The following is a 67,201-nucleotide window of genomic DNA, read 5'->3' as shown; positions in this document are numbered from 1 at the left end:
AGTCGTCACAAGCCTTACACAGGTGATCTGATCTCACACTTTGCAAAATGGGAGCAGTCGACACCAATTATCTTGAGACCTCAGTTAAAAGTGAGACCGAAATTGTTTCATTGAAAAATCCTTTTCCACAGCTGTGTGGACGTGCTTCTGTTAGCTTTGATTTCAATTTCAATTTGTTCTGCATCAGACTGACAGCTGCGCAGGACATGGTTGCACACATACACTCTCTCTGATGGCTCAAGTCTGGCACACAGTAGGTACTCAGCAGATACTTGGTGACTCAGTAAGAAATACAGCTGCCATAATGGCTTGTGTACCTTCTAAAGGTGAGTCTGAGACAAGGGCTTGGATGCTCTTGCTTTATTTGGGAGGTAATTCCAAGGAGCAGGCGGGAGGGACCAGAGGAGTGAGTGCAGCAGGGAAGTCTGTATAAGGCTGAATTCTCAAGGTCACCCCTGAGGGCAGCTGGAGCTCGACCTTGCCCAAGACTTTCTGAGGAGCCTGGAGCAGCCTCTCAGAACCACCTGCAGTTCAACATGAAGGTGCTTTTTATTTCTTGTTCCCAGTCCTCCTGGGGTGAGACTGCCTTCTGGTTTGTTCACTTCTGACTTTGTAGGACCCCTGCCCAGTGCTGCCTAGGCTCCCTGTGGGTCTCCTCGGTGCCGGAGAAGCCCTGGAGCTGACAGTGACAGGCACAAGGCATCAACCTGAGGCAGCGTGCTGCTGTCAGGAGGTGGGTACAGCCCCATGGAACGGCCACCACCCTGGGGGTGGATTCAGATGTGAGGCTGAGAGGCTGCAGGGCGGGAAGCAGAGGTGGAGGAAACAACAGGTAAGACCAACTTTGCCAGTTTCAATTATCAAGAGATTTTAGTTCCTTTATAAAATAACATTTTTCCTCTATGATCCTATTATGTATTCTGGGGACATGAGTGGAATACAAGGTCAAAGAGTCTAATGTGTTTAAGTCCCTTGTGTCTGTGACTTGTACTTGCAAAGTTCTGCGTGGGGGGAGGGAAGGATAAAAGAATGAAAACCCTGCTCTTAAAATAAGTGGGTTAATAGTACAAGAAGGCACGCTGAGTACAAGTTAACTCTGCAGGAGATCAGATCATCTTTGTTTCACATGTTCAGGTCTACAGTCCTCCGCTCTACCAGCTGAGCTATCGAAGGGTGCACAGATGAGCTTTGTTTCAAATGCCAACCTCAGTAGTCTGGGATGTCTACCCCCCTAATCCCATGCCAGCCTCATGGATATACACCGGCGCCCGCAGCTGACGCTGGGTGACATTGCACTGGTCTGGCTTAGGTTAACATGGGCGTACTGACCGCTCACTGTTCATGCAGCCTGCTCTGCGGGTCCACCGGGGCCTCGGCTGCCTGCAGCTCCCCGCTGGATGACACGCTGGAGGGCGGCCTCCACTGCAGAAACTCAGGCAGTTCATGGGAGCATTGGAGGCGCCTAGTCCAAACTGCAGCTGGGACTTGTCCCGTTTCTCTTGACATCTGGGCAGAATGTAAGCAGGGGGAGACCTGGTAGGAAGAAGTTCTGTTAATTTGAGGCAGGGAAGGAGAAAGCTAATGCTGTGTGACATTAGCATGTCACATGTCACATTAGCGGTGGTTTCAGCACATCTTGGGCGGTGTGTGTGTTATATTTATCATGAGTCCTCATGAGCCCACAGATTGTTAAGTTCAGAAGAACCCTCTGGTTCTTTATGCTGATGAGAAAACTGAGATGTAGGTAGGATAAGTGACGATGCAGGTGACAGGGCAGTGGGTGCCCCTCCTGAAAGGTGTATGGAATATCTGAAAGGGGGGGGGGCTGGTTTGAGGGAGTGGTTTTCTCCTTTGGAGCCCTCAGACCATTCAGAGATGCGGCCACAGCCTGGACAAAGCACAAAGCTTTAGCCTGCGATTCTCAGCCAGCGCACTGACGCAGCCGAGGAACAAAGTGTCCAGATGGCCTCCTCTCCACCTTGTAAACCTTTGTTAACTGAGGTGGAGAGAGGGGGGGAAATCACCTATGAATACATGAAGATGCCATCATTTTTCTAAAAAATCTGTTGAAAATGCAGAAATTTTAAAACAAGGTTGATATCTCCATTTTAAGTTTGAAAGCTTTTACAATCATGTTATTTGTAAATGTCACTGTAAACTCATTTAAGTGGCCCAACATATTTGGACTTTAATTCACAGGCTTTAAAACAGTTTAACATCCCTTGGATTAAGTACTCCTCTGCTTTTATGATGGTTCAGAGTTAAGAGGGGTGGATGGACAAACACACATATCCGTCACCGGCTAGGAGAACTGCCCGTCTGTGTACCCAGCAAACCCAAAGGTCATTATGAACTCAAGGGGTATGAAAGGGTGCTCCTGCTGCATCTTTTCCGGATCCCCCATCAGTGCTGTTTGACAGTGAGAGTAACTGCATGACCCTGGCTCCTGCGACAGGGGAGCCACTGCCCATCCTCCAAAGCGTCTCCACAGGCTCTGGGGCACGGGCAGTGGTCCGTGATGGGGTAACACGCCTTTACCTCACTCGACACCTCCTCCCTGGTAACGAGGCGTGAGTACTGCTGGTAGACTTAGAAAGCATGTTTGTCATCAGGTTTTTCCTGTAGGCTGCGTCACTCACTTGATGGAGTCCCTTGGAGTCACATTAAGCATCAAACTTATGAATCAAGACATATAAGTGCAAATTTAATTTTGGCTAGTTCACCTTGTCGATTTTGAAATCAAAATAAATGTGATTTTATAGATGCCCCCAATGAAAAACCCCCGATACCGACGGCTGTAGCAGTGAGCAAGACCACGTGCCAGAACCAGAGCTCCTTACAGAGGCTGGACCCCAGGGCTGAGACAGGAAATGGCAAGTGAGCCTGGGACATCCTCTTCTGCCGAGAAATTTTCAAAATCGAATGTGTCAAGGTCAAAAGGACAAAGAGGCCATCCTGAAGGGTATCCCACCGATCTAAAACAGGACAAGTTATGCATCCAAAAGATGACTGTCATGGGCTGAAGCACGTCAAGTATATAAAATGTCATGAATTCATAAATATCCTAAACAAACAAAATACTGACCAGATAACCACCTCTGTATTCTAAACCTTGATACAAGGAAAGACACATTTATCTCATTTTCTTTTTCTGTATAAACCTTATTTTATTTTTATTGGAGTATAGTTAAGATGTTGTGTTAGTTTCTGCTGTACAGCAAAATGAATCAGTTATACATATACATATCCACTCTTTTTTAGATTCTTTTCCCATGTAGGTCATTACAGAGTATTGAGTAGAGCTCCCTGTGCTATACAGTAGGTTCTTATTAGTTATCTATTTTATATATAGTAGTGTGCGTGTGTCAATCCCAATCTCCCAATTTATCCCTCCCCCGCCTTTTCCCCTGGGTAACCACAAGTTTGTGTATAAACCTTATTTTAGAGTTCAAAAATAGTTGATGGGAGAAATTTCTTCTTTATAGATGAATACAAGTAAAGGAATAAAATAAAAGGATAAAAAAATAATAAAAGTAAAGGAATGATAGCGTTAGGAAATCCTTTTTTTTTAAACACCTGTTGGATAATGAATCTAGGCAACAGTCATCAACAGATGCTGAAGCCATTAGGTGACAGGTTGACGGGGACTATATGGTGGATGGATCAGGCTGGTGGTGATCCAGGAACCCACTATCAGTCTTAATGAGTATCACTGAGAGGGTAACGAGACATTACGGTATGATGTAAAACAAATACACAGCATCTCCTCTGAAGCATCCTTGCTGAAAAAATTAAGCTGAATCTAAGCAAGCCTCTGGATGTAACTTTTAGTTTAACAGGAAATATAGCAAAGGAACCAGTTAGAAAATGTCAAATCAATACTGTGGGATATTTTACAAGGCAATTGATCTAACTTCTCCAATAAATTAATAACATGGAAACCAGGTGAGGGAGGGGGCAGTTACAGACATGAGACTTAAGACTTAGGGGTATAACATCTAAAAGTAGTATGTGGCCTTTGTTCAGATCCTGCTTCAAACAAATCAACAGTTAAAAAATATTTCTGAGAGAAAGACATATACCATATGATACCACATATGTGGAATCTAAAATATTGCACAAATGAATCCATCTATGAAACAGGAACAGACTCACAGACGTAGAGAACAGACTTGTGGTTGCCAAGGGGGAGTCTGGGGTTAGTAGATGCAAACTATTACATATAGAGTGGATAAACAACAAGGTCCTACTGTATAGCATAGGGAACTATATTCAATATCCTGGGATAAACCATAATGGAAAAGAATATAAAAAAGAATGTATATATAACTGAGTCACTTGGCTGTACTGAAGAAATTAACACAACATTGTAAATCAACTATACTTCCATAAAAAAAATTAAAAAAATATTCCTGAGACAGTATAGAAAACCTGGAATATAGACCAGGTATTAAATGATCACAGGTAATAATTATTAGTTTTGGGCTTCCCTGGTGGCGCAGTGGTTGAGAGTCCACCTGCCGATGCAGGGGACATGGGTTCGTGCCCCGGTCCGGGAAGATCCCACATGCCGCAGAGCGGCTAGGCCCGTGAGCCATGGCCACTGAGCCTGCGCATCTGGAGCCTGTGCTCCACAACAGGAGAGGCCACAACAGTGAGAGGCCCGTGTACCCCAAAAAAAAAAAAAAAAAAATTATTAGTTTTGTTCATTGTAATAATGGCAGAATAGTTAAATAAAAAAGAAAAAAGTTTTTTGGTTATGGATTCATACTGAAGTATTTAGGATAAAAGTATATGATAGCTTGGATTTTTAAAGAAACATTCCAATAAAAAAGGAAAAGAAAAAAAAGAATATGGGAGTAAATAGATGAAACAGAATTGGAAAATTTGGGTATTTTTGCCATGCTGAATAAAGGGACTCATGTGAATTCATTATACTATTCTTTCTACACTTATGTGTGTTCAGTGTTTTCCATAATAAAATTTACAGAATTACTGAGATATTGTTTATTGCAAACATTAGAACCCAGAATATCAGTTCAAGACACAAATAGTGTGCCCTATATACCAGAGACTGTGGGAAGAGATGGGGACAGAGATGTTTAGATTTTTTCTGAGATGGGATTTCAAGTATATTAAGGCAAAATTTCTTATGATGGAGCCAACAGCCAAAGAACACCAACAAAAGGCAAGGCTTATTGACTACACAGGCAAGGGAGCCGGCACACCAGAGGAGCCAGGCAGAGGGATGACAGGATGGGTAGAGGATTTGGGTGAAATTGAACGAAGCTGGGTTGGAGATGCAGAGAGCAAGCTTGTGTATAAGAGAACTAACATGAGGCCTGGCCTGAGAAGACGACCCAGGATGCTCAAAGATAAGAAAAAGGTAAGGGCGTTTGTGTCCCAAACCCTCTATCTGAAGCTCTGCATCGTCTTGGAAATCAAGGCTGCTTCTCTGCACCAGAATGACCCAGGAGGCTCAGATCCTGCAGGCAATAGAGGTGTGTTCCATTCTTATTACAGTAAAGGTTTTACAGAATGAGGTTTCTCAGCAGGGTGTCTGTGATGCTAATTAGCAAAAGGAGTGGCCGCTGGTTCAAGCTGCTGCCCCAGGAGTCTTAACCGTCCAGGCAATGGTGCTCCTCCTTATAGAGCATCCCTGATGGGCCCCTCTCCGCGAGCTGTAACAATGAAGTCTGACTGCAACGTAACTCTTGTACCAATGACAACAAGAGCCCTCATGGCTCGCTGAGCACTTACTGTTTTCCAGGTACTGGCCATACAGCTGACAAGGCACGACTTATTTCATGATCCTGAAATGGAGCAGGACCCTAAGAGGCCTTTCAGGGACAGTCCCCTCCCCCATGTCCTCTGCTGCAGTTCCTCTCTGAAGTACCCAGATAATAGATAATGGTATCTGATGCACATTTCCTGAGTTGTTTTACAGATGCTAAAACCACCACTAAATGGAAGAAATTAACTACCTGATGACCATGAGAAGTGGCCCCCAGACCTAACTGGCACCTGAGGACTGACAACATTAACCCCTGACACACCACCCTGTTACCTCACCATCAACCAATCAGAGAATTGTGCACTAGCTGATCACAGATCCTGGGACACCCCCTCCCTCACTTGGCCTTTAAAAATGCTTTGCTGACGCCCATCGCGGGGTTCAGGCTTTCTGAGCACCAGCTGCCTGGACTCCTTGCCTGGTGCCTGCCATAGATGCTGCACTTTCCTTCACCACAGCCCCGTGTCAGGAGATTGGCTTTGCTGCACGTGGGTGGGCAGACCCAAGTTTGGTTTGGTAACAATCCGACACTATGTATTTAGACTCCAGGTGGGTCTGGATATGTTTCCAGTTTGGGGAAATCTCAGCTTTTGGAGGCTTATTCACCACCATGGTGCCAAGACCCCCTCCCTGAATTCAGGGAAGGGTCCAGCTTTTTTAGAGGGAACTGACTTTTTACCCCCCAGAATTCTATCAAATATGCTCAGTTCTGCTCCTTCCTATTCTTTCTTCTACCTAATGAATATTTACCAAGTCTCCAAATGCACCCAGGTGTACAGAGTCAGCAGGTAGAATCCTGGTCAAAGAACCAACCAGCATCTCTTCATCCCAAGATACCATCTACCCTCCCTGTCTAGGCTTGGTTCAGCCAAACAGCATTCCTTCTTTAGGTCAAGGTATGGAAAATTGCCTGTTTTGTTCAGGCAGAACTGTCACCGCACCATTCCACAGCTCCAGCCTGCCGCCCCCCTCCCTTCCCCCCGCCAACAGGCGCGCAGGATACACTCTCTCCTCCTGGGACCAGGGATCATCTCGATTCCGCTGCTGAAGCCCAATAGATGTCCTCACCTTTGCTGCCCTCTCGCGGCTGGTCTGAAGATGATCACTGTTGCTTCAGGGGTTATGCTCGCAAGTTAAATATTTTTCACCTATTTTTCTTTCTTTGCTTTACTTTTTTTTCCTTGCTTTGCTTTTACTTTTAAAAAACAACATCAAGAGTATGTCTTATTTAAAAACATTATCAATATATGGTACCAGGAGTTATCATACTGTACATGTAATTTCAACAAGGAAATTCACGTCATATTTACTTACATAGGTAGACATTAAAATATTAGTGGCCTGAGGATTCAGTTTATAAGGACATATGGCTTTATAATCTTACGGAGCTTGCCAAATTTACTCCAATTGGTGAAATCAGCACTCTTGTATCTGTTTATTAGCCTAAACTATTTTCATAGCATATCCACGCACATTTTCAGGATTAAAATTTGCTTTAAAACAAAGTCAGTTCTGGCCTCACTCTCCTTGGCGACCGTCTGCTTTGTGCTGGGTGCTCTGGCCATGGCGATGCCTGAAATGCTCTCCCACCAGAGACCTGCCTCCCTTTCTTTGAATTCAGCTCACAGATCACTCCAAGAAGCCTCCTCCTGCACCCCAGGCTGGCCTGACGTCTTCTGCCTTCCAGGGTCCTGCTCATGCATCAGGACTGCCAGCTGGCTCATCACTATAATCACCCACAGCCCCTCCAGGCAGGAGCTCTTTTCTGCTTCCCTCTGCAGCTCTAACAGTCAGTGGGTACCCGGCATGATCACAGCTCTTTAATAAATGTTGAATGAATGAATGAATGAATGAAGAGGGTAAGGGAGAGCTAAATGAGACAAACGCTCAGGAGAGGGTGTAACTGAAAGTGCAGAAGAAGGAGCATCTCATTCCAATTAGGGCAACCAGGAACAAAAGTCCCGATGGAGAAGGATTTAGATAAATGGAAAAGGCGGAGGAAGGTTTTAGGCTATACTGTTTTTTTCATAGCATTTGTAACAGACTGCTCTTACCTCTTTGTGTGGCTATTTAAGTCTATGTAATCAAGTCTCCATAAAAACCCAAAAGAACCAGATTCAGAGCTTCCAGGTTGGTGAACAGGTGGAGTTTAGGGGAGAGTGCTGCCTGGAGAGGGCAAGGAAACCCCACACCCTTCCCCATACCTGCCCCTAAGAGTGTCTTTCATCTGGCTTTCCTGAGTTATGTCCTTTTGTAATAAACTAGTAATCTGGTAGGTAAAATGTTTCTCTGAGTTCCATGAGCTGCTCTAACAAATTAATGGAGCCCAAGGAGGGGGTCCCTGGACCCCCCAATCTATAGCCGGTTGGTCAGAAGCACAGGTCATGTGACAACCTGGACTTGTGACTGGCATCTGAAAGGGGGGTGGTGGGAAGCGGGCAGACTTGTGGGACTGAGCCCTCAACGTGTGGGAGCTGGTGCTGCCTCCAGGTAGATGGTGTCAGAATGGAGCTGAATTGCGGACCCCCAGCTGGTGTTGGAGCACTGCTGAGTGCTGTGTGGGACACCCACACCCCACCCCCTTGGCCAATGCATACACTGTAGTTGGGTGCAGAACCCTTTTATCCGGAAACTTTAACTTGACTGTAATGGGACAATGAAATATCTGCAATGAACTAAAGAATTTTAATCCATGCTTAATTTAAAATTTAGAAGTTTATCCCTCCAAACACCCCCCCAAAACCCTACTTAAGTTTCTTTTTTTACATCTTTATTCCTTTATTTAAAAAATTATAATATATACGTGTATGTGTATATATATATATATATATATATATATACATATATATATATATATATATAAAGCTCCTATACCGATACAAAATATTATTAACTAAAGGGTTATTTTTGCATAAGTCTACAGTTATAAATGTTTACATCCAAAGTACTAGTCTATTTTTCACTGCTCCTTTTCCTTACCATATATTACTTCCTCTAACAAAATACAAAAGAAAAAACCGGCAGATAAAATTTCTTCCTTATATTTGTTAGAAGAAGAAACAAAGGTCTCTCAAGAATATATTTTCAGTTAGCAATAACTGTCACAACACACAAGACTTAAAATTATGACACTTACTCATTACATTCCTTTATTGTACTTGATCAATTCTGTTTGATGTATAAAAGTATCTGATACCAGTATTAAATGAAGGTTAAAATTAATTTTAAATTTGCTACTGATAAGCATACACATAGTATAAGGAAACTAGAGACCCCTTTCAGATCACCAAAGTACATAAATAAACGGCTAATTTGCAAGTTCTTTCACTATTTGAGTTCTGAAGTCAGTATTCATTCTTGTTACCAGTGACCACCAGAGTTTTGAGAAAATAGTTTTCTTTGTAAATATTCCACTAATTCAAGTCTTGATTTTAGCATCTCAATCTCGTAATAGGGAATCTGTAAAGAGAGGAAAATAAATACATCCTCATCCTTCATAATCTGAAATTACCTTGGGTTTGGTTACCCTTTCCGCCTACCACACCCTCCCCACAGCAGCATGTAGGCTCCCAGCAGGCAGAGATCCCAGCGGTGCCTGTGACGGTGCTGCCAGGTAGCAGAGGCTCAACAACAGGTAGAATGTCTAAATAAGAATCAGACATAATCCCTTCCCTCAAGGAACTTACAAGTTAGGTGCTTACTTAAAATATACAAAAAGTAGGCAGTAATGCTAAGCAGAACATGCAAAACAAATTGGTGCTCTAGTGCTGAGAGGGAGTCGACACTTCAGATTGGGGTGAAAGGTCAACCTGAGCTGGGAGTTGATGAACAGCCAGAATTTAGACACTCAGAGAGGTGGGGACCACCTGACTCGCATCGGCAAGGGAGAAAGGCCAGACAGAAGAGACCACTGAGCTGGGAGCAGAGGGCCTGGCTGCGGGCAGACCTCGAAGGGTCTAGAATGTTGAGATGTAGATGTAGTCTTTATCCCATAGGCAGTAAAGAAACAATGAAGGTTTCTAGGCACACACTGGCACGATTCACTTCAGGAAAATTAATCTGGGTATGTACAAGACGGAAAGGAAAAAAGTAACCAGACAGGAAAGCAGAGAGGAGATTGGTAGACAGCTTAGAGAATGGAAAGCTCCGTGGACATTCATCACGACTCATCACCTAAGACCTTGCTAAGTGATCTACGATGTAAATACAAATAAGAGTCTTAAACATTAAAAACCAATGAAGATCCTGCTTTTAATGGGTCATCTTGTACATTCTCGTCATTAAATCAAAGGGAAATTAAAACAGATATTCCAATAATTTAGTAATTCTAAAAGCAAAGTAAAGCACAGCTCATACAGAATTTAGGTATGTCTCACTTTTGGAAAAGAGAAAATTTGAAATTCGTGATTTCAAATTACAAATCAAGAGACTTAAGCCTAATGAACAAAGCTGGCATTTAAACCAGACTTAAGAGGCTTGGTCCACTGGGCTGGCATACTACTTAGTATCCTGGAAAAAGCAAATCTGAACTAGAAATGGCTTTTAGGAAAAAAAAAAAAGGCAAAACCATACCTGGACAACTTGATAACCAAGTAAGTACAGATGTCTTTGTTTAGTAGCTTCCTTTCCCAGTAAGTGTTTGCTATTCAAACAAAATCTTTTTGGACCATCAATGCACAGTGCTACCCTAAAAAACCAAAGAGGAGAGGGAAACTTAATTTTTAAAACAATCCGAAGTATTTATATGGTTTTAGCTGCCAGAGTTTATTTGGGATTTGGCTATTCCTTCGTGCCAATACTATTTTCAAATGAATCATGACTGTTATCCATTAATCTGTTGAAAAAGCACTCAACTTAATTAAATTAAGGTTCACAAGATATTACATGGAATTTCCAAAACTGGTATGCCATAGTGTTTTAATTTTCAGAAGCATGTCTACTTTTTTCACTTTCTTAAGAAAACAATCCCTGTGTATTAACCTCAACAAGTCTTATAACATATAAACCACAACAGTTTTCTTTACCTTTTATGTATATCTTCATCAGCTGTAAATGGTAATACAAATCCATCTTCATCTAATTTAATTTCAACATCTGGTAAGAGAAGAAAGGAAAAATTCTTCGTGTGATACCCTCACAAACACTAGCTTCTTTTTCTCCTTGTTGTTTTGATTTCTTCCATACTGCATTTATCAACTGGGCAGAAGGCTGCAAAGTAATGACCACACCAGACAATGGTGAGAATTTTAATTTAATCAGAGCTTTGCCCAACCAAGTCAGCTTTAAACTAAGAGGGCCTTCACTGCACTAAAACAAGGAGGGGGCCCTCAAGGTATCTGGGGCATGATGTGAATCACACACACTTTTACTCTCCTTATAACAACTGGTGGGAATAGTGAAGAAAATCCTTTGAGTAAAGTCAGACACCTGCGCAACTGGCACCTTGCATCCCTGGAGCTCCAGTGCCCAGGGAAGGTGAAGCAGCCGGCAGCCCAACTCGTGGGCCCTGGGCGCCGGCAGGCTCCCCCTTCCTTCCTTGTCAAAGGAGCCCATAAAGGAGGGGAGTGAGATGTGACCACCTGAAGCCTAGAAACACTGAGCTCACTGTCCTTTACTCATCAATTTGAAAGGAGAAGGACTTTGTAGTCAGCGCTGTCTGCGATGATGCAGACCCTTATACCTGCTACTGAGCACTTCAAGTGCAGCTAGTGCAACTGGGGACCTGAACTGTGAATTTTCAAAATTGGAATTAATTTAAATTTAAGTAGCTACTGGTATGTGTGGCTATTACATTGGACAGCACTGGCCAGGAGGATGAGAGCAGCTAACAATTACTGAGCACTTACTGTCTCCCAGGTATTAGTCTGAGTTACCTAATTTTGTCCTTAAACAAGTCTTTGAGGTTACTACTCCTCTTACTCTCATCTTGCAGATGAGAACAAGCAAATGAATGCCCCGAAAGGATGCCCAAAGGCATTCAGCTACTATGTGGCTAACATGGAGTCCTGACTCTTCAGCCCTACCGTCCACCCCTGTTCCAATTTGCCTTCAGGGAAGGGCCAACTTCATTTTGCTTCCAGACCTTTGGTGGCTACTAAGCCCCACGTGTTCCATCAGAGGACAGCACACTGAGGTTTAGTTAACAACAACAAAACTCCCTACTACTTACCTATCGTGTAACAATAGGGTGTTAACACTTTTGAAGCAAAATACAATCTTGCTCCTAAAAGGTCAATCAGTCCAATCATCACAGATTTATATAGCTGAAAATCCATGGGGGTCTCCAGGGAAGAGCATGGAGTAAGAAATGATTTCACTTGATATTTAGGAAGAAGTTTTGGACCCTAAAAATGTATGTGCAAACATGAGAAAGAAAAATAAGATACAAAATCAGAGAATAAAATGAAGGTTGCCTGAGTATAAAAGTCTGATCCAATATTACTTTATAGGCATGATGCTTCTCCAGGACTTAGGACAAATAACTTTCTCAAAATGACAACGCCAAATATTCTTGTTATAGTTCAAGCCCAATAGTCCAAAATATCTTTTAAATGTGTTTAAATGTAGCCAATGGTCACTGAAAGAAAGATAGACAGATAGAAAGAAAGAAAGAAGGAAAGAAAGCTCAAGAAACATCTTTGGAACTCTCAGAATTGCTTTAAGGGCCTTGAGGAAACACAGCTGAAGTTTTTAATAGTGGAAATTGGGATAAAGCTGACTTTTCAATTTAGAAAGAAAAGGACAGCTATGTAATAATGGTGTTAGCAGTTGGTTATCCATCTGGAAGAGGACTAAGAGTTCTGCCCCACATTACAGACTACAATCTATTTCAAGTAGATTAAAGATCTAAATATAGTATGGAAAACAATATTTTTTAAATTTAGTAAAATATTTATATTACCTTAGGAGTCATAAAACAATACGCAGCAGCCATAAAAAATGAATAATTTGACTACAGAAAACTTAAAAATTTCTGTATAGCAAAAAGGCATCATAAACAATATTAAATTAAAACTAAAAAAATTTTAAACCACAAACCAGGAAGAAATGTGTACAATGTACTTAACAGTTAATATGTTTTACAATGTGTTCTAGGACAAAAAACAAATACAAAAGAGAAAGACAAACAACCCTATACAAACAGAAATTAAGGTGTAACAAGGCAATTCGTAGCAAATGTAAGTGACCAGTAAACGTGAAAATATGCTCAACTTCATTATCGCTCGTTAAAGTGCAACTGAAGCATGTGACTTGACATTTCACTGAGTCAAATGACAAAATTAAAGGGACTAAGAACACACCGCAACACAAATGGGGACACATGGTCACCTTCATTCACTGCTGGTGACATATGGCATCTACAACTATACGGGAAAAAGAAAATGTCAGTCTATTGAAAATTAATCCAGTAATCCCACATTCAGGAATCTAGTCTTTAGATTCAAACAACAAAAAGGTTCCAGTATGACAGGATATGTAAGTATGTTTATGACAGCATGGCTGATCAAGACAAGCGTTTGAAAAAGCCTGAAAATCCATCAATGGTGGGACAGTAGAATAAATACCGTGAAATATCAGACCATTCTTTAAAGGTATACATTTGATCTTTACCTGTTACCCCCGAAGAATGTCCATGATATACTGGGAATAAAAGCAAATTGTAGTTTGAATAGTCCCATTCCATGAAAAGAGAGAAACTAGATGGTGTTTATGAGCTACTCATAAACCTGGTTCGGTCAAGTACGGAGAACAGGCAGGAATGAGCAAGCTGGAGGTACCATTTCTGATCCTAAACAACGTGCCTGATTAAGTTAGGAGAATGAATCCTTAGAAAGCTTTATACAAAGCTCGAACTCCATGTAAACTGAATTCTATCATGTCAGAGTGAAACTTCTGCTTGGTTTAAGAACATACTCAGTAATGGTTCAGGATCTGTTCAGTGCATAAATTCACACCTCTATATCCAACAGCCATGGGGAATGCTAAAACCCTTTAAAATCCCTAGAGAAAGTCTAAGAGCACTAAGACTCATAAGCCTGCCATACTTGATAAAACCTTCTAAGAATCTTACACCGTAGGAAGTGGGTCTTTCAAGGACAAGAACACAGGAATAGGGTCAATTTATTAGAGAAAAGGCTATCTGGTGGCAACTACTCCAAGTAAATGAAAATTCTGCTTTCTAATGAGGTTACTGAGACAGCTCAAAAGAGAAGGAACTTAAAAGATTCGGGAGCGGGGGAGGTGTTGGAGAGGAAGGAGGAGGCAAGAGAATACCATCCCTGTAGGGAAATAAAGCAATGCAGCTCATGCTTTTACCTTATAGAACGGGCATTCTAGAATCGCGGTTAAGAAAAGCTGGGTCAGTTGTGCTAGGCTCAGTCTGTCCAAATAGGACTCTTCACCTGAAATAAAAAGCATCCCAGTCATAGTTAAGCTTGAACTTTGGTGTGTGTAATAAGAGAAAAGAATATCCAGAATGCACATTAATTAATTCACTCCAGTAAGGTACTTTTAAATGACACTAGGAAAAGAACTTGTTAGAATTAATTATACCTTCTTGCCTCCCATCTCAATGAAATCTCATTTTGGCTTCCAAGAACGCATGATCCTAACTAGAGAATATAATTAAAAGTGACAAATGTATGTTAGTAGAATTTGTAGGAATTTCCTTTACCTATGGAGATCTAGATTCCGGCATATTTGGGTGGCTTTGAATTAAGATGAACATCTTCTCAAAAAAAAAGGAGTGATACAGTTGTTCTCATCAAAGACGCTAACATGTAACTGTGACACTGCCACAGCCATCACCAGATCCCTGCAAGAAGACTCAGTTTCTCAGCTAGGGCAGCAGAGTCTGTTTACCCGAAACTGTTTTCTCTCTCCATGCACTGTTCTAGCATTCTTTAATTCTGTGTTTATATTAGCATCTGCAGCTTCAGATTTCTTCGTTAGATCGTTATGGAAGAAAAAATAAAGGCAAAGAAAGCACTGCTCAATAAAAAAGGTACATATGTGACTTGAAAACATCACAAGTTCAAACGCTAAGTTTTCGACTTTCAGAAGTAATAACCAACTCACCTTGCAGCTGCTGAAGAAAATACGGGCTGAATATTTTGGCCATAAAGTTGACTGGATGGCATTCAATAAGTGAACATGAATGGAGAAGTTTCAATAGTGTTTTGGGTGGAAAATAATTGAAACGAGTTAACAGTATGTTTTCTAGCTTCCTAAATAAAGCAGAAGCATTTGGTGGCAAATAATTGAGTTTTCCAAATGGTTCAATTAACTCAGCAGTTTGATTAGGTGAAAATTTTTCTGACTGACAAACAAAAGTTTCTGCCACTGCATTGAGGATGGGTTTTGAAAAAATCAGCTTTCTACTGCAATACTCCATGACTTTGCTGACAACCTCGGGATCCAGAGTGAGACAGAGGGAAGCGACATGTTGCTCTAGGGCTTCTGTAAAAAATCTGTCATTGTACCCAAAGTAGATGAATGCCTCTAAGACTTCTTTGAGCTCTTCATTAGTGAAATGGGGGATATGCCTCACAACATATTTACCCAATTTTATAACCAGCGTAAGTGCCTGAGTTTGATCAAGGACCACCAGGGCGGTGAGCATTTGGCTCAGCAACTTAGGACTCAGGTTGGGAACTACTGACAGAGAAAAGTTATTTATCATATGTAAAAACGTCTGGTGTTGGTCAACTTTTTCAGGACATGCCTGCAGTATTCTGTAAAGGGTCACAATATCCTCGGGGGTAAATCCTTCCAAATTTTCACCTTGCAGTTGATATATAATCAGGTCTAGTGTCAAACAACCTGGACCTTGCAGTTTAATCAGACATTCCCCCAGGATACAAAGACTGTGAATGTCCAGGCTACCCATTGCGAGACGATGCTGGCACTCTGCCAGGAGGCTTAGCAGCAGGCGACTTTGGGGACCCACATATAGGGTCAGGGCTTGCAAAGCAGTCACCAAACCCGTGTTTGACAGATTTGAGGGGTCCTGTGCAAACTGATTACACAAAGCTTGAAAGGCGCTATTCTCCAGTATTTCTTTTGGCAACCTTTGATCATCATCTTTTTTTTCCATTTCACAAATCCGATGTAAGGCTCCTGCTGCCATAGTATCAGGCAAAGTCTGCAGTGTGCTTATATAATGTAAGACCTGTTCCGATGAAGTGAAGCTGTTCAGTCTCCTGTAAAATATCTGTTCATCCACATTTTTAACACTGTGTTCAGACCTGTCCCAAGCGTGTGCTTGAGAGAACACTGGCTCGCCAACTGGATGAAGGTCATTTCCGTTTTCTGAATGGAACTTTTTAGAATGGGCATGATGGAACCTGACCCTAACAGGCTCAAGTTGCAGTGACCAGAACCATGGACACAGATGCTCCTTGACTGTCTTGTGAACACAATTTACACGTTGAGTTTTCAGACCAGCCAGAGTTCCATGTATCCGAAAATCAGATAAATGACAAAGGTTCCTCCGCAAGGTAATTAAAGCCATGCCACCAGACTCTCAACTCCTCTTGATTTATAACTATGTTAAAAGAATAAAAATAACACGGTCAAATATACTAGAACACAGTTTATTCAACATCAATGCTTATGGAACTAAGGATGAGTACCCCAAAACGAATGATTCCCACTCAACATTTCCCACTCAAACAGAAGTACCAGAAGAGCAGCGTCTCTGCACCCTAGAGCTTAGAACAGCGGCTGGATCTCATAATAATCGCTCTCATTTGCCAGGCAATGCTGTACTTAATTCTCCCAACAACACAACGAATTAAATACTTCGATGTCATTTTAGAAACGAGGGAACTGAAGTACAAAGATGTCACGTGGTCCAGTTTACACAGCTATTAAGGGGCAGAGCTAGGCTTCAACTCAGGTAGTCTGGATCCTAAGTACGCCTCCTATGTGTTGGTTGATGGGAGGAATTGCGTTTCGTTCAACTTCCCCAAAAGAGGCAACGGGTAAAGTGGCCATTAATTCGGATGGGTCAAAGCAAGGGTGAAAAAAGCGCTTAAAGGGCCTTGAGGTGTTGGTTTCCCCTCAGTTAGGATCTTGTTCCAGGACTGAGGAACAAGAAGGTCTAGCTTGGCAGATGGGAAGAAAGAAATGTCAGTAGAATAAAAAAAGACGCTGGTCAACGACGGGGTAAGGTGGGTGGCGCGCCCACACCTGAACACCCCCGCTGTGGAACCTGGGAACACGAGTGCGCGGGACGGGAAGGACGGGGGACCCCGGGGACCGCGTCCTCCCTGGAGGGAAAGGACCCCACGGGCCGGGAGCCCCCCTAAACCGCCGGGAGCGGCGCCCGAAGAGCGGGGCGAGCCAGGGAGCGCGGGCGCCTTAGCGAAGCCGCGGGCCACGCACGCCGGGCCGGAAAAACCGAGCCCAAACCCGGCGTGGACACCTACCTGACTCGGCTCGCTGGGGGACCCAGCAAACCCTGAACGCACAGCAGCCTCTTGGAGCCCCGTACGCGCACGCCGCACTGGGGCCCAGCGCTTCGGCGCCTGCGCCTGGAGAGGAGCCGCCCCACGTTCGGCGCGCCGTGATTGGCCCAGCTCCTTTCCCGAGCTTCCTATTGGTCTCGGGCGCCGACTGTGTGCGCAGGCGCGGGAGCAGGGGGTCGTGGTACCTGCGCTCTGCCCAGCGTCCCCGCCGGACCCCCGCAGGTGAGGGCACGGGCGCGGCAGTTTCCAGATGTGGGCACCCGCCCAGCACGGGACTGAGGGTGGCCGGCTCGGGGTCGGCGAGGGCACCGGCTTCCGCGTCCCTCCCCCAGCCGGGCTGGGCGCTTGCGGGTCGGTCAGGACCCCGGCCCCTCGGGGTTGCGGGCGGCGCGCGCGGAGGGCGGGCTACGCCGGGGACTCGGCCTTGAGGCCTCCCCGCTGCCTCTGGGAGCGGGTCCCCGGCGGCGCCGCGGCGTTTGCACAGCGGAGCCGGTCCCGCAGGTCCCTGTGGGCCCTTCCTCCGTCGGCACTTTTCTAGACGGGGTCAAGGGCACATTCGGGCGCAGGGTCAGGCGAGGGCGTCCGGACGGGACGCCGGAGGGTCAGGAATGTTGGGAGCGCGGACCCGGCCGGACGCAGGCTCATGCTCCGCTGTTTCTCCGCCGGACCTTGCCCTGCGGGTGCCGGCGAGCCGCCGCCGAGAAATGCGGGGTGCAGTAGAGGCTCTACGAGGTCGTTGTGGGGCTGAGGGGCTCATTCTCTGAAGCTCCTAGGATCGTGCGTGGCTCCTGGGAAGTGCTCCGGGTCCTTAGCTATGATAATAAGCGGTGCCGTTTCCATCACCCGTTGTTTTCGTCGGGTGACTATGGTCATCGTCCCCGCTCTGAAGGTGCGGGAGCTGAGCCACCGGTCAGTTGAGAAGCTGGCCTAAAGTTCTGCTCTTGTGAGTGATTCATCGTGGCTGGATTCAAGCCCCAGTAGTCTGGCCCCAGAGTGTGATTTGTGTGCCGCGGAATTCGAGCTTCGTACCTTGTATCCTCCTTGGTTTAATGAATTCTCTCTCTTCAACCTTTAGAATTAATGCTAACAAACAAACTTAGGAGTATATTTCGTATTATCTGTGGATATTGTTGCAGTTATTTTAAATTAAGAGAATTCATACCTGCAGGTTGATTACTACTTCATTAAAAAGGAAATCCCTTTTTCCCTTTTCTATTTGTCAGTGTAACTGTCACAGCTGTAGCAGATGCTTTGAAGTGATGAGGTTTTTGTTACTCTATGCTACACAGAGAGGACAGGCAAAGGCCATAGCCGAAGAAATAAGTGAAAAAGCAGTTGCATATGGTTTTTCTGCAGATCTTCACTGTATTAGTGAGTCTCATAAGGTAAGTCATGGTTTTTACGGGGTTTCATACTTTGAAGTATTCTGGTTGGGAAGCGACGTTAAACAACGAAGTGGGACGCTGAATGCCACCATGATCCTTTTTTTTTTTTTAACACTTAGAAATTTATTTTATCAACTGTGTTGCAAGATTCCTGCCAGTTTTTTTCTACGTGTGTGTGTGTGTGTGTGTTTTGAATTAAACTACATAGTCTTAAAAACTAAGACGAATAACTACTCTCAACTGTACATGGGAATAGTAGTACTCGCCTTGTTTTTCTCACGGGGTGCCTGGGAACAAATGAGTTGTGCGTGCTCACAGGAACATGGGCGCTTCCCACCTCACGAATCCTGCTGCCCCATTTGTAACTTCCCTGAAATTCATGCCAGAGTTCCTCCAAGTGAAGAACCATTGAATTCTTCGGTGAAATAGAAGTTAAAGTGGAGGTGTAAGGATCTGCAGAAGACTTGGGACTGCTTGTTTTTATCACGTTCAATCTCTGCAGAAGTTCCTACCTTAGGATACATGAGATCGTAACAGATCTGTGCCCAGACTAACTGGTTTGGTTGAGACCCTCAGATTATAGTTTCGTACAGTTCAGGCCCTAGCAACGAGCAGGGGCTCCTCCCTAGTACCACACAGTGATGTGCCAGCCACTGAGCCCTCGGATTCAGCTCTGTGCTTGAAAACCCACCCCTGCAGCGCACTCTCAAGTTCACAACCTCCTCTGGTCTTTCCCGCATCTCTAGTTGTAAAGACTAGCCTGTCAGCAGCAGAGGTGAATTATAAACTCAGTGCATAGCAGGGAAACCATCAAGTTCCTTGATGCAGCAGGGCTAGGGTGGCCCCGATGGAGTCAGTCACCCAGCGGGGAGGGTCCTGGGGGACACCAGCAATCGCAGGCTCCGTGATTCTACAGCACCTTCAAAGTGAATTCACATTGCTGCTGCCACAGGGTGGAGTACAGTCTGTATCTGTTACTGCAAAGTCATCAGCATCATATAACCAGCCCTGGTTTGGCCCCCTCATCAGTGACCCCAGTGGGGTCAGCAGCTATTTGAAAGTTAGGTGAGTAGTGAATTTTTTTGCTGCCACCGTAGTCATGTTGTTTGCTCTTCCCAGCTGAGTGATTTCTCCAGTTGATAGCTCTCTGCTTCCTAGATCATGGTAGTCTTTTTCAAACTAAAGTGACTTTAAACTGCATAGAGTTGTGCTGTGTCCTATAAGCACAGTAAAATGTTAGCTCAAGTCTTTACCTGTTATATCAGCATGAAAAATAAAGTGATGAATTCCTTTGTGCCGAGTTAGATGATATTCTTGAGGAGCAGAGCTCATGGAGTCGATACGAATAGAGACAGGCAAGTGCTTTATTGGAAATACTTAGATTTAGTTGAGAATTAGAATAAGGAAACTTGGTTTGTAAGACTCGGAAACACTGATGATCTCAGTTTACCACTGATGATATTCTCGGCTCTCTGGAACCCTGAGGGAGTCGGGCCCTTCCTGACAGCCAGGTTTCCTGATTTCTGAGGAGTAACACTTTCTTTGCCAACTTTAAAATGCTCTGTGTACCTCTCTGCCGTTATGCGATACAGACAACAAGACGGAAAATTAACCTGATTGCTTTGCTGATGTGTTAAGTCAAAAATACATATAGTAATAGACCTCTGACATGACACCCTTATTTTATAGTATGATCTGAAAACTGAAACAGCGCCTCTTGTGGTGGTGGTTTCTACCACGGGCGACGGAGACCTGCCAGACACAGCCCGCAAGTTTGTTAAAGCCATACAGGACAAGACACTGCCGGGTGACTTCTTTGCTCACCTGTGGTATGGATTACTAGGTGTGGACTGTATTTTGTGCACTTACTGTACTGTTGCTGCTGGATTTAACTCTAGTATCTAAACGTATCTTTCAAAGCCATGGTGTGTAATTGCCTGGGTTTTGTCCTTTTTGGGTTTTTATATAAATACTTTATGTATGTATAATATTTGAATGTAAATAAGGTGCTGTTTCCCCAGTCTTCACCCCACAGCAGCTCCTCTGCAGAGCCCCTGAGTAGCACCTTAACCCCAGGCACACACCAGATTCAACCAGGAAATATTTTCACGATGTTAGTGGCCAGGCCCCACCCTAAACCTGCCAGAACAGAATCCCTGAAGGAGCGACCTGGCATGCTGGTGCTTTTTGGCATTGTTGTTGTTGTTTTAAAGCTCTCAGGTGGACGTGATAGTTTCCCTAGGGGAAGACCCATTCCCCTAGGATGTGGTTCTCAAGCCTGGCCATGCACTGGGATCCGCTGGGGGAGTTTTCCTTCCAACTCCATTATTTTGAGCCCCCCTCCAGTGATTCTGACTTAATTGTTCTGAGGTAGGGTCCTGGTATCAGTATTTTTTAAAGCTCCCAGGGGACTCTAATATGTATCCCAGCTTAAGAAGCACTGGCCTAGGGCTCTGTGAAGTACGGGTTTAAAATATTAAAGGATCAGAGGACCAGCTCAGCAAGATAGGACACGAGAGAGGGAATTCAGGGTCCATTTGCCTGGCTTGTGATCTGTATTCACCTTTGAGAACTAGTTTGGGGAAGGTACCTAGGAAGGATGGAATGTGCTATGATAAATAATTGGTTAGAGCTTTGAGGTTGTGACCCTGGCCAAGATCTGTCGTGTAATGTATTCAAGAGAGCATTTTAGAGTGTTCACATCTTTTTAATTTGTTTTTTTCCAGTTTCTTTATTTTCAAGAGTGGACCTGTACATATTGCTTTAAAAATTCCTCCAAAAATTATTTAAAAGGCAACACTGAAGCTTATCCAACCATTTTTAGTCAGTCTTAGGCCCATATATGGACCCACCAATCGCTTACCTCATTCTTGTAGGAAAAATCCAGGAAAACAATTAAACAACTAAAAAATTTAAGCTTTTAATTTTAAATTTTCAACTAGGTATGAAATATTAGTCCATTTCTTACCAGGAAACATAGAAGCAATTCTTAATTTATCCAACACAGAAACAGAGCAAATAAATGGTTGGTTGTGTTTCAGATGTAACCTCTTCATGTTCTAGATTAGGAGTCAGTAAACAGTAAAGGACAAGATAGTAAATATTTTAGGCTTTGCAGGCCACTGGTCTCTATACCATCTACTTATCTCTGTTGTTGTCGCTTGAACCTGCCATAACAAGGTGTGAACCAGTAGACTTGGCTGCGTTCCAATAAAACTTTATTTACAAAGACAGTGGGTGGTAATTGGCTCACAGGCTATAGTTTGCAGACCCTTCAGTAGATTGGAAAAGTCTTCAAATACAGATATTACATGTTTTTAATCCTTGTTTACAGATTGCCATATTTTTACACAGATTCATGGAAACAAAAATGTGAGATCTATATCTGTTAATAGTGGTCCAAAGAATTTATTTGTTTCTATTTGTATACTTAGTATTTCTCAAGGAAAAAATAAGAAAACGTGAAGCTATACATTATTTCTTGTTCCATCAACAACAGCATGGAATGGTATTGTTTTAAATGTTTTGTTTCTCTCTTCTGTATGTGATTAAATTTAAACCTTATTGCATACTAATAACCTATTTGGTCTCTTTAGGTCTGGGTGATTCAGAATACACGTACTTCTGTAATGGGGGGAAGATAATTGATAAACGATTTCAAGAGCTTGGTGCCCAGCGTTTCTATGACACTGGCCACGCGGATGACTGTGTAGGGTAAGAGCAACGTATTTTCTGTCATTTCCAGTAAACCTTGTTTGTACATGATGAAAGTTAGTGAGTTTATAAAAGGGGTTCACTTTTGATTTAGCACTAAACTTCGATCTTGAAAGTTTTATTTTAGTTTTGTTAGCTGTTTTTAATTCTAGCACCAAAGAAGACCATCCAGAGTTTCACTTATCTATGTTGCTGATTTTTTTTTATGTGCCTTATCCATCTCAGTATCTGTTAATGGAAAAAACTAGGAGAGGTGCCCCAGTACAGTTACCTAGTCTTAAAAATGTGTAGGTGTTTGCAAAAAGTCAGCATTTTCTTTAGGCACTTGGGTAGCGTGTGCCCACGGGAGCGACTGGACTCGGGACCTCCCATGTGGAAGGTGCCCAGCAGGCCACGAGTTACGGTTGGAGGATGCGGGTCAGAGGCCTTCCTGGCACACTGGCTCCTTGGTGTTCTCCCTCCTATTGGCCATTTGCCACCATGCCAACCGGAAATATAATTTCTATTTCATTATTTTTTCTTGTTTTTACAATTCAGCATTTCACTCTATGTGCCACCTTTCAAATGTTCCTAATGTCTTAATTCTGAAACCTCACAGGTACTGTGCTATAACTTATGCTGTCGTTTATCCTTGAACTGCTTTAACCAGATAACAGCACACACACACTCATTTGATTCTTTTTCTACTAGGCCTATGTACTAAGTAAATCTCACCCACTAGATCTGTGTTTATGCATCATGACAAGTTCAGCAAAGGTCGTGCTTTTCTACGTATATCACCTTGCCCGGGCGTGTTGGAGACACTTCTATTTCCCCATAACTCAGCCTTTGAGTCCACTACATCCGTCGTTTTCTGCAGCTGTGATACTGTGGGTTTGTTCCATCTCCCCAGGGCATATGTCCTGTCTGGTGACAAAGCTCTACCACATTTCCTTGCACGTTATCTTTTAGTTTTGTCCCTTTGTATTGGGCTTCCCCCCAACGCCGAAGTTGGTTGGCATTAAATGTTTATTGTCCTGTATGAGCTATTTAATTGCTAAACCCTTATAAATTCATTAGTCCTATTGCTCAGTTCATATTTTACTTCAAAGGCTTTCGGTTTCCCTGTTCATTTATTGGATCGAGCATTAAAATTCTTGTATGTATATTTCAGTAGCCTGCATCTCTTAAGTTGTCAACCTAAGTACTCTTTTCTAAAATTAAAATATTTTCAAGGAGACATCTTGGCTTAAAGTACCACCACATTGAAGGGGTTAAGAATGTAGACTGGAGTGTTAACCACTGCACCACCAGGGAAGTCCCCTGTATTTATGATTAATTCAGCTCTCCTAAAGGATGATTGCTTTTTTCCCCTGTGGTCAGCCTGCCTGGAAATTTTACCGGAATAATTGCTCAGAACTGATCGAAGGTTTGAACTATTAGTCAAAAGAGCATTAATCTGGAGTGGTTTCTTGGTAATATTTTAATCTGTGGGAAACAAAGATTAGTAAATCGGCTAGGCAAAAAAAAAAAAACAAAAGGTGCATTCGATTGATGTAATTATCATTTGTGATATTAGAGTAGACTTGGATTTTGGGTAAGTACTGTTAGCCTCATCAGAATTTAGCATGCCTGTATAAAATGACAGCTTCTTAAATTACCAGCTCTATTTTAGGAAGTTAAGAGGAATCACACTCCTATTACCTTTTACTAAATTATCTTCATTTTTGCTCTCTGAATTTTGTACAGCGCAGCGCTAATGAACACATTAATATTCTGCTTTTTAGCTTAATCATTCATAAGTATTTTTTGTATTCTGAATAGCCTCCATATTTAGTGTTTTTGACAGTTGCACAGCGTTCTGTCAAATGGACAGATTCTGCCATTATCCAATTGCTATGTATTTAAATGGAGAACTGAGGCATTTGTTTCTTTTTTCCTTTTTTATTACAACAATCCAGTTTAGAACTTGTGGTTGAGCCATGGATTAATGGACTCTGGGCCGCCCTGGCGAAGCATTTTCTGTTGAGTAAAGGAAAAGAGGGGATGAATGGAACTCTCACAATGGCATCTAATGCCTCCCGGACGACAGACCCCGTGACACCGGAATTACTACACATTGAATCACAGGTCGGACTTCTGAGATTAGATGATTCCAGACGAAAGGATGCTGAAGTTTTAGAGCAAAATGCAGTGGACAGAGGTCAATCGAATACATTGGTTTTAGACTTTGAGCCCTCGCTTGCCCGTTCAATACCCCCGCTTTCACAGGCCTCTCTGAATATTCCTGCTTTACCACCAGAATATTTACAGGTGCATCTGGAGGAGTCCTTTGGCCAGGTAAGCAGTTTTACTTTATGTGCCGTGGGTGGTGGTGGTGGTGGTGTTTTTTAAATTACATTATAATGGAGTCCAGCAGACTGTGGCGTGCAGGGAGAGTGTGGTCTCCCTCCTCTCTTTTGTAAATAAAGTTTTATTGGAACCCAGCCATGCCTCTCCATTCACGCGGTGCCTGTGGCTGCTTCTGCACTGCAGTGGCGGAACTGAGTAGTCACTGGAGAGGTGCTGCCTCCACGCATTGCACACCTGCTTGTGTTGTTACATTCCCTTTCTTTGAAGAAGGAAATGGTTAACAGCTCAGTTTCTCCATTATTTTGGAGAATTAACTTCTTGGTTTCTCACTTTATGTGTTGGCCAGATGAGGGCAAGTTGTTGTGGGCAGTCAGGAAGTTATCTCAGCAGCCAAACTCAGAGGACTCATTTATAGGAAAATCTTTTTCCAGTATGGGTTTTTGGTATTCTGGGTTACTTCACTTTGTGGGTTTTTCTTTTTCTTGATAATATCTGACACATATATTTTTGTCTATATTAAGTCTTTTCCTCTTTGCCTGGAGTGTTTTTCCTATCAATAAATAAATGACTTTAAAGTGGTCTGTAAATTTTTGAGCATCGAGTTGAATAATAGCTAATATTACCCCATGATTGCCAGTGTATGGTACCCTGAAGTTTCTTCCAGCATGCTTAGAATAAATTTCCAGTGCAGCCAATCTTGTAATGCAGAGCCAAGCCCTCTGTTTTAGAGTGGCTGATTCGAGTCCCACAGGGGCTTTCTCACATAAACCCCACCTTTAGTAGTGTTGTTCTAATGCATTCAGATAAACAGGTATGGTTTTATATGACCAGCCGTGGGTTATTGCCTTTGCACTTATACTTCATTATTTATTAAGTGGGGTAAATCACAATAAGTACATGGTAGTCAGGGCTGGGAACAGGCATGGGTGGCTCTAGTAAACATGCCGGGCTGGTGGGAGCAGGGTGCATGGACTTGTGGAGAGCCAGCCCCCGTGTGCTCGCTGCAAGGCCGGGTGCATGTGGCAGAGGCTGTGAGAGCTGACTGATTTGACAAGGCACTTCACTGAGAATCCGCTGAGAGTTTCTTTTATGGTAGGTATCATTAAATAGGCTTGAGTTGTTGGTAATGTGGTTAAAGGATTTTTAAAAATCTCAACTATTTAAGGGAAACTTGTGTAAATCTGTTCAAAGGATATACCTAGAGGATAAGGGGTTGGGGAAAAAAGTTTCCTTTTTTAGGGCATCCTCTTGGGATCATCACCTTGGGGGCAGGGTGGGTGGGAGAGGGGAGGGTAGAAGCAGGATTGGCTGAGTGGGAAGCTGAGCTTCAGTGCAGCCATAAGAAAGCCTTCAGCTGGACCCACTCAGGCCACACAGTGTCGTCTCCCCATCCCTTCTGCCTCTAACACCGTGGGATCTCCTGGACTGTGTAGTACAAGCAACACAGCCTCCGATGAGCGTGTCACGGGGTCCTGCTGCAGAGCTTCTTCCTGCTCTGGGCCCCCCTCAAAGCTGGCCACTTTTGTGTCACCTGGTGTTTGGGTTGGAGCAGTATCTCAGTATCCCAGAGCCTGAAGAGAGGCCTGCCAGGTGTAATGCATCTCTCTAGGTGAAGTGAAGTGCAAGATGAGATAGTGTATCCTTTACTTGGGGGGGATGTCCTGACACGCACCAAACATTGGAATCCTAAAAATTGTACTTACACCACAGGCCCTCAATCTCCATAAGGCACAGAAGACTCCAGCATCATCTGATTAGCATAATGGTGTTGATACTGTGGACTAGTGTGATGATTTGCTGAGTGTCCAGATGTTCTACATTTATTTGCACTGTCTTGTACCAGCAAGCAGGAATGATGTCATGGTCTTGGGGCAAAATTGTAAATGTTCAAGTGAAAGTGAACATGTCTAGTCCTTTTTATGGATAGAGATGGAAAAGAGCACCTTAGCTAAACCTTTGTCCACATGCCACGTGCTATTTCTTTTTGCATAGTTCATTAGGAAGACTGTTAGACCTTTACATGAAAAATGGTAGTATCTGATATTTTCCGTATATCTCAGAAATTCTAAAGTCTAATAGGCAAGTTTAAGGTGTAGATGAGCTTCTTTTCTGAAAGACTGAGAGGTGTATGTCTGTAGCCATTTACCTTAGGGAAGAATACTTAAATAGCAGGGCATTTTAAAAGATCCTGTAGCTCTCACCTTGTCACTAAGTGAAGCAGTGGTAAGTATAATTGAAAACTGCATTTAGTAATATTTTATCACATTTGTTTCTCAAGGAGGAAAGCCAAGCATCTGTGACCTCAGTGGATCCAATTTTTCACGTTCCAATTTCAAAGGCAGTTCAACTGACTACGAATGATGCCATAAAAACCACTCTTCTGATAGAATTGGACATTTCAGTAAGTTACAGAATGTGTTTCTGAGCGCAGGGATGTTGCCAGCAAGTGCAGAGACTTGTGCTGTGTCCTCATCTACACATTCAGGAAGAGTGAGGTCTGTGGCTGGACAGCGGCCTTTTTATTCTTGACCCATCATTTTTTCTCTCTGCCTCATACCTTTTCTTTTCACTTCAAGGAGGGCCTAAAATGAGTGACTGGAGGTGATTCTACTTGAGAGCATAGTGTTGCTGCCTTGCTCATTAAGCCACGAAAGAATAATGGAATCAGAGCAGTATTTCCATAAGAGCCCCTGGAAAGGAAGCTGTTTACCTGAGGTCGGCGGCTAGTTGGAAGTAGAGCCAGACTAGACAGTCATGTGACATTCACTTCTCAAAGTGGTGGTCCTTGTTCCTTTGAGGATCTGGAAGAAATCATGGACCCCCTCTCCAGAAGAATGATTATATATAAACACTTTGCACACAGTTTTCGGGCGTTGATGTGCTCCCTCTCTGAACCCCATCCATGAGGCTTCCCCAGCTGCTGCCTCATTGGCCTCAGGTTAAGAAACTGTGGTTGTACGTCCTCACAGCCAAGTAGCTCAACCCTTGACGAGGGCCCTGCGAGGTTCCATGGGCTGGGCTCTCAGAAGAGGGTACACCAAGGCCGTCGATGTGGGTTTAATTGAGTTTCTCATAGAAAGAAATAAATGTGACAGGCGTCAGAACTAGATGGTTTTGCTTACGGAGTATTGAATAGTTCCATTTTCCTTTTGAACATTTTAATCCATATTGCTAAATATCGTATGTACACCAAACCATTTCACTCTTGTTCTGTACTTTCGTCATAAAGAGGCGAGGTTTGGCCGCCTGGTAGGGACAGCCTGTGTCCCTCCCAGGCTAGAGGTGTGAGCGTGTGTGGCCAGAAGCCTCTCTCCAGAGCGTTCCACACCCTGCACTGCTCTAAGTAAACCTGCTGTGGGCGGTGGCTCCACCTGGAGCCCGGGTTTGTGCACGACCAGTACCGAGCCAGGCAGTTTGACGTCGTGTGTCATTAAGGGAAAAGAAATTGCTCTCCCCGACCCCTGTTCCTCCCCAGAGAAAAGGAGTAAAGAAAGGAAATTGAAAACCAGTGCAGACGGCCTTAAGTAGTTTCTTTTGTTCCTAATGTGTGTGTGTGTGTGTTTTCATGAGAGGACTTTTACGTGGATTATTAAAACACTACTTACCAGAGCACCTTGATTTTTAGAAGAGGCAGAGGGTCTTAATTTCTAGTCTATGAATACTCAGTGTAAAGCAAAACATTGGATAACTACAGACTTTCTTTAAAAAATAACCCCTAATAAAAGTATGTTTGTTTGGTTACTTGGGCTTATTTGTCAGAAACAAAATAATTCTAGTTGCAATAAACTAATTCATTTATTCAAGTGGTCATATATTTAAAACTCTGTTACCCCACAACTAAAACTCTTTTAACTCGTGGAATTTTTTGTATTTCATGTTGGTTCTTCTCTAGAAAACAGATTTTTCCTACCAGCCTGGAGATGCCTTTAACGTGATCTGTCCCAACAGTGACTCAGAGGTACAGCACCTACTCCAAAGACTGCAGCTCACAGACAGGAGAGAACATTGTGTCATCTTGAACATTAAGGCCGACACGAAGAAGAAAGGTAGAGCCCTGATCTTTTATTTCCCAGGATGTCATTGGGCCAAGGGATTGGAGGTGACCAGGGCGAGTCTGCACAGATGCCCGGGGGTCGGCCATGGATCAGCAGGCGGAACACAGCCACTTGCTGGTCTTGGAGGTTTTTAACTTTCACGTCAAGTACCCTGAATGAGTCAGTTACACTGAATGAGATGGTAATAGAGTTTATGCTTATTGGATGCTTACAGACATTAAAAGTGAAGTTGAAGAATCAGCTTTTTCCAAACTCTGGAAATCAGCAAGCTTGCAGCAAACTGGGGAACGCTTAAAAAAATGAATGTAACTGGTTTTGGAGAAGCAGATTGGTTAGTTGACTAGGGCTGATTTGTTAGGCTGTTTTTTGCAATCAGCATTATTTTGTTTCTAGGTTAGCATATTGTCACGCAAAAAAAAACTGTATTATGTGAATCTTTTTTAAAAGTCTTTTGTTGGGAGTTCCCTGGTGGCCTAGTTGTTAGGACTCCAGGCTTTCACTGCCGGGGCTGAAGTTTAATCCTTGGTCCGGGGAACATCCTGCAAGCCACATGGCACGGACAAAAAAAAAAAAAAAAAAGAAAATTTTCTTTTTAATGTTTGTTTCTCATAGCATATTTGTTTTTGCTTATTTAATATATGAAAATAATTGCTTGCTCCATAATTAAAGGAAGTTATTTTTTAGTTATTTGCTTAGAATCTTGAACTGGAATTCAGTCAGTTCTGAAATTCTTTTTGAGGATGATAGGCAGTGTTATTGGACCACTGCCATCTTTTGGCTTTTTGTTCCTTTCTTTTCTTCAGTGGTTTTGGATAATTTCCCTTTCTTTTGTTTGGTGTACTTAGATTTGGTAGGTATGGCTGGTACAATAATGCTGTTGAATTTATAACCATTGTTTTTGTAAAGTAGGTTTTTTCTTCTGTATTCCTTTTGAGGAAATTTTTTAACTGAATAAACATTGCCACAAGTCATATTGCCACAAGTACTTTGATAGCACTATAATGTAAAATATTACAGCTATTAGTGTTTTTAGGGATGGAAAACATTGTCTTCTCTATTTTCTGTGTCATTGACTCTTTCCCGTCTGCCTGAAAAGGAGCAGCCTTGCCCCAGCATATACCTGAGAAGTGTTCTCTCCAGTTCCTTCTTACCTGGTGCCTTGAAATACGAGCGGTTCCTAAGAAGGTATTTTTCTTTCTTCTTTGGGTGACTATTTAAAAATATGCTCACCTCTTTGTAGGGTTTATTAAATCTGGTATTTGCCCTTTGAAGACTTAGAAAATATGGTCTTCACAGCATGTGTTCAAAATAGTTCCCAAGGTGTGCAGTGTTTTTGTAATTGTCATGGACAAATATTTTTATGTTGTGCTTATACTGAAATTTTTTGTTTTCTACTGAAATGAGATTTTTAAAGTAGGGCTTTTTCTTAATCTTATTTTTCTAGACATTAACTTGATGTAGCACGGTAACTAGTGATGAAAGTGGCCCTAGGTAGCATGTGTTTTCCAGCTGTACGTGGACACTTTTTCTCTCTAATTGGTGGCAGGAAGCTTGGCGTGTAGGGCTTTTCCACTGCTTGCCACCTGTTTAATGTTGTGAAGACCCCTTTTGTGTAAAAACCTGTACTTATTTATTATGTCAGAATTCTGCAGGGAACATTGAAGGGTTTTGGTAGGTTATATTGATGTTTAGATGAATTTGGAGACAGAAAGATCCACTAGATGTCAGTGTTATGCCGGGAACTACTGATTTTGTTATAACCATGTTACTCAAGTGGATATTCATGGGTAAACTTTCCAAGTTGTGCTTTACCAAACTTGTATTGCCAGTGAGCATGAATAGTACTGTTATTGGGCTACCCTGTCCGCAGTGCAGTGTTTATTCTGTATTTTATTACTGTGTTTACTGCATTTGTCGTCTTTGGGAAGTGAACTACTTTATGGAGGGGCTTAGTCCTAGATACAATTTGAGTAAATCTACGATTCACTGTGATGAGAACTCCTTGATTAAATTAAATAGTTTCACAGTTTTAGTTTAACTCTTCCGTTTCTGAAAATTTCGTGAAGTACATATGTAAAAATATATCTTTCCTTAACTGCAAAAGTAATATGCTTATAAAAAGTCTGGACACAAAAGTTAGTAACTCAGGAAGCAAAAGTCCTTCATAATCAAACCCCTGCAATTAACAGTTGGATTTTGTTTTGCTAAGGAAAAATGAGGTCATGTAGTATATGTGCTGTTCTGCAGCATGCCTTTTTTTACTTAAGAGGAAATGAGTTTGGATATGCCAGCATGGAAAGGTACTGAAGATACTTTTAAAAGATGCTATGGGTGCAACACAGTTGTTGATTTGAGGACTTCCCTGGTGGCGCAGTGGTTAAGAATCCGCCTGCCAATGCAGGGGACACGGGTTCGATCCCTGGTCCAGGAAAATCCCACATGCCACAGAGCAACTAAGCCCATGCACCACAACTACTGAGCCTGTGCTCTAGAGCCCAAAAGCCACAACTACTGACCCCACGTGCCACAACTGCTGAAGCCCTCGCACCTATAGCCCATGGTCTGCAACAAGGAGAAGCCACTGCAATGAGAAACCCGCGCACCACAACGAAGAGTAACCCCTGCTCGCTGCAGCTAGAGAAAGCCTGCACGTGGCAACGAAGACCCAGTGCAGCCAAAAATAAATAAATTAAATAAATAAATTAAAAAAATTTTTAAGAAAAAAACAATTGTTGATTTGATTATGGACAGTTGGTTGTTTCCAGTTTTCCACTATTTAAAAAACCTACATAGGTGAACATTCTAATTCATCTTTGCACACTTGTTTGAAGTCTTTTTTATGTTTTTATTTATTTTTATTTATTTATTTTTTGGTTGCGCTGGGTGGTGTGTGGGATCTTAGTTCCCTGACCAGGGATCGAACCCATGCCCCCTGCATTGGAGGCGTGGAGTCTTAACCGCTGGACCGCCAGGGAAGTACCTGAAGTCTTTTTTATTTTTATTAAAAAAAATTTTTTTAAAACTTTTTTTTTGATTTATTTTTATTTATTTATTTAGGCTCTGCCGGGTCTTAGTTGCAGCATGCGAATTCTTAGTTGCGGCATGCATGCGGACTTCTTAGTTCCCCAACCAGGGTTCGAACCCTGGGCCCCCTGCATTGGGAGGGCAGAGTCTTACCCACTGGACCACCAGGGAAGCCCCCTGAAGTCTTTTTTAAAAAATAAATTCCTTGGAGTAAAATTACTGTGTTAAAAATATTTCTAACTTAAGTTTTAGTAACGTTTGTCAGTTTGTTTTCTGCACAGTGCTGTGTTTCCTGTTTTAGTACCATGAAGTTTCTGTAATTGTAAAATGAAAAATATTGTAAAGGATTGACAATTGCTACTGTTTTAGCCTGTAATTTAGGGAATTTTATTGACTTGAGAAAGCGTGGTGTGAAGTGTTCTTGGTAAACTCCTGTCTTACCAGAGATCCATGCAGAGACCTGGGGCTTTACGCCATGACGTTTCCCAGGTGCTTGTTCTATGTCCAGCACTTTGAAGAAGCCATGTAATTTGTTGGTATCTGGATAGTTTAAGCAGGGATTCTTGGCTGGGCCAGTGGAAACCCGTGACCCTCACAGGAACATGGATCTCATTTTCCCTGTTAAGGGCATCCAGCCCTCCGGGATGTGGGAGCCATGGAATAAGAAGTAGTGGTGCCCACTCGCGTTTCAGGTAGCTTTGATGCAGATGACTTGCCGAAGTTCTTTGCTTCCCGTGAGTAATGAGAGTTTTATGTGTGCCATGATGGATGTGCTTGGAATTGCATTAGAACCAAAAGTTGTCATTAGCAAGTTTGGTCTTTTGCCCGAGAGTTTGGACTTGGTTCAGTCTTTGAAACTAGGGATCTGGGACTTTCTTGTTTTGCTTTATTTATGTTCTTCTCCTCCTCTTTCCACGATGGAGCCGAGGTGACTCAGAGTCCCTGTGCAGGGGTCTGGATGTTCTGGCCCTCACTGTTTGTCAGCCTCTGCCCATGTCCGCATTTCCTTGCATTTGTGTGGAAGCGCACGTGCTCCCCAGGAGCCGTGCTTTTGCCTGCCTCCTGTGCCCTCCTGTGGCTCTGCCATCTCTTTGGTTGCCCGCCACTTCCTTTCTTCCGTGCAGCCCGCCTTCGGCTCAAGGCTGCCTTCTTGGGAGCCTCTGGCCTCAGAAGCCCTGAACGTCCGTGTGCCCTGGTGGATAGGCAGCCTGTCGCACACTGGTTACTTCTTGACTTCTGTTGCTCTCACTCGCCTGTGAAGCCTTTTGGGCAAGTTAGGCGTCCTCTTTGCCCCATACCTTACCTGCCCAGTGCCTGTCGTAACAGTGGTCAAATAAATGTAGAAATCTGGGTTGCAATCATCCGCTAAGGCGAGAACAGGTACTGTGTCCCGAGATAAAAACGTTAAGTTGTGAGACTTTCTGATTACTCACATATACCTGCCATGTAATTTGAGATTGGGTTGGTTTAAGATATAGGGAAGGTGACCAAAAATGGAACATGAAAGTGGGGTTTGCCTAACAGGCTGCCATTAAAACAAATAACAGATGAAATGCTGTTGTCCTGACCACACTCCTAGTGACCACACTCACTTTTTCTTGGATAACTGGGCACATCCCCAGGTGGGTACTCAGCCAGCATTCTAACGGCTGTAACCACAGAGCGCGTGGTGATTTAAGTCGGCTTCCTCGGCCACAGGCGTTCTTGCGAGCCCTCGTGGACCACACTGGCGACGGCGCGGAGAAGCGACGGCTGCAGGAGCTGTGCAGCAGGCAGGGGGCGGCCGACTACAACCGCTTCGTCAGAGACTCCCGTGCCTGCCTTTCAGACCTCCTGCTGGCCTTTCCGTCCTGCCAGCCTCCGCTCAGCCTCCTGCTTGGTGAGTGGATGCTGTCACAGTCACCCCAGCCCCGGGGGGCAGCCTCTCCATGGTAAGAGCACCTTTGAGTTCTCTGCAGGCCTGTGGGAGTGCATCTCGATCACTGTGATCAGTAAGTAAGCGTCTTACAGCTGCTCTTCACGCTGCCTTGACAGCTGAACTGCCTTCTTGAAGTCGAAGAATCTCTCTTCCAAGCTTAAATTTTTATTTTTTAATTTTTCTTTCCTACCACTGTCACTGTCATTTGCTCTCTTAATATAGCCAGCCTTAATTCTCTTAGCCAAATTTTATCTAAAAATGAGGTTGCCAAGAAAAGGATCTTTTTCAAAGATAGTGATAATTGATGGAGTCTGGTGAAGCGTGTGCTCTGTGTGCAGGGTACAGAAATGTTCCCACCTGGGCAGGTCCACCAGTACAAACAAGTGGCCTTACTCACGGTGCCCCGGGGCATTAGCCTTGGGAGAGACAAAACATCCAGATGTAAAAAGATCATATGTTGTTTTTTTGCCCAGATTGTGTCTTCTGGTCCTCATACTCCAACAGAAGAGAGTTTAAGATCTTCCCTGAGGAACTGGCCTCAGGAATTGGAGACGTTTACTAGGGACAGTGACTATAAGAATCTTATAGGATTTTAAAACCCTTGTTACTTTCCTATGCTTGTGATTTTGTCGTCTCCTCTCTGTTTTCCTTGGTGATAAATAGTAAAATGTTTAAAATTTGCATTTGTGTTTGGTGACAGGAAAACATGTACTTTTTACCCAAGGTCCCTTTTGATGCCGAGTACGGTTACGGACACTCCGCTTTACAAGTCAGGCCCTGCCCCTTTCCCTTTTTATTTCTTAGTATTCCCTTTCCTCCTCCTCAGAGTGGTGAGGCTGCCCTTCCTGCGTTCCTGTGCGAATGAACACTCTTACCCCTCCTCAGTTGAGTCTTTTGAGCTAATAGAGGTGTTGGGATAACAACCAGAACACCCATTAGGGAAGTTACAAGAAGTCTTGTAAAGCTGTTAATCATGGAAAAATTGTTCCAATTCTTTTTATAGATTTTCTGTTACCTTTTTCAGCCTATATGTATCATTTATTATATAGTTATGTAAAAAAATTAAAGGCATTGAGACATAAAAGTTTTAATTATTTTCTCATTTCTGTAAGAAAACTTAATCTAACTAAAGTATTGAGGTGAGCCCTCTATTAAACCTTATCCTATTACAACTGTCAGACATTTTAGAAAGGTCTTTCTAAATTTTTGCTAAATAGCTATCAAAAATATAACATACGGAGCACAAAAAATTATCAGGGTTTGATAGTGGACAATCAGATATTCAAATACTGACTTCTTAATCTCTTTTAAAAGAGTACCTGTGTATCTTAAAACCACTAGGTTTCTGGATAACTTGATTGAAAAATGTCCACCATTACACTCCTGTTTTTTTGTTATTATATAAATACTATGAAGGAAAAATATTTCAAGCCTAAGTATTTTCCATAGTCCTTAATCTTTTTTGTGTCATGATCTTTTTTCAAATCTGGAAACTCTGGACACACCCCAGAAAACAGTGTAATTGGTTCCTTGACTCTGAGGCCCGTTCATGGACCCTAGTCTTACTGCCCTTTGATGTTTAAAAAAAAAAAAAAAAAAAAAAAAACAGCTTTTAGGTAGAAATACTGAGTTCAGATTGGGGAAATGTGATATGTCTGGTCTTTAAGAATTGGAAAAAAGTATTTAGTGATATTTTACTTAGACACAGTGAATTTATGTGTGCTCTAAAATATGATATATAATTAAAACAAGTTATTTAGAAATTCTAAATAAGAAAATAGGAATCAAATTCAGATCTTTACATATAATTTACATATATACATATAATTTATTTTCAGTAGGAATGAATTAATAATTGCTTATTTTAATTTTTTTCTAGAACATCTTCCTAAGCTCCAACCCAGACCATATTCATGTGCAAGGTACTGACGTTTATTAACATAATACTTAGCTTCTTTCTCCTAAAATGTAATGAAACTCTGACTTCCAAATGCTTAGTAGCTACAAATCCATTTACTGAAAACTTAGCAGATTTGTGCAGGACAGTAGCAGGCGTGATGCGGAGTGAAGAAGAGCAGGCTTGGACTGTGTCCTCCTGGAGTTTGTAGGGTGTGGCTCCCGTGGTCCAGAGCCGTGTCCCCACTGAGCGAGTCTGCAGGTCCTCCACCTGTGGCCTTTACTGGTGTGCCCGGCCACCTTCCCTGGGTGGACGTAGGGAGGAGGGAGGAAAGCTGGTATAAATCTCATTCAGCCTTGGCGGCAAACAGGTAACCAGAAACTGTCCTGAATGACATCTCAAAACTAGGTCGGGGTGGGGGGGGCTTTGAAGTAAGCAGCAGAACTGTTTTCTGAAGAAGAAGAAGGTAGGTTTAGAGCCCATTAGGAAATACCCTCATGCAGTAAAAAAGGCCTAGCTTGGCCTGTGTCTGTGAGTCCTGAGGCGGAGTTTACAAACTTATCTCTGTGTCTTTGCAGCTCGAGTCTGTTTCACCCAGGGAAGCTTCATTTCATTTTTAACATCGTGGAGTTTGGGTCTGACACCACGGCGGTGACTCTGCGGAAGGGCGTGTGCACGGGCTGGCTGGCCACGTTGGTTGAATCGGTTCTTCAGCCGAACACAGGTGCCTCCCGGGCAGACGGCGAGAAGGCCGTGGCGCCCGAGGTACTAGGAGTGGGCAGTTTGGGTATCATTAGAAGTGTGCTCTTTGCCCGATTAGAAAAGACAATGTAGGGTCCCCTGCATTGTCCATTCCCCTCAAATTATTCAAAGGAAAATGTATGCCCTACTTGAATTGTAATATGTCTTTTGGAAAGTCAGGAGAACATTACTTTCATTCAGTGTAGTCCATGTGTTTCCTAAACGTGTAAAGCATGAATGTTGTATAACACATACGCTCTTTGCTTCTCGCTTGTCACTTCATAAAGGAGAAGACCTTGCGTCAGTGTTCTTGGTAGCTTGGCACAGGAGGAGTCAAGTGCGCGGTGAAGGCTGGCAATGAGGAAGAGCCTCATTTTGTGCTCAGTCGGTGTCCTGTGCCCCAAAGGAGTCATCTTAGAGTGGCAGCTGACAACCAGAGATTAATTTTACGTCCTTCAGTTTGGGGTAGGATTTTACCCTGCCCGTTTCTGCCCCTTTTGTTGGAGCCGTGGTGTTATTTTATATCTTGATCCACACTTGGCAAAATCTCACTCGAGACCGTACGCATAGGGAGCAATTACCTTCTCCCTCCTCACCCACAAGGATGGTTGAAATTTAAAAGAAATTTCAGTCTTTGTCATGAAGTCTTCTCCATGGTATTGAAGAATGAACATGTCAGTTGTAATGTTATCTTATTACTGGTTTGGTTGCTGTAAGTTACTGAAGTTAAAATGTTGACAGCACTTAGGGGGATTTAAGACTTCTGATACACACTTGAGTGAGCCTAAGGGAAGACTAGGGCTTAAAACTGCCCTTTAACTTGGTATTTTCCCAATCTGCTGCCTGGAGCAGGTTCTTTACTGTGTGTGTCCCTCATATCAACAAAATACTGAGAACATGAGAAACTTCTTTTTTGTAAAGAAATATTGTAGTGCTGACATGAAAGTGTTGTGTCACTTCATGATCTCATAAAAATAGCAGATGATCTCCAGAAAGCTAAAAAAAAAAAAAGTATATTGATGCTGTATTACAGACACCTTTGCGTGCCTTTCACATATTCTTTCTTTCCTCCCTCCTGCCCTTTTCTTCTTCTTTCCACATTTTAACAGACCTTTGTTGACTACCCAGTGTTGAGGCACTAGAGGTACATATAGAAAGGATATAATTTAAAGCTACTTAAATTTCGTTGTGCCGTGTAGCACCATATTTTATATGCCCTCCCCCGACTGGTAGATAGTACTGTTGTTCACAGATGCCCCTGCCCCCTGAGGAAGAGTAGACTTTCCCTCCCATTCATGTGTAGCCTGGCCATGTGACCAGCCTTGGCCAGTGAAAGGTGAGCAGACAGGATTATGCCACATCTCAGCAGGCGCTCTGAACCTGATAGGATGCTGTGGCTTGCCTCTCTTGCTCTTTCGCTCTGACATCGGATGGAATGATTCAGGTCAGGGATGCTCCTTGGGTTTGGATCCAAGTGAAGGAGATGATGGTGCAGAGCTGCAGCTGTTGAGCAGAGCCAGAAGTAAGCGTTTGCTGTTGTAAGCCATCGGAGATTTACAGCAGGAGCTGACTAGTGTTCTGGTCTCTTTGCCGTCCCTGGAACATAGGAAGTGTGGTCTCTTTAGCAGTTTCCTGCCATACCCATCCTATCCTGTTTTATTTTGCTTCCTGGGACTTATCATTACCTGTCATTCTATAAATATATGTTTGTTTATTGTCTTTTCCACCCACTAGAATATAAGTCCCATGAAGACAGATTTGGTTTTGCTCATTTCTCTGTCCTAGTGTTTGTCATATTGAGTACCTTCAAGAACATTGTTCAGTGGATGAATCAAGTGAATAAGGCTAATACAATATTAATCACAGTTTCACTCCAGAATGAGAACAATCAGTTGATAGAGCTCTGCCAGTTCTCCTTTAAAAAGTACTGTGTTCATCCTGTTGATGAACTTCAGACAATTTTCCTTGAATTAAAGGTTAAAATATATACAATTATACCAGTAGGGAATGGAGGGAAGATTCCTGTCATTCTTCACTGTTATTATCACTCTGTAACTAAAGCATATGGCAAAGTGAAACTGAAAGATGAATATATTTACAAATTGATTCCCTTAAGTATCCCTGGCACGTGATTTAGAAGAAAACGCTTTTGAAATTATAGCAAAAAGATTTTGTTTATCTGTATATCACTTATTCTAGTTTTGCAACAAACACAGGTAACATGGGACCTAGAGTAGCAAATGTAGCAGTGCTCTAGTATCTTTGGGGCAGCCCTTTAATTTCTCTTCCGCTTGCCTAATTTTCACTTAAAACCTTCACCCCATCTTGATGTTAATCTTCATTGCCCCTTTATGTCCTAACATGAAGAAGAATGTCTTCATTTTTTTGTGCATTTCTTCATGACACCTATAATGGGTTGCCTACTAGGAAGCAGATCTTTTTCTTGGGCCTAGAAAAACAACTCAATTATTATTTATTCAGTGTTCTACCTCAGAAATATCGTGCCTGTCATTTTTAAAATACCTTTGATTTGGATAGAAAAGAAAAATTTACAAGACAGACTTGTTTATTTCTCTGTACTGACAAATGTGTTTGTGGTTTCAGTAAGATTTAATGCTGCAATTTAATTTTATGATGCTGCTTTGAGGGGAAGTTGCACTTTCTGATTTCTTTAGCAGGCATCACCTTGGTTATATGCTTTTGTCTGTTTTTTTTCCCGAACTTATGAGCATTGGTTTAATATTTCAGATATCCATATCTCCTCGGGCAACAAATTTTTTCCATTTACCAAATGACCCCTCAGTCCCCATCATAATGGTGGGTCCAGGAACCGGCATAGCACCTTTCATTGGCTTCCTGCAACATAGGTATGTGTTTTCTTTGGCTGGTGAGAAAATGTGTCCCTTGTGGTCCTGGGTGGAAGTATGTAATAGAGAGCTTTTTTGTTTTTCAGTGGTTTTGAGGATATTGGACCTTGGTTGTAAAAATTTTTATTTTAAAATATTACTATCAAATATGTGATAGCATAGCATAATTTGTCACCATGGGAAAAGTAAATATATCTTCTAGAAATTGTGCTTTGTACTGGAACTTCCATTTTTACTCTAGTACATTCTTTTTCTTTTTCCCCTGCTGAACCATAGTTTATAGTGCATGTATTTGGGGGACAAATTTCAAGCACACCTTTATGCTGTGGTGATGTGCAGCTGTCCCATCTATTCCTTAGCTAGATAAAATTGGTAGTCACAAAGATCCAAGTGCACCAGCAGTTTCAAAGTTAAACCCTTAACATCAGTAATTTTCAACAGAATGATATTAATACATGTATCTTTGTATCAGAACACAACTATTTTTTATAAAATAAATAAATAAAATTGTGCTTCTCTCCCTGTTTGTGAAATAACAACTCTTAGGTAATGTTCCCCAGATAGTGGAGTAATATCCTTTGTACAAAGTCTTTTTGTTGTTTTCTTTTCTTTTTTATTTTTCCTTAAGAAATCAAAAAAGTAGGGCGTGTCCATCATTTCTGAAACATTTCACAGCAGACCATTCTACCTTTTAAAGCCTGGTGCCGGGACTTCCCTGGTGGCGCAGTGGTTGAGGGTCCACCTGCCAATGCATGGGACACGGGTTCGATCCCTGGTCTGGGAGGATCCCACATGCTGTGGAGCAGCTGGGCCCGTGTGCCACGGCTGCTGAGCCTGTGCTCTAGAGCCTGCAAGCCACAACTGCTGAGGCCCATGCGCCTAGAGCCCATGCATGCTCTGCAACAGGAGAGGCCGCTGCAATGAGAGGCCCATACACCGTGGCGAAGAGTGGCCCCCGCTCGCCACAACTGGAGAGGGCCCGCGCGCAATGGTGAAGACTCAACGCAGCCAAAAATAAAGAAAATGAATGAATTTATTTAAAAAAAAAAAATCCCGGTGCCACTTTTTTATTATGTTAATTGAGAGTTAATTTTTATTCATAAAATTGTTATGAATATTTAATGTAGAAATTAGTCTGGGTTTCACAATGTGATAATTTGAATTATCCTCACTACAGAGATGTCATAAAGCTCATAGATGTCTGCATTTCGTAGGTAAGCTTACTTTTTGTAGTGTCTGCTGGAGTGGCCCAGGTACCTTGCGGGTAGTGAAATGTTAATTCAGTACATGGACTTTGAGTGACTGCGAAGGTGGATTTTACAGACCTATCTGGGGAGGTAAAAGGAAAAAGAAAGATTGCTTTTACCTATTCTTTATATCAAACATCTCAACTTTCTTTTTTACTTAGAGAGAAACTGCAAGAACATCACCCAGATGGACACTTTGGAGCAATGTGGTTGTTTTTTGGCTGCAGACATAAGGATAGGGATTATTTATTCAGGTACTTCACAATTCTAGCATTGTAAGACTCAGCCATGCCGTACAATGCTAATTTCAGACTTTTTCAACTTTAAATTACAAACCTTCCAGTGACCTATTAGATATTGTATTTCAGAGAGGAGCTCAGACATTTCCTTAAGTGTGGAATTCTCACTCACTTGAAAGTTTCCTTCTCAAGAGATGCTCCTGTGGGGGAGGAAGAAGCCCCAGCAAAGTATGTGCAAGACAGCATCCAGCGTCACAGCAAGCAGGTGGCAAGGGTCCTTCTTCAGGAGAATGGTCATGTTTACGTGTGTGGGTGAGTGGCCATCATGCTCAAGTGCCGGGGAGGGGAGGGCAGTCAGTAATGTTTATTAAAGAGACCAGGGACTGATTGGTTAATGATCTGGACATGTATGGATGAGAGATTGGATTCTTAAATACAGGAATAGAAATACAAGCTCTAAAATGATTTTTAACATACACTTAATAGCCAAGAAGTTGGCCAGCGTGGCCCCACCCCCCCAAAAAAAGAAAATTAACTCATGCATTGGGGAATGCTTTGTGCTGTTTTAAATACGTTTTTAGCCTCTTAACGTTACATTCTGTCTCAGGATTGATTTTGTTGTATCAGTAAATAGTGAATATGTGATTTGTGCAGTCGACCTAGCCAAGGAAAACAGCTTTGGTTTTGACTCTGAGAATGTGGGTCTAGGATCCTTTTTCTTTAAGGCATAATTTATGATGTCAAAGTTGACATAAGCCAGGAGTCATTCTTATGTTTCATCTACTTTTTGATATAAGATCCATTATAGAAACCCAAGATTGCCATAGACAATAAAAATTTTAGGAACTTAGCTACTTGTTTTAATGGAACTCAAAAATGTTTACCAGTTAAAAAGGAGTTTTGAAATAAGAAATTACTCTTTTTTTATCCTAACACATCCCTGGCATTTAAAACATTCCGTAAGTCATCAGGTCAGGTTTTTTTGTTTGTTTGTTTGTTTTAAACTATGATACAGAGAAAGAACTACTGGCATAGTGACGTAGAATACATATAAATATAATTGAAAAGGTTCATAAAACAAAACTTCCTTTTTCTACTTACTTTTTATGACACATTCTGATAACTTACATTTCGTTTGTTCTATCATTTTACAAAAATCTGACTTTGGCTACAAAGTTGATTTCATGACCCATTAACGACTCCTCAGCTAGAAAACGCTGCTCTAGGTCAGAAAGGGCAGAGCTTCTGGACTCTGTGTTGGTTTACATTTTCATTTACTATTAGTGAAGCATTTGATCTTTCTTTTGTTTGCAGAGGACAGTGCTGTCAGTGTCAGATATAGGTTGAAGGCTTAGATGCAGCTCTAATAATGGAGGTGAAGTCCATTGTGCAAACAGAAGTACAAATATATGAGTAACTGGTAATTGAGAACTTGGAGGGGTTCTTAAACATCTTAAAAAACTCCTAAAACAGTAACCCAGAAATAACTGCACCGTCACTGGTGCTTCATTTTTCACATCCGTGAAGTGAAGCTGATAGCGTTCATAGCTGGTCAGAGGTGAGGGCTCAGAGTGACACCCCACGGCACTCTAACATGGACCGAACACAGGAGACTGAGAAGAACAGCCACTGAGGAAGGAGCGAACTTGTCCCTAAGTCCAGGGGACACTGACTCAAAGGGGAGCCTTTGCTGCCGATAGTCAAGTGGGAAGCAGACAGAGGGGCCGGTAGGTTTGGCAGCTGCAGCCGCGGGACATGGGGAAGGGCCGTGGGGTTAGAAGTGATCTCAGAGTACTTGAGGGGAGAGCATGACAGCCGTTAAAACTTTCTCAGGAAATGTTACTGTGAGGGGGCAGGGCAAGTTCAATTCCTGAGACGTTAGAGTCCTGTCATTCATTCAATAAACATTCGAGTGCCTACTAAGTATTTGGCACTGTGCAGATGTCGAGAGAGAAATGGTAAATGAGATGCACTCCTATCCCAAGCCACCTGCTCCCTGTGGGAAAGCCAGGTCAGCAGATGCTCACGGTATACCGGGTGCTGTGCAGGGGCCACAGGAGCGCACAGGAGGGGCCCCTTGCCCGACCTGCAAATGAAAGAGCTGGGACGTGGAAACACACTTAATAGAGGGCCAGCCCTTGGCAAGTTCTCAGTAAACGTGTCTGTTAATAACTCATCGTGTGCACGCGTGCATATGAAGGCTTAGACATGTCCAGGAGCTTGTTGCCCTCAGGAATGCCTTGAGGAAGACATAGAGGAAGACAGGTGAGGAGGGGCCCGACTGTGAGGTCCTCAGACATTTAAAGATTTCGGCTGCTCCCAGAGCACGGACGCCTTTGAAGTGTTTAAAGCTGTGAATGGGGTGGTCAGCACTGCATGTGACAGTGGTCCTGGGCGGAGGCCTGTCCCTGGGGGAGCAGTAGGTGCCTGGAGACTGAGGGACACTTTCCAGAGAAATGGAGGGAGGACTAAGGTGTAGTGACAGAGTCGCGGCAGTGAGATTCGTGAATTAAGGAGGATTTGGTAAAAATCACTGTTTCTTAAACAGTAATACCGTTATTCTTTTTTTTAGAGATGCTAAGAATATGGCCAAGGATGTAAATGATGTCCTTGTGGAGATAATAAGCAAAGAGGTTGGAGTTGAAAAACTAGAAGCAATGAAAACATTGGCTACTTTAAAAGAAGAAAAACGGTATCTTCAGGATATTTGGTGATAAAATTGGAAAATAAAGGAAGAGAATAAAGCTTTTTGGCTGAAAGTACTAAAAGACAACTTTACTGAAGCTTGAGACTTCTGATTTTTAAAATTAAAATTTTTTTTGACCATTTCTTGGAGGATGTCGGGGGTGGCATGGGGAGCGGACCATTTCACAGTGTAGGAAACTTTCAATTCAGGTTCCCATATATGCCCCCCCAACCCTCCCCAAACTGCCCTGAGCTGAAAAAGGCAGCCCGCACTCCTCCGCCAGCACCTCCCGGGGCGCCTCTCCCTCCGGGAGAGCTTCTGTAGGGACTGCGACCAGATCACAGGGCATCTCTAGCAGTACATGTGAAGGCTTCTCAGTACGGGATATGGGCACGAGCGTCACCTGGGTAGATAGTTAAATCTTGTGAGCTAGTCACCGTTTCTTTTTAAATAATCTAAAAATAATTTATATTCTTATGTAAAATATACGATAAAAATATTCATATTAGCGCATTAAAATTACATATGCATAGCGTATCTGATTATATAATTTTATCAAATGTTTTTTTATTACCAAAACTATATTTCTGATAAAAAAATACTTTAAGGTAATGCTTATAGGGATTTTTTTATGCTAGAAATCTGAAATATATTTTGAAATTCCGCTCTGGCATGTGATTTATTTACCACAATTACTTCCTTTTAATGTCACAGTGTCAGAATTTAGGGAATCTGCATTCACTTCACAGATGCAAGCAAATGCATGTTTAAGTAAAGCTACACCCTTTTCTCCTCCTCTGTCCAGCCCCCAGCCCACTCCCATTCCCCACCTTTTCATTTCTGCTCCTTTTGGCATATTTTTTAGTTTTTCCACATAATCTGTTTTACCTTCATGATATCACACAAGATGTAACCTGGGCTTAAAATACCTACTTAATATCCTTGTATTTTTAAAATTGCTACTATTGTCTGCATATTTTATGTCTTCCAAATTCATATATTCAAATCCTGACTCCAGTGTGATGGTGGTGGGAGCTGGGGCCTTTGCGGAATGGTTAGGTCATGACGCTGGAGCCCTCAGGAATGGGGTCAGCGCCCTTGTTACAAGAGGCCCCGCAGAGCTCCCCGCTCCTTCCCCCTGTGAGGACATCGTGGAAGTCGGTTGTCTGCAACCCTGAGGCCTTCACCAGGACCCGACAACACTGGCACCTGGTCTTTCTATCTTCCAGAACTGTGAGAAATTCTATTGTCTGTTAGCCACCCGGTGGTATTTTGTTACAGCAGCTCGAATGGACTAAGACAATTCCCGGTGACATGTTCTCTTTTAAGATTTTGTCAGAATGGAAATCAAAATGTAAAAGGGGTATGAAAACTTTTCTCCTACTCTCAGGTATATATTGTTTTTTTTATGAAAGAGACTGGCATTTAAAAAACCTTCACCTGTCACAGGTTTCTGGTCATTTTGAAAAATGAAGATCTGAAGGAAATATTATATAATCTTAAGATTTGTTAAGGCTTCATGGCTGTTTATTATAATCTCTAATCTCATATATTTTACAATAGAAATATTTCCAAAAAAACAAAAGGCATAAGAAAACATAGCAAGCAGAATTATATGCATATGTTATATATATATCAACCAAAATAGACTCAAGGTGAAAACAGGAAAGGGGACAAAGAACAATATTCCTTATTGATAACTAACAAGAATATATGACAATTAAGAACTTGTGTCCATCTTTTTGAATTATGGTTTTCTCAGGGTATATGCCCAGTAGTGGGATTGCTGGGTTGTATGGTAGTTCTGTTTTTAGTTTTTTAAGGAACCTCCATACCGTTCTCCATAGTGGCTGTATCAATTTACATTCCCACCAACAGTGCAAGAGGGTTCCCTTTCTCCACACCCTCTCCAGCATTTATTGTTTGTAGATATTTTGATGATAGCCGTTCTGACCAGGGTGAGGTGATACCTCATTGTAGTTTTGATTTTCATTTCTCTAATGATTAGTGATGTTGAGCATCCTTTCATGTGCCTCCCTGCCATCTGTATGTCTTCTTTGGAGAAATGTCTATTTAGGTCGTCTGCCCATTTTTGGATTGGGTTGTTTGTTTTTTAATATTGAGCTGCATGAGCTGCTTGTATATTTTGGAGATTAATTCTTTGTCAGCTGCTTCATTTGCAAATATTTTCTTCCATTCTGAGGGTTGTCTTCTCGTCTTGTTTATGGTTTCCTTTGCTATGCAAAAGCTTTTAAGTTTCATTAGGTCCCATTTGTTTATTTTTGTTTATATTTTCATTACTCTAGGAGGTGTGTCAATAAAAGATCTCCCCACCAGTGTTCATTGCAGCACTGTTTACAATAGCCAGGTCATGGAAGCAACCCAAATGTCCATCGACAGATGAATGGATAAAGAAGATGTGGTACATATATACAGTGGAATATTACTCAGCTATAAAAAGGAATGAAATTGGGTCATTTGTAGAGATATGGATGGACCTAGAGTCTGTCATACAAAGTGAAGCAAGTCAGAAAGAAAAAAACAAATATTGTATATTAACGCATGTATGTGGAATCTAGAAAAATAGTACAGACGAACCTATTTCCAGGGCAGGAATAGGGATGCAGATGTAGAGAACGGAAGTGTGGACACGGGGAAAGGGGAGGGTGGGATGAATTGGGAAATTAGATTTGACATAAATACACTACCATGTGTAAAACAGATAGCTAGTGGGAACATGCGGTATAGAACAGAGAGCTCAGCTTGGTGCTCTGTGATGACCTAGATGGGCAGGATGGGAGGGAGGTCCAAGAGGGAGGGGATATATGTATACATACAGCCGATTCACTTCCTTGTACAGCAGAAACTAATACAACATTGTAAAGCAGCTATACTCCAATAAAAAAAAGTTTTGTCCGTATTGTTGTTTGTCCATGCGTGACCCCAAAACTGATAGGTCCCTAAAGACAGACTGAGGAGTGTCTGTAGTGGCCCCAGAACCTGACCCGAGCCATCTGATTTATGCACAACATCCGGGTTATTTCTGTTAGTCGTTAGATCCCAATTTCAGGTGAGTATTGATCAGCTGTTGCCTCACAGTGTGCCAGCAAGTGATGGTGAAACTAGATCCCAGGCCAGGTTCTGCCGCACATGCAGGTATTTAATAGTTTACTAGCAGTCAGGCATAAAACATCTTACAGCCTGTCATGTAAGCTTAACGAAGTTCCAGCCCTGTCTCTCTAGCTGGGCCAGCTACATCTTGCATAAAAAGTTTCACATCTTGTGTCAGTTTATTCAAGGTGGTTGTGACTACTCCAGGAGCAGGGTTTTGTTTCTCCTAGCAGCATTGTGAGCTACCCTCCAACCCTTTGGCTGGACGCAGTGCTATTTTATGCCTCAGGCGCTACCCCAAGGGTCTTGCTAGAAAAAGTCTTTGACCTTGTTTATACTGCAGTGAAGAGTACCTCTGAGTTAATCTGTTCAAACTCCATCATATCTTAATAGTGCTAGGTATTCAGTAAGAGCCCCTTTCTAACCTCAGTTTTTCTAAGAATCTACTATTGGACACATTATTGTCAGTAACATAATGTTGATCAGTGATGAAATCTATTAATAGAAGAGCTTGGGGTAGCTGTCTGCATTAAGGTTTTCTTCATTATAATGCTAACTGCACCCCGAGGATTCCTTACTCTCTAACACACCTGTGTATCTGAAGTATTCTAGACTGAATTCCAGGCAGGCAGCGTAACACTGGGATACTAATCTATTTAGTCATAAACTATCAGATAAAAAACTCGGAGAATTTGGCCTTTGCAGTTAGCAAAGTAGATGATGTACATGCTGCATCCAACAAACTAGGTACCCATATTGGTTTCAGATATACTCGAAACATTTTAAAACTTGACCATGAACTTGGCCATAAAGGAAAACTCAACAGATTGCATGAAATAAGGCATTGTTTGCTGATCCTAATAGAATTAAAAACTATAAAAAGCCCACAAAGGCCACATCGAAGAATTTTTAAACACATGCAAATGATTCATGGCATAGGAAATAAAACTAGATGACAGAAGATTTAGGACTGGTTTCTTCTAAAGTGCTAACTGGACACACGGTTGTGGCCAAAGGAACACCCCGGAGGGAAATTTCATCCATTTCACAGATATTTTGAGGGCCTACTTTGCCAGGTACTGAAGTACAGTTGATACAGTAGTGAACAAAGTAGGTAAAATGCCTCTGTTCTCAGAGCTTACATTTCTATTTGAGGAGAGCCATAAATAAATGAATAAATAAATACCAATTACGATGTCTGAGAAGGTGATAAGCGTCATGGAGAAGGACAAACCGGGCTAAAGGGGCTTTGGTATGTGGTGTTGGAAGGGCCGTGCAACCAGACAGAGCAGTCAGGGAAGGGCTCACTGAGAAGGGAAAGATCTGGAAGAGAGCAGGCAGCCGGCTGCTGTGGATATCAGGACAGGGGGCAGTCCGTGCAAAGGTCCTGAGGTAGGACGGTGTCTGGTAAGTTGGAGGGAGAGAAAAGAAATGGGGAAATCCGATGATGTGTTGCCTTGAGGTCATTGTAGATTTTGGGTTTTACTCTTAGTGACTGGAAAGCCATTGGATCAGAGGAATCACATGATCTATTGATAGTTTACATTCTGCAGGACTTAACTCTGGCTGTTGTGGTTGAGACTGAACTGAAAGAGCCAAGGATTGAACCATTGAAATCACTTAGAGAGTTGACATAATACAAAGGGTCCGGTCATCAAATCAGACTCACGAGAGTCAGAAATCTTAACCTTCTCCAGCTTTACTAATGTCAAGGTTGCAGGTAAATGCAGGACACGTGGAGAAGGGAGAAACCTAGGACTGCCTCCACCACTCCCTAGAATCTTCCTGCTGCATTAGGCCCTTGCAGACCAAGATTATCATAAAACGCATACATTGCAAATAGGGCATCACTTACACAAAAGGGACTATTTAGGTCGTGGAATATCTCTTTTATATGCCCAAAATTACACAGCTAATGCAACACTTTCTGGAACGCCAAGCCCTATAAATCTGTGCATCCTAGGTTTATCTAGGTGAGCACTGTAGACAAACCAAGGACATCCCACCGAAAGTATTCAGTAATTATACTAACTGTACTAACAATCCAAATAAAAGCAAGATGATTAAGCAAACCAACCCATATGTTATTTAGAAGAGATAGACTTTAAGTTGGAAGGTTTGGGAAAGAATACCATGCAAACAAAAGGAAAGCAAGTGTAGTTAAATTCATATAAAAAGGAGGCTTAAAGCAAGAAATATCACAAGAGATATTTTCATGGTGATTAGAGTCCATTGATGAGAAAGACATGAAAATCCTAAATATGCATGCACTCAATAAAAAAGCTGCAAAATATATAAAGCAAGAATTGTCAGAACTAAAAGGAGGAAAAGCCAAATCCAAAATCACATTTGGAAAGTTATACCATAGAAAGAACAAGCAAAGGAGAGTAAGCATTTAAAAGATTTTTAACAACACAATAGGATCTAATTGACGTATATAAAACACTAACACCAACAACTTCAGAATAGAACTTGTCTTCTAGTTTACATTGAATATTTACCAGAATAGACCAACTTTTAAAGAGAAACTGTACAATAGGTTTTCTGAGAATTAAACTAAAAGTCAATAACTAAATGAAACTAGAATAACCTCCAAATATTTGGAAAATAAGCAACACAAAGTAACTAACCTATGAGTCAAGAAAAATCACAAGGAAATTAGAAAATATTTTGATGAAGATGAAAAAAGACTCCAAAATTTGTAGTATGCAGCTAAATCAGTGCTCTGGGGGAAGTTTGTGCATCTAAATTCTTATAAAATTAAAAAAGCTCAGAAGTCAATGATCTACGCTTTAATACTAGGAAGTTAGAAAAGGATCAGTACGTTAACTACCAAGAATATGAAAGGAGGTAGTAAAGATAAAAGAAAATGAAATAGAAAAAACAATGTATAATAGAGAAAACCAGCAAAGCAAAAATTGTTTAAGATTTTTTCCATCTTTATTGAGGTATAATTAACAAATAAAATTGTATAGAATTATAATGTACAACGTGATGATTTGATCTATGCATACTTTGTGAAATGATGACCACATCAGGTTAATTATCACATTCATTGCCTCACATAGTTATCATATTTGAGTGTGTGTGATGAGAATGCTTTTAAGATCTACTCTCTTAGCACATTTCAGGTATACAATACTGTATTATTAACTATGGTGACCACGCTGTACATTAGATTCCCAGATCTTATTCATCTTTTTTTTTTTTTTTTTTTTTTTTTGCTGTATGCGGGCCTCTCACCGTTGTGGCCTCTCCCGCTGCGGAGCACAGGCTCCAGATGTGCAGGCTCAGCGGCCATGGCGCACGGGCCCAGCCGTTCCGCGGCATGTGGGATCTTCCCGGAGCGGGGCACGAAACCGTGTCCCCTGCATCGGCAGGTGGACTCTCAACCACTGCACCACCAGGGAAGCCCCAGATCTTATTCATCTTATAACCAAAGGCTTGTACCCTTTGACTGGCATCTCCCCATTTCCCCAGCCTCCAGCCTGGGGTAACCACCATTCTACTATTTCTATGACTTTGACTTTGTTCTTTTTGGATTCCACATATAAGTGAGACTGTACAATATTTGCCGTTCTCTGACTTATTTCACTTAGCATAAATGTCCTCTGTGTTCATTCATGTTGCAAACGGCAGGATTGCTTTCTCGGCTGAGTACTATTCCATTGTGTATATTGTTACAGATAAACTGAGGCATATTAAACATTTTAAGATTTTATTTGAGCAAAAATCAGTTCAAACCAGGCAGCACCAAACAGGAAACTTTCAGGAGTGCTCCACCTATGGAAACTAGGGAAAGACTAATGAGGAAGATGAGGAAGCAAAGCAAGGGAATTGTTTGCTTGGCTATGGCTTAAGCAGGTACGTTATTTGGGAAATCCGATTTGGCTGTTTCCGATTTGGCTGTCTGTCCTTAGGTTTTGATTTCTTAACCTTGAGGCACTACAGGCTTAGGTTTTGGTGGCTTACATAGGCTGCCAAGGCATTAAAGCCACCTCAGGGCTTCCCTGGTGGCGCAGTGGTTGCGAATCTGCCTGCCAGTGCAGGGGACACGGGTTCGAGCCCTGGTCCAGGAAGATCCCACATGCCGTGGAGCAACGAAGCCCGTGCGCCACAACTACTGAGCCTGCGCGTCTGGAGCCTGTGCTCTGCAACAAGAGAGGCCGCGATAGTGAGAGGCCCGCGTACCGCGATGAAGAGTGGCCCCTGCTCGCCGCAACTAGAGAAAGCCCTCGCACAGAAACGAAGACCCAACACAGCCAAAAATAAACAAACAAAAATATTGTTAAGTGTTTAAAAAAAAAAAAAAAAGCCACCTCAGCCTACCGACCTCCTTGTTTAGTTAATGTAACGATATATATACCACATCGTCTTTATGCATTCATCTGTCGATGGACACTGAGGTTGTTTCCATACCTTGGCTATTGTGAATAAAGCTGTAACAAATATGGGAGTGCAGATATCTCTTCGAGATCCTGATTTCATTTCCTTTGGATGTATATCAAGAAGTGGGATTACTGAATCATATGGTAGTTCTATTTTTAAGTTTTTGAAGAACCTCCATAGTGGCCATGCCAATTTACATTCCCACCAAAAGGGCACAAGTGTCCCCTTTTCTCCACATTCTCACCAGTACTTATTATCTCTTATCTTTTTGATAAGAGCCAGTCTAGCCGGTGTGAGATGATAGCTCATTGTGGTTTTGATTTGCATTTCCTGATGGTTAGTGATATTGAACACCTTTCCATGTACCTGTTGACCATTTGTGTCTTCTTTGGAAAAATGTCTGTTGTCTTTTGCAATTTTTTTTTTTTTTTACTACTGAGTTGTATGATATATATATATATATATATATATATATGATATTATTAAGCCCTTATCAGATATATTATTTATAAATATTTTCTCCCATTCCATAGGCTGCGTTTTCATTTTGCTGATGGTTCCCTTTGCTGTGCAGAAGCTTTTTAGTTTGATGTAGTCCCATTTATTTATTTTTGCTTATGTTGCCTGTGCTTTTGGTTTCATAACAAAAAATCATTGCCAACCAATGTCAAGGATCTTTTATCCTATGTTTTCTTCTAGGAGTTTTATGATTTCAGGTCTTACATTTAAGTTTTTAATTCATTTTGAGTTAATTTTTGTAAGTGGTATAAGATAGGGAACCAGTTTCTTTCTTCTGCCTGTGAATATCCAGTTTTCCCAACACCATTTATTGAAGAGACTGTCCTTTTGCCATTGTGTGTTCTTTGTGCCTTTGTCAAAGATTAGTTGACTGGGTATGTGTGGGTTTATTTCTGGGATCTAGATTCTGTTCCATTGATCTGTGTGTCTGTTTTTATGCCAGTAACATACTATTTTGATTACTGCAGCTTTGTAATATAGCTTGAAATCAGAGTGTGTGATGTCTCCAGTTTTGTTCCTCTTTCTCAAGATTGCTTTGGCTATTTGGGATATCTTGTGGCTTCATACAAATTTTAGGATTGTTTTTTCAATTTCTGTGAAAAGTGCCAATGGAATTTTGGTAGCAATTTCACTGAATCTATAGATCACTATAGATAGTAGGACATTTAATAGTGTTATTTTTTTCCAATCCATGAACATGGACTATCTTTCCATTTATTTGTGTCTTCCTCAATTTCTTTCATCTATGTCTTATAGTTTCGCAAAATTCAACATCTTTTTATGATAAAAACTCTCAACAAATTGGGTACAGAAGGAACGTACCTCAACATAATAAGAAAATACCTGCACGTTTGATGTCAGAAGTATTGTGAGTGAAAACAGTTTGGTTACCAAGCCTGAATTAAGAGATTTATGAACAAGCTATGATCACTTAGGAAAAAATAAAGGATATTGTATTTCTCTACATCCAGATTGTTACTATAAATTTAAAACTTGCTACATGGAAAATAAAGTTACCTTAAGTAAGTTTAAGTAAGTCTTAAACCTGGACTTTCTGATCAAACTTTAGTGTGTCCTTCTGATCTCCCACTGCTCCCAAGTGCCTAAACTATTATACCTTGGCTTTAAAATCCCCATGGCAATAAGACGATTTCCAATAACCTGGGGCTTCTAAGGTGTGTTGCTTTCTTGCCTATTCAGGACTGTTTCTTCACTCTGTGGATTTTTTTCACTGGACATGACTTGGCTTTATTTGAATTTTCCTAAAATGTTATCACCGAGTGGGTTGTACTTCAATTTCATCTTTAATCAGTCAGATTAATAAAATACTGGAAAGAATATCCACATTAATAAATTTAAGCTTTAAGTTCTTTAATCACAGCACTAATTATACTTTAAAGTTATCTCAACTGGATTTGTATTTTGGCATGATTGGGGACTTAAATTTTTATCCATTTATTTATTTTCTTTTAATTGAACTGCTTAGCTCATTCTGGTTTACACAGAGATTTCCATGATTTTCTTTTTTCATGTTTGGTGATGGAAAGTTTCATTCAGCTTCAGTATGTGCTTGAGGGGCATTGTGGTGGGGATGGGGGGAAAGTTCATAGTCTGGAATCAGAAACTTAAGAGCTGCAGCTCCTTGGAGAGACAGAGAGCACAGTAGTTACTAGCATAAATACATGTTTGAAACAGACACATGTTTGAAACTCAGCTCTCATGCGTGGTTGATGGCTTTGAACAGGTTATTTAACCTCTCTTTGCCTCAGTCTGTTAAATGAGGATTATGAGCTAATTTATATAAAGAACTTAGAATAGCTCCTGGCATTCAGTGAGTCCTTTATAAGTGGAACTGCTATTAATGATAACAACTTCAGATTTTTGTTTTTGTTTTCTCTGTGATATATATTTCCATTTATTTCTATAAAATGCCGAGATATAAACTACAATAATTTCTGGTCCTGTAAGATTCTCAATTTATTTTGCTTCTGAGGTATTAGTGATAAATATTTAATGGTTCAAACATGAAAGTAAGCATTCATGAATATGGACAATTTCAAATAGCTCTACACAGACCCAGAGCTGCCTGAATTACAATTTTTGGTGAGATGAATGAATGCCCTGCATCACGTGCTGACTGCCATGTAGAATGTCCCATGTGATAAGGTCTGGTCAGTTCTGGTTTCCCTCCTGCTCTGTGAGCCACAAAGATTAGTCCTTCTAGTCACTCAGGTGATGCAGTTTACCAAATGTTTGTGGACATACACGTCAAGGTGGCTTATTTTCATCAAAGTTGAAAACTGAGATAATTTAAATACTTTTGCAATATTTGAATGGATATGATAAATTTTCCCACTCAGGAAGGAACATTTTTTTTTAACATCTTTATTGGAGTATAATTGCTTTACAATGATGTGTTAGTTTCTTCTTTATAACAAAGTGAATCAGTTATACATATACATATGTCCTCACATCTCTTCCCTCTTGCGTCTCCCTCCCTCCCACCCTCCCTATCCCACCCCTCTAGGTGGTCACAAAGCACCGAGCTGATCTCCCTGTGCTATGCGGCTGCTTCCCACTAGCTATCTATTTTACGTTTGGTAGTGTATATATGTCCATGCCACTCTCTCACTTCGTCCCAGCTTACCCTTCCCCCTCCCCGTATCCTCAAGTTAAACACTATTAAAAGCAGTGTTACTCACAGTGTTGTTAAATCAATTCTTCCAGGCTTCCATCTATGCTTTGTTTAATGCTAGCATTTTTCTTTTTAAATGAGGTTGATTGACATTTCATGGAGATCCAAATACCGCTTTTGACATCCATTAAATTTTCATGACCTGAGGTTCAGCTGTGGTTTTTTAGGTTAGGACAACTTTTACTTTTAAAAGTATTCTTTTAGGTTAAGAATATTAAACTAGAGTTGGCCGAAGTATGTTGAATGCATTTTATTGTCTGATCAGTCTCTCTTCAGCATTTATTATGTTCAGTGTACATGTGTGCACGGCCCACCATTGTAAACAGTGGGTGGCATGATCTGAGAAGAAACCCAGTTCAGAACCTAGGCTTCCTTGGTCTGCCCACTTCTGCCATGTGTCTCATACCAGGGTTAACAGAGTTTATCCACCCCTGTGTGTCAACCCTGTGGGCCTCACGGAGTCATCACTGAGATTCTGTGAGATACGTGTTGTTATTCTTAGTCTGCAAATGAGAAGGTTTGGCTAAGAAGATTTAACTGCTCCATAAACTCACACCACCTTATTTTTCTTCTAAATGAGTGTCTTGGTTATTCTCAGGTCTTTGTTATTCTTTGTAAGTTTTAGAATCAGCTTTTCAAGTTCATCAAAACACCCTGATGAGATTTTTAAATTGGAATTGCCTTGAATACATTTTGGTAGGACTGAAATCTCTGCCATATTGTTGCTTGCTATCATGAAAATGATTCTGCTCTCCATTTGATTAAATCTTTTGTAATGTCCTTCAGTAAAGCTTTGTAATTTTTTTCACACAGCGTTTATACATCTTTTGTTCATTTTATTCTTAGGAACACTGGATATTCTGTGATTCTTACATTACTTTTTAAAAACTTTAAATGACTTTCTAGAATTTGAAAAAAGCTAGTTTGAAAATAGGATATAGATAATATTAATCATAGGAATTTAGTAGATTTATCAAATAATATTAAATAGCTTTACTAAACCACACAATAATAATATTATTGTAGAATTAATTCTGATCAGCTTAGAAAAATTAAACTCCAGGCTTTATTCTGATTTTGCCGCTTTTCTCACTAACATCTTTCTGTTCCAGAGCCCCACGCAGGACACCATATTACATTTAGTGTTCTTATCTCCTCGGTCTCCTCCAGCCTGTGACAGTTTTTCAGCCTTTCATTGTTTTTCATGACACTGAAGTTTTGAAAAGCACTTGTCAGGTATTTTGTAGGAGGTCCCTTGTTTGGGGTTTGCCTGATAGTTACTTATGGTTACACTGGGATCGTGGTTTTTAGAGAATACACCAGAGGTGAGATGTCACCTTATCTCTGGGAGCACGTGGCATAACATGATTAATCACTGGTGAGGTTAACCCTGTCACTTGGTTAAGGTGGAACCTGCTGGCTTTCTCCACTGGGAAGTTCCTATTTTTCCTTTTCAAAATGAGTCACTAAGTCCAGCCCATATTCAAAGGGAGGGAAATTAAGCTTGACCTCCTGGAGGAGTATCTATATATAGTATTTTTATGCTTTGTAAGGAAATTTTTCCCTTCTCCAAGTTATGTATTTTATTTTATCATCTGTTTCTATCAGATAGACTCATGGGTATTTATTTAAATACTATGGGTTATAATATTATGGGTTTTTTTGCTCAAATTGTTCATCTTTGACTACTGCAAGGTCTTTCAGGTTGACTCTTGTGTCCCTGCAATATGCCCCTTTGTTTTACTTTCTAAGTACTTCCTTATTTTCTGGCACTCTGAGGTGTTCCAGGATCATCTTGTATTCTCCCTGCCCCAGTGTTACAATCAAACATTTTCCCAAAGAGCCCTGATTCCTTCTATTAGAGAACCCCTGATGACCACTGATCTCTTTTCTATCTCTCTAATTTTGCCTTTTCCAGACTGTGACTTGATTAGAATTATACAACAGGCTGCTTTTTGGGTGGGTCTTCCTTCATTTAGCAAAATGTCTCTAAGATTCATCCATGTGATTGTGTGAATTGACATCTAGTTCCTTTTTATTGCTAAGTAATATTTCGTTGCATGGATATACAAAAGCTTATTCATTCACCGATTGAAAGAAATATTCTGCACGAACATAAGTTTTCAATTCACTTGGATAAGTATGTGGGAGTGGGATTTCTGGGTCAGATGCTAAGCTTCTCTTTTCTTTTCCTTTTAAAAAATAAAATTTCTAAGAAATTGCCAAACTGTCTTCCAACGCAGCTGTCTTGTTTTGCATTCCCACCAGTGATGGCTGAGAGCTCGTGCACTTATTCTGAGAGTAAATTACTAGGAGCTCAGCCTTGTTACAGCTTCAGGACTGTCCTGTCTGCGGTCTCCGTGGCGTCACGTGTTACCGCATTCAAACAGGAGAGTCAAAATTTCAAACGATGGCATGGAGATGATAGAAACAAAGAGACAGAACTTGAGTTACTTGAATTTTGTTATTCTGTATGACCGCTTGAAGTTTTTCTTCATGGTGACTTTTTTTAACATTGGAAAACACTTACTTGCTTCAGTCTTCCTTTATAGGTGAAAAATGCTTTGAAATATAGGTGTAGCCGTGATCATATGGTGTGCTCATTAAGAAGCTCTGCGTGGACTACAGACCAACGCTGGGACATCCACCCCAACCTCTGAAGTGCGTTGCCGTCTGAAAATTAACGTGGATACGACAGGTGCTTCTCAGAGTTTGTTCTCTACTGTGTGTGATTTTTTTTTTTTCCCTGAGCCATCTTCTTTTCTGGTGTAAACTTTTAAATCAAGTAAATCAGATATAAAAATATTTATAAACAGCCAGAATCAACCCTAAAAATGATATAGTGAAACCCACACTTTAAAACTGTTCCTTGAAGATCAGCACACAGAAACTGTGGAGAAAACCATTAACCAAACAACAATAAAACTTAAGTAAATGGACATTTGTACAGAAAAAAAATCCAATTTAAGGCAGAACGTCAGGAGAAAGGACAAAAGGGGCTGGCCTTGTGCTGCCAGAAGGAACTGCAGGGCACGTTTGAGTATTTTATTAATTTCACCAAGAACTGGACCGTTCTTCTGAAGCAATGGGTTAAATATTCTCAATGTTTCTTAACATCCAGCCCTTTTCTCAGACTCTTTTGGACATTTTCACTTAATAGAAATTTATGGTGAAGGTATGTTAGAGGAAATTCTTGACTACAGAGACATTTGAAAGCCATTAGAATCAGTCCTGAAGGAACAAAGACAATAGCAGTATTTCAATTTCTGGAATTTATTGTGAAATGTGATTTTTTTTCTTTATGGATCTCTGACAAACTTACACTTAAGACTTTTCCTAACAATTCATATATCTGTTGCTTTACATGAATAAAACTTTCCAAACTTAACATTTTTTTAAGGTTTTGAAAGTAACATTTATTTCTTAAAAGTTAACATGTGCATCATAGGAAACCAAAGAACACAAGAAGCAAAAAACAAAGTCATCCATCATCACAAGCAGTTTACCATTTGATGTGTCCTTCTAGGTCTCGTTTGTATATTTAAACACAACCAAGCATCCATTTTTATGGAATTAAGATCATACAGTTATGTATCATGCTTTTTCACACATCATGAATATTTACCATTTCAAAGTCCCAAAGCTATGAGTATTTTGATAACCAAAAATACACTACACCAACTCAATCTGGAAGGAGAAAAAATGTAATCCTTTCTTGGCGACAAAAACTTCAGAAAAGACAAAAATGGCAACAGGCCTCTATCTAGAAAAAGATATTGGCAAAGTTATGATTAAAATACTATATGCCCTTAACGTTCAATTAAAAATGAGACATAAAGCAACAGAGTACCCAAAGTATAATGCTTTTAAGAGGATTCATTATCTGATCTAAACTATTAAAGTATTAGCAAGGAGGTATGTTTCCACTGAATTACTTAACAATGTATTCCTATCGTACAGCTAAGAAATGCACACACATCAATGGTTATCATCAAAATATAAAAAGGAACACATCCACATACTTCCCTCCCTTTTATACTTCCTTCTGCCCCTCTGCTGCCAACCTAATGAACAAGTCCTGGTGTACATTTCTCGGATGGTTTAACAATTCCATGTCCAAGATGCTACTTTTTTACCAATTATAACAAAGATATTTACAAATTGGTTAATTCACTAGCTCTACTTTTTATCATACATTGTCACCTCAGGACTCCTAAAAAGCCTAGATGTTGCAAAATAATGAATGAACCTTGTCCATAGGAAGCATTGGTACTTTACAAAAATGCACATTTAGACCTATGGTTATAACCTAAAACTGTCTTCTAGATATGGAGATATTAGCCAAGAGCCCTTCCCTTCACCCTTCCTCTTACCCCTCCTCCACCATATCAGCAACTAAGTACAGGACTATATCTAGCTCCAAGATGTGGATTAACATAGACGCTCCCAGAAGACACAGCCCTTCCTAAAAACCAACAAAATGGCATTTATTAAGGTGTTATTTTACTACCTCTACTTTTAATATACTTTGGGCATTAGGACTTGCTTATTCTTTAATACACAGCAATATTAACTAAAACACACAAATAGAACAATGGTTAGACAATCTGAACTTGTCTGAAGACTCATGGGCACAGATCCCTTCTCTGTACCTCCTTCCCTGTCCGCTCCCGCCTTCCCACCACCCAGTGAATAGTCAGCTCACTCTCCAAGACTCAAGTTTAACAATTTCCACTCCCCCAATACAACCATTCCTATGAATTAACAGAAAACAATACTTAAAAGGTGTTACTTTTAACTCTCTACTTTCAACATATGTTGTGCACTTTTACACATCTAGAAAGATTAGATGTTTCAAATACGGATTTAAGTTTGTCCACTATATATATGTAGTAGCACTGAAGAAGCTGCACACAAAGGCTATAGTCACAAAGTGTCTCCTAAACAGGAACACTCTGGCCTAGAACACTTCCCCTTTTCCTCTCTATCAACCCAGTGGACAAGAATAATAAGCATCTGTAATGCTTAGAGGGGATTTTAACAATTTCACTTCCTGCAGTTGTTTTCAGAAGTCTTTCCTATGAATTTTAACACAAAGTGTACACAATGTATTTATCGGCTATTTTTGTCATACACTGGCAACCTCTTTAACATCTAGGAAGACTAGATGTTGTAAATTTGGACCTCTGTCCTTCACTATGTACACAGCCAAGTAAAACAAAACGCAGAGACATATCGGACAATGGTTAGTCTTGGTATAAAGCCCTTTACACTTTCTTCTTTCTTCCTGAACCAACACAAATAAAATAATGTGTACTGCTCAGAGAGGTGGTTTGATCATTTCGATCACTCCATTTCTAAAAGACAGTACTTCATATGAATTTTAACAAAAGGATATATCTACAAAATATGTTACTTCACTACCTCTACTTTTAACATACTTTGTGCACTTCTAAACATCTAGAAAGACTAGATGTTTCAAATAAGGACTTAAGTTTGTCTACTATATACACAGTAGTGTTGAATAAACTACACACATGTAACAATGGTTAGATCTGAAAGTGTCTTCTACATAGGGACATTGTAATCTAGAACACTTCATTTCTCCCAGTACCTCCTTTCTGCCATCCACCCAACATTGGGCAAGTATAGGCACAGGTGTCACTTAGATGTGATTTACAGTTTCACTTCCAAAGGTCCTTTTCAGAAGACGGCCTTTCAATGAATTTTAACACAAAGTGTACAAAATGTGTTAGTTTACTAACTCTACTTTTGTCATACATTGGCAACCTCTTTAATATCTAGAGACTAGATATTATGAAATTGGGACCCATTGGTCCAGTATATACCAAATATATACAGTAAAGTTAAACAAAATGCATGTAACATATAGAGCAATGGATAAGTTGAAATGTTCTAGTACCTGCTAGCAAAACATCTTTTGCAATCTTCCCTCCCACCTCCCTAAACCCAATGAACAAGCATAGAGTATACTGTTCAGAGAGGAGGTTTAACAATTCCATTTCCAAAGACAGTATTTCCCATCAGTTTTTAAAAGCTATTTACAAGAAGCATTATTCTACTAAAACTACTTTTAAATACATCAAGCACTTCTAAACATCTAGAAAGAATAGATATTTCATATAAGAACTTACTTGTCCACTATGTACAAAACACTGTTCAATAAAATTGCACACATGTAACAATGGTTATAATCTGAGGTATCTTCTAAATATGACCATTTTGGCCTGAACCATTTCCTCCCTCAATTCCTTCTCTCCACCGCCAATCCCGTGGACAAGTACATGCATGTGTAATGCTCAGAGGTGGTTGAACAAATTCATATCCAAAAGTCATTTACAGAAGACAAGCTTTCCTATGAATTTCAATAAAGTGTTCAAAATGTGCTAATTTTACTAACTACTTTGTCATACACTGGCAACCCCTTTAACATCTAGAGACTAGATGTTGCAAAACTAGGACTCAGTTTGTCCATTATATGCACAGCAAAACAAAATGAACATACAAAAAATGGTTTTGTCTGAAAATGTCCAGGTATGAACACACTAGCATATTACCTTTTGCAATTCTTTCCCTCCCTCCTCCAAACCACTGAACAAGTATAGACAATAGTATACTGCTCAGAGAGGTGGTTTAACATTTAACATTCCCAAAGACAGTACTTCCTGTGAATTTTAGCAAAAAGTTATTTACAAAGTGATATTTTACTACATCTACATTTAACATACGTTGGGCACTTCTAAACATCTAGATGGACTAGATGTTTCAAATAAGGACTTAATCAGTCCACTATATACAGAGCAGTGCTGAATGAACTGCACACATGTAACAGTTGTAATCTGAAAGTGTCTTCAAAATACCAGCATTCTAGCCATTCTAAGACCAATCCCCTTCTCTCTCTCCCCGCTCCACCAACCCAGAGGGCTATAATGCTCAAATTTTCAGAAGACAATCTTTCCTAGAAATTTTAACACGAAATGTACAAAATGTATTATTTACTAACTCTAATTTTGTCAAACACTGGCAACCTCTTTAACATCTAGAAAGACTAGGTGTTGTAAATTAGGACTCATTTGTCCATTATATACACTATATACACAGCAAAGTGAAACAAAATGCAGGAACATAAAAAAGACAACGGTTAATCTTGCCTCACTATAAACACACTGGCACAGAGCTCTTTGCACTTCCTTCTCCTCCCCGCGACCTTGCACCAGCGCACAAACAAACACAGTGCATACCGCGTACTGTTCAAAAAGGTGGTTTGGCCACCCCTCCCCCCCCAAACATTTCATACGAGTTTTAACAAAAAGTCTTTTTACTACCTCTACTTTGAACATATATCAGGCACTTTAGAAGATCTAGAAAGACTAGATATATCAAAAAAGTACTTACTGTCAACTACACATACAGTAGTAAGGAGAAAAATGCACACACAAAACAATGGTTCTAATATGCAAATGTCTTCTAACTGTGACCAGTCTGGCACAGAACCTTCTTTTCTTCGTCCTCAACGTCTTCCATTCCATGTCCTCTAACCCACGGAGCAAACGTGGACCTCTGTGGCTCCTGATGTCGCCTCTAGAGGTGGTCAAACAACTCCATTTCGAAAAGTCATTTCCAGAAGACATTACTTTTCTATGGTTTATTTTAAAGAAACAAACGGCATTTACAAGACGTGATTTTCTAACTATCATACGTCGGCAACCTCTTCACATCTAGAAGGCCTAGATGTAGCGAAAAGTTTTCTTTCGAAAGGTTGGGGGGAAAGTTGAGAGCAGCTTTTTCATATTATATACACAGGCCTTCTATAAACGGCTAGTAAGTCTTCCCAAAGGGTGTCGGGCACTTCCTATTGGCCGCACGTGGTACGTTTTTCTACCATTTCTATCTTCCGACATCGAGGTCTTGATAGAACGACGACCAACTGCCCGATGACCCGCTAACTTTCCACCCGTCGTCGACCGGGGCTCCGCTCACCTTCTGGGCCCGTTAAGGCCTTTGTCCGTTGTTGTCTGGACGAGGTGAGGTCTCATCCCACTGGGACAGAGAGGTCCCCTCAGGTCCAGGATCGCGCGGGCTCCAAGGCCTAAGGGTGGCCGAGCTGGCGTCCACGTAGACCCCCCTTCCCAGGCCCTCGAGGCTCTCCAATGGCTGCCATGCTTCTCACCCTGCCAGGCCCGACGCCCAAAGGTGCCACGTCCTTGGTGGCCTGCCGGAGGCTTCGCCTAACCCCTGCAGCGTGGGGTCTAGAGACCCGGCGGTGGGCGGGATCTGGGCTCCGAGGGGCTGCCGCCGTTAGGTCGCGGAGGTGGGGTGGGGGAGCAGTTCGTTGCTGCTTCCAGGCTCGGGTGCTGCCGGTGGGCAGCTGCGGCGAGGGCTCTGGGGCTCGGCAAGATACAGCCTGAGCCTGTCCCGGGGGCCCCCCAGTTCACCTGCCGACCGGAGGCCAGAGGGCCTGGAGGGCCCCAGGCTAGAAGGCCGAGATCCGCTTCTCACCGCGCTGTCAGCCGGAACTCCAAACTTAACATTTAAGAAGTGTTTTCCGATTAACTATGGGGAAAGGGACATGACAAATCTTGCTATATGTCCACTGAACATGAATATGCAAAGAATGTTAATTTTGGCAAATATGCTGCGGTTAAAGATGGAAGCGGATGCTGTACTGTAATTTATTAAGGCATTAGGCTCATATGTAGGTATAAATTTCCCCCTTTCTTCAAAAAGTGCATTAGTGCAATTAAAAGAAGCAATTCATTGCTATTTATCTTTTTATTGTATTTCATTTTAATTTTTATAATTAAAAATGATTATACGTATATCAAGTGCAATAAGAGGAAACTTTTACTGTTTCTTTCTTGCCATTATTATTATGTGTTTCACTACATAGCTACTACTGAAAATAATTGTCACAAAGAGGAGGTGATGGTAAACCATGATCTACCAGGTGTCTGACATATTAATTAGGCTGCTGCTGACCTGAAGTTTGGCTTCAGAAAAAAGGAGTATTGTGGGGTCATAATAATAAAGAACACAGCTTTGTGGGGGAGGTGCTTTCTGTTGGGAAGGAAGAAGTCTTTCATTAAAAAAAAAGAAAAAAAAACTAATGAAAGAAAAAGAAAAAGATTTAAAATGTTTACCGTTTTCTTAACATGCGATAATTTTTTTTACTATGTTAAGATAAAGAAATTGGAATATAGAACGTCTAGCACATGACCATCATTCCTTTGCTTTCATTATTTCTGTCATTAAAAAAAAATGCACTTTCTTCATCGTTTAGCATCTTACACGGCCTCTGAATGACCACTGGTGGGTGTGAGGTTGCTGAAGTGGAATTTCATGTCTGCTGTAATATATTAGCAGAATACGAAGTGGAATTTGGTCAGGATTATTTTGTTCCCTTGGGCTTGTCATTTGGCCATAAGGGTCGCACAGGCTCTGATGGAGCAACATGGCAGCCGTGAAGGTCGAGGGGGAAATGGACAGTCACAGTCACACACGCATCCTCTTGAAGGCCTGTGTGGCTGGTGTGAGCTCAGATGGGCTTTGGCAACGGTAAGACACTCAGCTCCACGGTGACCAGTGATCACCACCCCAGCCCTTTATCCAAAGATTGCAAAGCAGTCTGCCCGGATCTTTTTGTTTTTTAAATTGCATCGAATTGAGAAAATGTATGATGGTGTTTCTGTATGTATTAATTACATTCTAGTTTCTGAACATTCACCTTTTTTTAACTTCAGTTTTCAAATACATATAAGAAAAGCTGATTTTTAAAAAATAAATATTAGACTATAAGCCAAGGACAAGTGCAATATTCATTATAAAAGATACCTTTCATTTCCTCTAATGGTGTAAGACAAATGTGGCTTAAAATGGCCTGGAAACTCAGCGAGTCTTTATGGCTTCAAGTTCTCCTCACAACTCCATCCACACTTTTGATACAGGTTTTCTGAAAAGGCAACAGGACACTCTTTTACTCTGTGCAGGATGAGACTTAATTGCGTAGTATTTCTTTAATGGTTAATCATAAAGTCAGTGATGTACACGGAGTGATACCTCACATCTTTTTCTCTGCAAAGAATCCCGACGGTATTTTGAGCTGGCAGCTCTGGGTAAAGGGCAGCGGGGTGCAGCTTAATGGCACATACATCTCTCGGTCTGTTTGCCTTCACGTGACCTAGAATTCTGCCCGGTAGACTTGGTGTGAAAGCCTGTGTCACACTATCTTCTGCGAAAATTATTAAACCTTTATCAATATTGGTAACTGGGTAGAAAGGTTAACCTAAGTGAACAGGGATCTTGATGACGGTCCATGAGATGAGTTAACAGATTTCAAGTCCTTAGAGCTATGCCAGATACAAAATAAGGATTTACAGTGTGCTGCTATTCATTGCTGATACTAGTCCTGTTGCTACTCTGCTCCTGCCCCTAGAACTTCTACATTTATTCCTGCAACACCCCTTTGTGGCTGGGCGTGCTCTGAATTCCAGAAGTGTGTTTGATGTATGGCAAGGTCAGTCTGATACATTTCTCATTTCCCTGGCAAGCGCCCACCCCATTGCGTGGTTCCGGAGCTCACATCTGTCTCCCTGGCCCTCGATTCAATAGCAGTTAACTCAGCACCTCTCACCAGCTTTAATTCATGGTCCAAAGGTTAACAGGTAAAGGAACAGGTTTGGAAAAGGTCTAAATCATGTTTCTGTTTTTCCAGATGGATGACTTTAACAAAAGAGCATGACTCCATTGGGTCTAAGAGCAGTTAAATTCTGCCTTTATTTCAGAACGTATCTGTAGGTTATTAAGATTTTTTTTTCTTCAGTATTTTCAAGGGGAAGTGAGAAAGCTGTATTTTCTCTGTAAGAAGTTTCTCAGGAAGATATGTGAACTACTGTCATGAGACCTACTGCAGCGAGGAGACTTAGCCACATGCACAGATTATTTTCCCATTTGAACACTATTTAACGGCCATTACGGATGAATAAGCTAGGGTTGTAGCAGGTTATCGCTCACCTGCATTTTTGCTTAATTATTAGTCAAAAGGGATAAACTGGGGAGGGTTTCGTTGGGAGCTGGACTAGAAAAACCCGGAGGATGAGTGTGATTTGCTCCAATAAGGTTTGGGACCATACTGCTAACCAGACAGCCTTGTGGGGAGGCACCTAGGGATGCACTGATGGGCTTTAATAATTTCAGACCCAGTGCCCAGCACGTGTCGCAATTCTGGGAGACGACATCGTTGACTGTGAAATCTAAAGGTCAAGAGAAAAGTGAAGGGAGATACTTCTTGCCCACCTTCTCCCTAGAATATCAGATCTGCTGTTCCTCTTGCTGGATAAATGAAGTAATAGTAGCCAAAATTCAAAATAGTTCCCCATAGAGCAGTAAATGCCCTGGTTTTCTTAGAGGGACTCAAACATGCCTAAATGGGGCTCAATTCCTCCTTCCAACGTGCCGAAGCTGACCTGAGCCGAGTCCCCAAGTCGACAGGTATTAGAACCCCGTGTCTCTCAGTTTTCCTTCTATGATGAAGCAAGTGCGTCAGCCTATGTTTAGTTAGTTTCTGGAATAGCTTGTCAAAGATGGTTCTCAGAAGAAAGGAATTTTTCTGGAGTTTATCAGCCTTTGAGGCTTAGCTATTCAGGTTTAGTAAGGGGGTGGGAAGGAACAGCTGTGGGACCCAGATATTAAGGCTAAAACAGTAAAAACAGCCAGCAGATCATGTTAACAGGGTGTCTCTGAGATGAGTGCTGTCCCTGGCAGCACCCAAGCATCTGCTGATGACGGCGAGGAATCGTGTTTGGAGCCTGAGGTGGCGAGGGTGGGATTCTGACAAGTTTACAGCATGGACTCTAATCGAGTGATGTCACTTCACAGGCTCCCTCCCAGCTGCAGGGGAGGAATCCTCCCACTCTCCATGCTGGGGCTGTGGGAAAGAATGGGCTCTGTGACCTTTTCAGCCCCTCAGCATCACTTGGCTGGGAAAGCTGGGTCAGACGGAGAGTCTCCTGAGGCTGGAGAAACAGACAGAGACAGCGGAGGAGGACTGGAGCAGCAGGGACATTACTGAGTGGCCCAGCTACAAAGCTGGGAGCTGTGTTTTCAGCTTAATGTACATGTTGATTCATCCATCCATCTGTCATCCACTCATCCATCCATCATCCATCCACCCATCCACCTACCCATCCATCATCCACTCATCCCTCCATCATCCATCCACCTATCCATCCATCCATCATCCACTCATCCATCCATCATCCATCCATCTATCCACCCATCCACCACCCATTCACCTATCCATCCATTATCCATCCACCCATCCATCCACTCACTCCACTCATCCATCCAACAAATGCTCATTGATCAACTGCTACAACCCTGCTTTTTTTCTACTATTATTTAATTTAAAAAATTTTAAAAATTTGTATTGGAGTATAGTTGCTTTACAATACTGTGTTAGTTTATACTGTGCAGCAAAATGAATCAGCTATATGTATACATATATCGCTAATTTTTGGATTTCCTTCTCATTTAGGTCACCACAGAGCACTGAGTAGAGTTCCCTGTGCTATACAGTAGGTTCTCATTAGTTATCTGTTTTATACAAAGTATCAGTAGTTTATATACGTCAATCCCGATCTCCCAATTCACCCCCCTTCCACCTCCCCCTTGGTATCCATACATTTGTTCTCTATGTCTGTTTCTCTATTTCTGCTTTGTAAAGAAGATCATCTATACCAATTTTTTCAGATTCCACATATATGCATTAATATATGGTATTTGTTTTTCTCTTTCTGAATTACTTCACTCTGTATGACAGTCTCTAGGTCCTTCCATGTCTCTACAAATGACCCAATTTCGTTCCTTTCTATGGCTGAGTAATATTCCATTGTATATATGTACCACCTCTTTTTATCCATTCCTCTGTTGTTGTTTTTTTAACATCTTTACTGGAGTATAATTGCTTTACGATGGTGTGTTAGTTTCTGCTTTAGAACAAAGTGAATCAGCTATACATAAACATATATTCCCATTTCTCCTCCCTCTTGCTTCTCCCTCCCACCCTCCCTATCCCACCCCGCTAGGTGGTCACAAAGCAC

At 41.5% G+C, this 67,201-nt stretch overlaps 2 protein-coding genes across 4 annotated transcripts; one reads left to right on the top strand and one right to left on the bottom strand.

Annotated features, from left to right (window-relative positions):
- Positions 1-8,834: 8,834 nt before the first annotated feature.
- FASTKD3 (FAST kinase domains 3) lies at positions 8,835-17,305 on the bottom strand. 3 transcript variants are annotated; one of them, XM_060009676.1, is made up of 7 exons: positions 17,227-17,305; positions 14,873-16,340; positions 14,111-14,196; positions 11,964-12,138; positions 10,819-10,888; positions 10,367-10,481; positions 8,835-9,253 (listed from the first exon to the last, which is right to left on the bottom strand). In XM_060009676.1, exons 2-7 carry the CDS (start codon positions 16,305-16,307, stop codon positions 9,155-9,157), a joined length of 1,980 nt encoding a protein of 659 aa, XP_059865659.1. In that variant the 5' UTR covers positions 16,308-16,340; positions 17,227-17,305; the 3' UTR covers positions 8,835-9,154. The 3 variants fall into 3 exon arrangements, with proteins under 3 accessions (XP_059865659.1, XP_059865660.1, XP_059865661.1); XM_060009677.1 differs by lacking the exon at positions 10,367-10,481; XM_060009678.1 differs by lacking the exons at positions 8,835-9,253; positions 10,367-10,481; positions 10,819-10,888 and adding an exon at positions 10,889-11,002.
- A 127-nt stretch (positions 17,306-17,432) lies between these two features.
- Positions 17,433-43,456, top strand: MTRR (5-methyltetrahydrofolate-homocysteine methyltransferase reductase). Its single transcript, XM_060009674.1, has 15 exons — positions 17,433-17,487; positions 18,489-18,650; positions 20,340-20,493; positions 22,247-22,364; positions 24,305-24,683; positions 26,974-27,096; positions 28,588-28,741; positions 29,847-29,935; positions 33,473-33,653; positions 35,572-35,614; positions 36,168-36,354; positions 39,079-39,197; positions 40,606-40,698; positions 40,813-40,995; positions 43,256-43,456. Exons 2-15 carry the CDS (start codon positions 18,525-18,527, stop codon positions 43,395-43,397), a joined length of 2,091 nt encoding a protein of 696 aa, XP_059865657.1. The 5' UTR covers positions 17,433-17,487; positions 18,489-18,524; the 3' UTR covers positions 43,398-43,456.
- Positions 43,457-67,201: the final 23,745 nt, after the last annotated feature.

This window comes from Delphinus delphis, chromosome 3 (assembly GCF_949987515.2).
Source record: "Delphinus delphis chromosome 3, mDelDel1.2, whole genome shotgun sequence".
In the NCBI taxonomy this organism is placed as follows: Eukaryota; Metazoa; Chordata; class Mammalia; order Artiodactyla; family Delphinidae; genus Delphinus; species Delphinus delphis.
The sequence above is the reverse complement of the archived record's forward strand: the minus strand, read 5'-3'. Positions and strand labels throughout refer to the sequence as shown.

Coding starts and splice junctions, on each gene's coding strand:
- FASTKD3 (XM_060009676.1), bottom strand. CDS start 16,307: ATGGCTTTAATTACCTTGCGGAGGAACCTTTGTCATTTATCTGATTTT. Junction 12,139..14,110: donor TAGAATGCCCGTTCTATAAG/GTAAAAGCATGA, acceptor ATACATTTTTAG/GGTCCAAAACTTCTTCCTAA. Junction 9,254..10,366: donor TTGGTTATCAAGTTGTCCAG/GTATGGTTTTGC, acceptor CTCTCTTTACAG/ATTCCCTATTACGAGATTGA.
- MTRR (XM_060009674.1), top strand. CDS start 18,525: ATGAGGTTTTTGTTACTCTATGCTACACAGAGAGGACAGGCAAAGGCC. Junction 22,365..24,304: donor CACGCGGATGACTGTGTAGG/GTAAGAGCAACG, acceptor ACAACAATCCAG/TTTAGAACTTGTGGTTGAGC. Junction 27,097..28,587: donor TGATAGAATTGGACATTTCA/GTAAGTTACAGA, acceptor GTTCTTCTCTAG/AAAACAGATTTTTCCTACCA.